This window comes from Netta rufina (genome assembly GCF_964035555.1).
Source record: "Netta rufina genome assembly, chromosome: 1".
In the NCBI taxonomy this organism is placed as follows: Eukaryota; Metazoa; Chordata; class Aves; order Anseriformes; family Anatidae; genus Netta; species Netta rufina.
In genome coordinates, this window is record NC_140123.1 from 86,196,123 (window position 1) to 86,268,211 (window position 72,089).

General features: G+C 39.8%; 1 protein-coding gene across 2 annotated transcripts; it reads right to left on the reverse strand.

Moving 5' to 3' along the window:
- Window positions 1-7,525: 7,525 nt before the first annotated feature.
- On the reverse strand, window positions 7,526-51,806 carry TAB3 (TGF-beta activated kinase 1 (MAP3K7) binding protein 3). Of its 2 annotated transcripts, XM_084296208.1 has the most exons (8): window positions 51,712-51,806; window positions 25,923-26,111; window positions 23,319-24,453; window positions 23,001-23,138; window positions 19,157-19,317; window positions 16,646-16,739; window positions 15,830-15,913; window positions 7,526-12,067 (listed from the first exon to the last, which is right to left on the reverse strand). In XM_084296208.1, the coding sequence occupies exons 2-8, from the start codon at window positions 26,022-26,024 to the stop codon at window positions 11,919-11,921; spliced, it is 1,863 nt and encodes a 620-aa protein (XP_084152334.1). In that variant the 5' UTR covers window positions 26,025-26,111; window positions 51,712-51,806; the 3' UTR covers window positions 7,526-11,918. The 2 variants fall into 2 exon arrangements, with proteins under 2 accessions (XP_084152334.1, XP_084152333.1); XM_084296207.1 differs by having other exon boundaries at window positions 23,001-24,453.
- Window positions 51,807-72,089: the final 20,283 nt, after the last annotated feature.

A 72,089-nucleotide genomic window follows, 5' to 3' on the forward strand; every position in this document is an offset into this window, starting at 1 on the left:
TCCCTCCCCAGCTTTCCTGTAGGCCCCCTTTAGGCACTGGAAGGCCGCTATAAGGTCTCCCCAGAGCCTTCTCTTCTCCAGGCTGAACAACCCCAGTTCCCTCAGCCTTTCTTCATAGGAGAGGTGCTCCAGCCCTCTGATCACCTTTGTGGCCTTCCTCTGGACTTGTTCTAATAGGGTAATAGGCCACACCCCCCGTGCTGGGGGACCCTGAGCTGAGTGCAGTGCTCCGGATGGGGTCTCATTAAAGCAGAGGGGGAGAATCACCTCCCTCAACCTTCTGATCATACTTCTTTTTATCACATATTCTCACTTTTAGGGAGCAGCAAGTACCAGTGAGGAGAGCTTCTGGTCATGTCTTTATTGACAGCAGTTCATCTTTAGCACTACAGCAGCAAATTGATCAGAAGCAACGTTTTTATAGGCATTTGCTTGCTCTTTTATACAGTGGGACACATTGAGGACTCTGTTCTTTTTATCAAGATGTATTTAACTGACAAACAGAAGCTGGGGGCAAGAAACTTGAGAGACTTAGCTGTCACAAGACCCAGCACAACAACACAAAATACAAGCGTTAACTTGACTTTGATGCTTGTTCCCCACCTCCACCGTTGTGCTGTGTGGTTTTGTAGGAGAACATCAAAGGGGAGGAAACAAAACTTCGCACAGGCCCTGTGCTGGTGGGTTTGGTGTGACCCCACGCAAGGGGGCTGCAGGGAATGCACAGGAGAGCAGGCCAACGCTCTGCTGCTGGCTCCTGCACAGCCCTCGGGCAGCCAGCCTGGGGTGGTGGCCTCAGGACGTGCTGCTCACCTAAGTTCTTCCTCCATGCCTTAGGTCTCTGGGAGCAAGGCACATGGCTTTCTGAGATAGGCCTCCCTCAGCTGCTGGAACCATACCTGGCCTTCCTCATCGCCTTTGGGACTCAGAGATGTGAATACAGGCACTGCCACTGCTGTGACAACAAGGGACAAGCGCTAGTCACACAACTTGCTGTGGCAAGAGGGGAAGGCCCAGCTTTATCGAGATTCCTGGACACTTCCCAAACGCAGATTTTTCAGTATAACTACTGACAGAAGGATGTACTCATGTTCACTAATTTTGAAGTTTCTCAACAAAAGTGGAAGACACATTAGTGTAACTTGAGAAACCTAGAAAGCTAAAAACTGAATGAGGTTCAGATTGTAAAATAAATAAATAAATAATAATAAAAATCTCATTTAGGCCATCCAAATCATAGAATCATAGATTCATTTAGGTTGGAAAAGTCCTCTAAGCCAATTAAGTCTCACCTCTAACCTAGCACTGCCAAGTCTGCCATTAAACCATGTTGCTAAGCACCACATCTACACATCTTTTAAATACCTTCAAGGATGATGACTGGAGGGTCACAAATAAGTGGGTAAGGATCTATTTCTGGCTGTGGTCTCAGATAACTAATGTGCATTATCAACATTGCATCTCTCTACTGATTTCAGGTTGAGAGGAAAACGTTCTTCTTTCTTCTCAAATTTCCCCCTTTTCCATGTGAGATAGGTTTTTTTGTTTGTTTGTTTGTTTTAACAGTGAAGGAAAAGGCCAACCTCTGCTAATAAAAAGTAAAGCACAAAGTCCCTGTCTTAAAAAGAAAAAAAATAAAATCTTAGCAAGATGTAACATTAAAGGCATGATTATGTCCAAATCACAGGAGATCTGGGCACATCGGGATGTGTGAAGGCCTAGAGTGCCCTATATTGGCCCCTGCCACCCCTGCACCCTGCAGAACCCTCTCTGCCCAGCGCTACTTCATCCCTTGGTCTGAGGAGATCACCGATGAATTCAGACATCCACCTATCTACTCCCAGAGTTAGGGAAAATAGTGACAAAGAGATCATTCAAATTAATGTACATGAAGTGTTCAGCATGTTATTTCCTGTTACAATTGTAAAGCTGGGATTTTTCTTTTCATATTCCTTTAGAAGTACACATGCTGAAAATATTTTGTTGTTGTTTTGTATTGTCATATAAAACATTCCAGGTGAATTAGGGTGAGAAAATTTCCTCTCACTACTATTGAATGGAGACATGTAAAAAAATCCTCAATAAGCAGAGTATTAAGCACTTATCTTTTTTTCTTGACTGTTGCCTTCCAGTAATAGCAACTGCTCAAATACAATTTTTGTGTAAATAACTACACAAAGGAAACAAGATATACTTTTTCTCTTATATTCTAACTCTTCTCCGATGTTAATATTGAATATAGTGAATAAAAATAGCAGCTGGCTGTGGTTTCTCATGTTTTGTCACTAAAATCGATATGCCAAGATATGCTTACTAAAACAGGTGCAGGTAAAGGATTCTCTTTATTTGAGCCAGGATATACACACTTGGTTGTAGTGAGTCTAAAGTATTGTCTTCTAGTCAGGTACAGAACAAAAGGCAAAAGTCACCTGTAAAGTCTCTATCAGATGTTCAGATGTCTGTAAATATTGCACATGAGTGAGCAGTTTCCAAAGGGGTAGTTCGGATGGGTCGCTCTCCAGTCTGAGAGCTGATGAGGATGATGAAATAATTCGGTGCCCAAGGCAGTGCTGGAGACTCAGCCCCTAATAAAACAGCCACAGTAGTGACCACTTCCCAAAATAAATTAATATGATCATTAATCCTATCTAGATTACACATGTGCCTACTTTTGTCACACAGCAAAACTTCAGTGTGGGATCAGCACTCTGCAGGAGGCTGGTGAAATGGCCACTGGCACAGGCAGGTGAAAAATGAGATGTGATATACTTCTCAAGAGTGGCAGGACTTGATAAAGATTTGAATATCTGCAGGATTTAGAAAAATCTGGATAAGAAAATAATGTTATACAGGAGACAGTAAATTATTTCCTCTGGGTAAGGCATAGGTCTCCTAACTGTCAAGACAGAGATTTTCTTTCAAAGTGGTTTCTCTTGTAGAACAAATTTGATGTCAGCAGAATTTCTGAGTCAGAAAAAGAGCAGCGTGGTTATCTTTCACTTCCAGTTTTAAGGAACAGCTTTGAAAACTACAGGGAAACATTTACACACACTGCATTCATTGCTGTAATAAACCTGCTTTCATTTTCAGACCAGGCAATACCATGTGGAAATTTCACACACACACTGATTTTTATAGCTCATGAAAACATTTATATTTCCTTCCTTGTTGGAAAGATAACTCATGTAGCAATCGGAATATACTTTAGTAATTTAGCCATATTTAGTGTAACATCCTGCTATTACTCTGTTGTCATTGTTATTATGACTTTCCTCAGTTTTATATCCTACGCTCTCCTGAACTGCCCCATCTCCCAAAGTGCATTTCTATTGCTGTGCAATATCAGCAGTTCAGAGATGCCACATCCCGCAGCCTGATGGAGACAAGGCCACAGGAGGTCCAGCACCCAGGTCTGACCAGCAACAGGGCTGAACACATGTTCACAGCACACACATGCCCACATGTGTGTGCAATGTGGGCATGTGTGCCCACATGTGTGCCCATATGTATACCCGTATGCATGCATATGTATAGACGGGCACACACATCCACAGAGATACACTCAGCATTTAAACACAACCAGCACCAGTGTTCTCTTTCCTTTCCCCTCTCCAGCTGTCTGGGATGAAGGCCTGTCACTGGGAGCACACATGCACACGTCCAACGTGGATCCCCCACAACCAGACTCAGACACGAGATAGCTCCAGGGGCTGCCCTGACCCCTCGCCCTGCCCAGCTGCTGGCACCTGACCCACCACAGTAGCTGCATACCCTCATATTTTCAATCAATGACTTCTCAGTCTCCTTGCTGGAGATATACTGTATCTGCCCTGCCTGATATTCCTGAAGGACTGACTGCATGAGGCTTGGGCCCTAATAAACTGATTCTCCCTAACCCAACTAGTGAGAACTAGCCTCTGACAGCCTTGTAAAGGCTGTACTATGGAATCTCTCAACCCTTTTGTTTGATTCACATGTCTTCTGTGGTGGTTTACTTGTACCGCACATTGCGCCATACAGCATTAACAAGTTTTCTCTAAGCACATAAGAAGAATTCCAAGGCAGCAGGTTCCTGGAGGGAGAAAGCTGATGCACTGGGCTTGGGTTTAACAGGTCTAAAATTTCCCAGTGTAGGCATGCAGGATACAACCATCCACCAAGATGTGCTTTTCTCTGACCCTCTTGCACACAGGGTCTTTCAAAGTCTGTGCTACCACAGGCATGACAGAGCCAGTTTGTGATGGGAGTGATGGTGCTACTGTGAAGTTGCATGAGAAAAATAATAAAGCACGAGACCACAACCACACACACACAAAAATAGTGGGAGTAGAGGAGCAGGGGGAAAAATCCTATTCTGCAAAGCCCTTTTCTCAACTGGATCATACCCTGTGCAATGGTGGGCACAGTATCAATGCAGTAAACCAATTCCCTTTGGCTCCCAGTGAGGGAAAATGAATTTTAAGAGTGCCCCCGGACATAGCCCTTCTGAGATTAGCAAATCAGATGACTGCAGGATTTTGAGAATTGCTATTGATCCAGGCAGATCAAAAAGACAAGCAGGGAGAAATAAATACTGCTTCTCAATTGCAGATAGTGAAAGCACACAGTTGGGATTTGAAACGTTCTCATGAACGTAGAATTTGTACTCAGGATTCATTAGAAAAACACACTGTAAAGAAACACAAATGGTAGGGTTTTGCACCTCAGACTCCCTGGAAGAAGAAAAAAAAAAAAGAAAAAAAAAAAAAAGAAGAGCAAACTGAGGGATTAACTAGCCACCTAGGAAAGAACCAGTCAAAAAAAGCAGCGATACAGCTAAGCCACTCTGCTTGTCTACAGGATTTAATTGGGTGCGGGGAACCACACAGAAGTTCTAGATGAACAGCAGCTAATGCACCAGGATACGAGCTGCATCAGGCATTACCACTGCTGAAATAATGTCTCAGCATAACATTTCAATGATGAAGAGCATTCTTCATGACAAGTCCTGTATACATGCAGCTGTTAAGCACTCAAATGCAGAGTTAGCAGATAAAGGTCACAGAAGTTCATAGCAAATCTAGCTGAGAAGTGAAAGAATCAGACATTTCTTTCACTTCTCAGCATCTGCTTCAATCATGTTGCTAGAGAGACAGTGACACTCACAAGGCGACCATGTGCACCAGGAAGTGTTACAGACTTCAAAGGTGAAAATTTGGAAAAACTTTTGCTATCCAAAAGCAGATGAGATCAGTCAAGAAACAATCAAATACTTGGGGATGCTGCTTAGTCAAAGCAGGGTATGTTTTATCTTGGAGTAAAGCTAGAATGTAACCAGGAAAACACGACGGGTCATTTCTGTGAACATTGCATCATAATCAGTAAGTTTGATATTGCTACATTTTAAAACAAACAAACAAAAAAAGGATTTTGTTATTACTCCCTTGAAAAATCTGATTGATGTTTGTCTGTTTTAATACTGTAATTAACACATGCACTACTAGATGAGAATATTTTGCAGGCCAATTACATAGCATTCCATTTAATCACGATGCATAAAGCCATCATGTGTATTTAAACTGAACTCTCCCTTCCTCTAGGGTGGGGAGGTGGAAGAAAGTATTTGTTCCTGGTGTTTTTCAGTCTGTCCCCAAAGGCCAATGATCTTTCCTGGCACAGTAGTACATGCCTGCCAGGTGCCCACCATGAAGGTGCACATCCCCACACTTTTCCCAAAACTTTTTCAAAAAAAACATGAAGCTTTCAAAAATCTGTAGTGTGTGTGTTTCATTCAAAGGGCTTTCATCTTTGTTTCTAAAAGCAGTAATATACTTTTGTTTGTTTGTTTGTTTTGTTTTTAAACAAACCTTTCAACAGAACCTCTAACTTTGACAAGGTCTTTATGTTGTGGAAACAATGGATAACTACTCTGTCAAAATCTTCTGAGCTGAACCTGTGAAATTATCAATTACCTGGTATGTTTTAAGTCCTCACTAACTGAAAATAAATTATCTGCAGAGTGGAGCTCTGGTGCATCTCTTTTCTCTTCATTTTTTTTTTAATCAAAAACACTACAGTTTCCAAGAAGGAATGTTTTGTAAAATAATTGTCACTTCTGCCAGAAGAGGCTTTTACTGGTCTGACCCAGTGTTTACTGTCAAACTAAAACAATCATAAAATCCTCAATCTAAAAATCAACATAGGCCCTTCTCTAACAACTTTACAGGGTTTCTACAAAACTTCAGGTAACCTATTTAATATATAATAATTTGAGTCCAGCTATTAGATGAAATTGGTTATCTACGTTTCCTCCTTCCAAAAAGTGTATTTGCAATCAGACAGCACACAATTAAGAAAATACAGTACTTACCCAGCACCATGGAGCCCCTTGAACAATTAGCAGCATTTCATTCCTGGAATACTTGCCAGATCACAACAGAAATCTTCGTAAAGACCACAGGTTTAAGACACAACGCAATTAACCAAGCGATTTGTATGAGTAAAACAAATTGTGTAATATAATTATATCAGGCAGATCCTCTTTGGAATTCACAGGGGAATAGTGGCCACTTTCAAGTTGCTAGATTTTTGTATTTTGGTTTTGCATGTTCTCCATTAGTATAGCATGTTTTAAAGCTATCTTAACGTGTAAAAAACTTTTTTTTTCCCCCTAAAAATAATAAACAAATCTTTCAATTTCAGTGATTTCTGAAGTAAAAGAATAAAATGCTTGATTAAAATATAAACCTGTTTTTTTTATAGAAAATAATTAAAATTTTGCAAAAGGAATGCAGAACTAAATTCTTATGTTTGCTGATGAAAAGTCAAAACCAAAATTGCAGTAGGTTTGTTAGACCAGAATGTTTAATGACTGCAATTGTATATTAACAAAAAATACAGCTGTAATACAGCTACAGAGCTTTCAAGTTTTTTATTACAATGAACTGATAAAATTAAGACAATTAAGAAAACATATCCATAAAGAGAAATTGTCTGCATAATGATTTATGCTTTTCAAGTTCTTCACCCTGGCCCAAAGTAGTGACTTTCTATAGAGGTTATAACAGAAGACAGACTTTTGTAATCAGATACTCAATATTGTCTAGGATAAGCAGGAATGACTGCAATCAAAAATACAAAAAGGTGACCATCTGCTATAGCATAAAGCTATTCCTTTAATAACAAATTTTCCATTCAAAAATAAGAAATTGTGATGAACTCTGCTTCTTCACACGCTGAACATCCTATGTCCTGTTTCTACACTAGAAGATGCACAGAATACCTACCCATTATCGCAGTGGTACTCACACCCTGAGCACCTTCACAGGAACAGGATTTGGACCCCGTTTGAATACCCAGAAATTGCCTAATGAGACTTATGCTGACCGCTAAAAAAAAAAAAAAAAATCCCCAAAGTCACTGAAATAAGTTTGCTATAGCAGTAGGCTCAAGTAGACTAGAAGCAATCCGATTATGAAAGCAAAAAGGTTGTATTTTTAAACGTTTCCTACTACATACAAGAACAAATGCAGAATGTGATGTTTGCTTAGTTTTATTAATTTATTTTGCAGGAATCTGCAACTCGGAGTATGCACTGTCTGGAGGTACCATGCATGCATAGCCTCTGAATGCCTTTATACAATTTCATCTCTTAGTAGTAAGTTCATTCACAGCATACACAAATCTAGAATGTAGACACCATATATACAGGATTAAACAAGATCGTGTCTTCTTGTTTTAATGAAAAAAATTTAACAGGGTTTCACACAGCAGGAAATACGGATTAGATACATTGGTGCCACCATAAATAAATAAATTTCAAGAACACAGTTTTTTAAAATCTTTTTCAAAGGTACTGAAAATCCAGGATTATAGTATTGCATTAACTCCATTGACTTCTGATTATTCAAAACCAAGAAAAATAGTCGCATTAATATTTATGGACATAAACAACAATGAAAGCCCCAAACTGAAGAAATCTGGCAAAACTCAGTCATGGCCAGCTTCAAAATAATGCTGACATTTCAAAATGAAACAAACGTAGCAGCACATAGAGACAGTACTGACTATGGGATGTGTTATTGTGCATGTCTTCTTTCTTTACGGGATGGAGAGTCACTGTAGTATAGAGCACACAAGTTCTGTTGTGCCAAAGAAGCTGATGAATTGTTTATGTCCAACTGTCCACTTCTTGCCAGGATAGTCATTTTCACATTCTAGGGTATATCACTGAATTTTAAAATATAATCCGGATGACACGTTGGTTTTTAGCATATTTAATCTTCTCACATTCTGTTTAAAACATTCTTTTGTTTTCATTTTGACTTGTCCCCATTTCAACTCAAGTATTTTTATTTCAGTTTCAAGGGGGTTTACAATCAATATCAAATGTGAAAGTATTTAAAAATTGAAATGAGATGTATAACTGGGAGAGAGAAAGTAACTGAAAGAGAGGGTATTTTTAAAAATGTGATTTAGAAGCATATCATAATCAGAAAGTACTGAGACCAGCTCTTTTAAGAATTATAACACCTTTTCACCACACCTCCCAATTTTCAAGGGAAACACACATACCACAGACATACAGATACACAATTCAATCTGATCTAAGACTACATTTTACAAAGTAATTCCTTTTGCTTGACTTCCCATCCCTTTCCTCTTCACCCAAACAAGACTAATAATTACATCAAATTAAAAGGAGATCCAAAGTTCAGGATTTCTTTTGGTTTACTGTACTCTGAATCATCTTCCGCAAGCCCCACTCTAAATAAACTTTTGAAGAACTACAGAAGTATTCTATAATTAAAGGGAATTTATCTTAATAGCACAGCAGATATAAAATAAGCTTTATAAAATTTCAATGAACAGTGAAATAATTTTGAGTATTTGAATGTCCAAGTCAGTTACAAATTCTACCAATCTAGTAGCATGGTTGAGGGAGAGCTCAATCATTAAGGAAAAAAGAAAACACAAGTAGTGCATTGACTCAACACAATGGCATCAGCATCCCACCATTCACACATACACACACAAAAGTTTTATACAATACAGTGCATTTTTATATGCCAGCTGACATTAGGGTTTTATGTGCATTCAATAAATATTACAGAAACCAATCTTTTTTTGGCATAATCTACAATTCAGTTGGGGTGTGAACAGCATCACCTGCTTTCAGAAGGAAAATGAATCATCATTCAAAATACAATTTACATTCTAAGAAACTAAAAATATTCAAGCACCATGTAAAGTTTTTACTATTAATGTCTGTGCATGAGCATTTACAAATAAAGGAAAAAAATTGAAGGTTTTTCTGTGGCATTGTTGTTGCTTTGTTTTTTGTACAAACAACAAATGAGAGTAAGTGAGAAACTGGACTAAAATTATTGGTACAAATGAATTCATTTGCAATTTAATGGCACTCACTTGGTCTTTCAAAAAGTATCTTGGTGTCAAGGCAGCCTTCTTTTTCTTCCTCTGGTGAAGCTATAACTAAGACTAGCAGGTCTCCATAACCCCAGAAACCATACACTTGTGGTTATTACAGTTCAGGGAATGATTGGACTGCATGCATTTTTATTTTATTCAAAAGGAGCATCTATTCTGTCAGAAAGTGACACAACAGTAATGACACACAACACACCTACTCTCATTTGCTGAGCGCCATGATCGTTTCTATCTGTTTGGAATTCCAGCAAAAACAAATGCTTCTTTCTGGAAAGTCTATGGAAGTACAACTGAATAGAAAACTGAAATACTACAAAGGCAAAGGCATCATGATAGAGAAGTCATGAAGTTGTTTTGTTTTGAGTAATTCATTTTAGTGCCAGTAAAAGCCATGGTACTCCTTATCCTAGGTAGAATGCTTCTGCTTAACTGTTCTCTAGTTATCAGTTTTGATGTGTCCACTTAAGCAAAATTATTATTTTATCTTATTCAGACAGTGATTTTTCCCCCCTCTCCATATGTGATGAGCTCTTCACATAGTATGGAAGCGAGAAAAACTACCTCTGATGCCTTTGACTTTGTTTTGCTCATTTGTGGTATACACTGATTGCTGGAGATCTCTTAGCTTATTTAAAATTATGCTGAAGATTTAATTAGTGCGAGAACATATTGAAAAATGCCAGATCAAATACTGGTTCCTCATCTAAGATCACAGTTTATTTTTTTACTTTTATCTTTATAAACTGCAGGGAGAGAAGACACCAGATTCAGCAATGTAGTCAAGATAAGTTTTTCCTCCACCCAAACCTTAAAAACGCTGTTTGATTTTAAACAAGGATTCAGACACATGATTGTTCTACCACAGCTCAACAAGTTATCACACATCAAGTGAATTGTGGTAATTGACCATATGGAAGGGGTTGCCATGAGCTAAGAACAACTTACAATGAAATAGTTTGAATCTCTCCTGCTAAGGTTTAGGTAGCACGTTTTGCCTCACAGTTGTAAAGTCAATTACCACAACTCAGCTGACGTGCTTGGTTGCATCTGACTCCTGACGAAGTTGCACCATAAAAACTCAAATGCACTGTATCAGTTTCTGACCAGTACACAAAATATCCTATTCAGTTGCAGTTCAGTAACACAATCATTCAGCTGCCCAAACCCAAGTTCAATTTCACAAATAATGAGTGCTTTATTACAGCAACCTGAAGCATTCAAATTGAACATCACCTTTATAATACAGTATATCATATGCATAAAAGTACCAGTATAATTTCAGTTGCAAGTCTTGTGTTCTTCAACCTACGGCAAATATTTCCTGACCAAAATAAAAAGAATGCAGTGTATATTTTTTCAAGATCTGCCATCTGCTATTTTATACAGGCTGGTTTATTAACAATGTGCAAATAAACCTTTACTGAAGAGCTAACTGATTAATTATTTTTCAGCTAACTTTGAACTGGGGCACAAAGTACCTTCTGTGCTGTAAACATCATGAATTCTCCACAAATCGGAAGCTGAAAAGGCCTAAGGAACTGGGCACAAACACTTCTCATACATAATCATGGCTGAACTCAAGTCTTCCAAACTGAATTTGTAGTAGTCTGCATTTGGCATGTCACTGTGCTGCTACAGCACAGTCTTAGAAAATTGTTGCATATAAAAGCATACTTTTAGCTTTAAAACACAATGGCCTAATGAAAGCATGCAGTAGTATTTTCATCCATAATATGGTAGAATTCATTCTTAGTTTATTACCAGTGTTGACACAGCCAGGTGAGCACTGTACAAGCAAAAGGGATTGTAAAAAATTACCTCTGATTAAACTCTCTGTAACACTCATACAGTATCTCGTTTAGTCACCTTAGGTCACTATTTCAAACAGCAATTTTTTGTAGACATAAATTACCCTGAAAAAAGCAGCAATTACAAATACCTTTTTTTTTTTTGTTTTGTACACTTTGCAAATTTATGGTTGCATTTACCTGTCTTCCTTTTCAGTAGCTTACAATCTAGAAGCACAGGGAGCCTTTGTTTTCCAGCTAGCTGTGGCCAGGTTAAATCAGCTCTGGCTCTTCAGTTTTCGGGATAAGTGTAACATTTCACACCATTACTAAAAGTCCTATAACTTCAAAAAAAATTTTTTTTTTTTTAAAGAGCCACTAAGCAGTAACTATAACCACAGGACTAAACACCAGTAGTTATTTGCTTTCCTGCATACATTCTTCCTGAAATTAATCCTTTTACATTTTCAGCTTTTGTTTTCTGCTTTGTTCACTGTAATAGGATAAAAAAGAATTTCACCCTTATTTCTTTTTACTGTGGTACAAGCAGAAACATCTTAACACATTTCTCCCACCCCTTGCGTTATGAAGATTGTAGACTGGCAAAGGCCGGGCAGATGGACTGAAAGGTTCCCCATGTTTCCTTCTCCTACAGCTGTCGGCTTGAGAGCCTGTTTTCAACCCAATGCAGCCCCTTCCTGATTTTCAGGTGTATCGTGGCATTTCACACTGCTCACAGCGATTTAGTGCTGGGTGATTTAGAAAGGTGCAGCTATCACAATTCCATGGAGCCCCTTCAAAGTCTTCATCTCTTGGCTGAGTCCGTGAAGCCTGCTTGGAATTGTTTGGATGCTCTAAAAAAAAAAAAAAAAAAAAAAAAAAAAAAAAAAAAAAAAAAGTTTGTAGAAGCATTTCTACATAGATAACACAAGTTGTTGTTTTTTTTTTTCCTACAACACTTCTAATTCAGTTTGTGAAATGTAATTATTTAAAGGATTTAAAGGGTTTCATTTCTGTAAAGAGTCACTTAACCATTCTGCTTTCAAAACAAGGAGTCACCACTGTTAGGCCACTGATATTGCTAAAGGTTTAAATATCTTGAAACAAAGTTTGTTAAGAAACAATGCTGTTAAGAACGACCTGATAAATTTATATACAGCAGTCTCTTACCCTATTTTAAATTCCAATAACCCTACTTTCATCTGAAGTGAAAGACAACTTCTAAATCAGTTCCTTCAATATTTTCTACATCTTTGCTAGGCATCCAGGCAGAAGAAAATATCAAATATCAAATCAAATGATAAGCCTGCTTCAAAACCAGGATGATTGTTTTTCTCCACAGTCACAACACGGTTGGAACTGGAAGGGACCTCTAGAGATCATCTGGTCCAACCCCCCTGCTCAAGGAGGGCTACCTACAATGGGTTGCCCAGGATCATGTCCTGGTAGCTCTTGAAAATCTCTGAAGGGGGAAACTCCGCAACCCCTGTGCAATCTATGCCAGTTCCTGGTCACCCTCACAGTGTTTCCTAATGTTGAGACAAAACACTGACTCTTGTCCTGGTACTGGGCACCACCGAACCTGGCTCCATCTTTGCATCCTCCCTTCAGGTATTTATCAACATCTATAAGATATCCCTCTGAGCCTTGTTTTCCAGACCAACCAGTCTGAGCTCTCTCAACCTTTCCTCATAAGGGGAGATGCTTCTATCCCTTGATCATCTTGGTGACCCTATGCCAGACTCCTTCTAGCATGTCTAGATCTGCCTTGTACTGGAGAGCCCAGAACTGGACACAGCACTCTAGATGCAGCCTCTCCAATGCTGAGTAGAGAAGAATCACTTTTCCTGACCTGCTGGTGATACTTCACCTAACACAATCAGAAGTACTGTTAGCTGCCTTATAGGCACAGGCACATTGCTGACTCGTGTTCATCTTTGTGTCCCTACCAGGACTCCTAGGTCCTCTTACGCAAAGCTGCTTTCCTGCTGGATGGCCCCTAGCATATACACCTGCATGGGATTGCTTCCTACCCATCTTTGCTTCCACCCTCTGTAGACTTCCTTTTTGTTTTTGAGCATGGCCATGAGTTCCTTGTTTCATGTCCATGTCCATGCAGGCCTCCTTGCAATTTTACATGACTGTTGGGAGGCGTTGCTCTTGAGCATGGAAAGGTGGTCCTTGAATACAAATCAGCATTCTTGGGCTGCTCTTCCAGGGTCTTATCCCACTGGATTCTACCATGTAGATCTTTGGAAAAGGCCAAATGATTTTCTCATGGCTTTGCAGCAGGGATGTGTTAAGTAGTACTTAAGTTTTAATTCATAAAATCAGTATGTATGTATGAATATACATTAGGTATTAACCCACATAAAGAACCAAAAAAGGTTTTCCTGATGTCTCCAACACTTCAAGACCTCAGACTATCTATTAAAAGTGAAAAAAAACAGACATCTTTAAAACAGACATCATTAAAAAAATAAGTTTAAAAACTTATGTTGTAAAAAAGGACTGCAATTTGCAATTCAAAAGTTCACTTATTACTTTGCTGAGTATCATCTAGTCAGAAATCTAACAGGAGGCTGATGACAAAGTTAATACAAATAGTACCTACATTTGTCTTCGAAGACGTATGTAAAGACTGAAAAAAATGGCCTCCTTGCTTAGATATAAACCCTCTCCAATGAAGATGCTGCATAATCACATTAGCAGTATGTGGCCTGAACAGATTTTTGCTAAGCAAGCAAGCCATGTGAGCACAAAGACCTCATTCATGTTCACTAGCCAGACTGAAGCAAAGAGCAGGTATGTCTGCCCATACCTGCCTTTCTGCCCACATCTTCAAAAACTGAATATTAAGGATCTTGAATATTAATGAATAAAATTGAATATTAATTTAATTTTCCAGGAAAAAATGAACTAAATGGATCCATGTTAAAAGCCAAGCTCAACATACAATATACCAACCCTAACACAGGTTGCTATTAAGTTGTCAGACAAAACCCAGAAGCTAGTCTTAAGTCATCCAAGTCCTCATAAGACACTTTCCTATTACCAGTAAAATCACTTATTTCATACACCTTGCACACTATTTTGCTTTGAAATAATAAATGGACTTGTATAATCAAAAGAGTGTCTTAAAGCATCACTAAGTACCTTGAATCAACCAAATGACCACTGCAATTTAACATGAATCCAGGTAGGTGCTTTTGTGCCACTGCCCACCTGATGATACTATCTTTACCACGCAGTAGCACTTGTGCAGGGATCACTTTTTAAACTGGTATATGGATGAGCAGTAGTTCTGGACCTTTACTTTTTAAATTTCCACATGCTAGGCATTTTAGAACACTGAAGGGAAAAAATTTGGTTCAGAAGAAGGTGGGAAAAGATTTCCTTATATAAATTCAAAATTAAACCGCAAAAGCCTTTGAGAAGTGCTTAATAACAAATAGATTTTATTTTTATTTTAAATAAAATTTGGATTTTCAAGCAAACTATATAGTTAATTTTCTGATACAGTAGCAATTTCAGTACATACTATTTACGGTGAGAGGAGACAGTATTATACATCTTATCACATAAGATTTTCAGAGAAAAGACCACTGTTTTCTCTATATCGGAGCACAGGATCCTGGACTGACTATTTTAGAGGAAAGGTATTAAGCATTTAAGAACATTCACTGGCATTTGAAAGTGATTCTTCCAACAGATTTCAAGAGCTGATTGGAAAAAAAAAAAAAAAAAAAAAACTTGGGCAAAAAATACCTGAGACAAGAGGCAGGGTTCTACTCCAAAATGACCCCTGTGTGTACTGAAGTCTAGAGTGCTACTGAGCTATGCAGCCACTAGGTGTCTACTTAGGGTGAGCAGGGATTCACTCTGGAATGCAGTGATTGAATCTCCACTGAACAAAAAGACTAAATACATAGCTCCTGTGTGCATGTATCTTAAGTCCTAAGCTGGATAGGAATGCTAGATACTATACAATTAGCACAGAAAATTTCAGAAATCAGTAATGAACTTCTAACAGGTGGGACCCTGGAATAACTGCAGTTCCATGTGAGAAAACATACTCCACCACAGTCCTTCAGATATCTGAGGCTCTTGCTACACTAGAACAAACTTCAGGGTTGCTACTGTGAAACTCCTACTCTGCACACAAAATAAAAGCCTGACCAGGCAAGTTAAATTAAAAATATAAATGCAAATTTTAAAAAGCTGATCTTGACAATTAAATTTACATAAAAGATCTCAAACTATAAAATCCCAACAACGTATTAGAAGACAGCTAAAAAAAATCCTGGTAAGAGTTAAAAATCCTTTTAACTCTTAGGTTAAAAGCATTTCAAAAAAAAAAAAAAGACGTAATTAGGAAGCTTTAAAGTGTTAAGAGCTTGTATACTTTAAACTCTTCTTCTAATAGTGCGTAACAGTATTTGCAAACAAGACACTACCAGAACACTTGTTGGAAACAACCTGTCTGAAGAAAACAAGCTGCAACCAGGATTACTGCAGTTACATAAGCATGTTATGGTTTGGCTTATACAAAGAAAAAGAAAGAAAAAACATTCTCAGTACAGTTAAAGCAAGTTGAGGCTTGCTTTTTAACTTACCTTTTTTATATGGCTTTGGTGGCACAACAGGACCAGGCTCTATGTTATCGTAGAAGTTACATGTGGCTTTCGGATCAAAGTTCCCTGTCAGAAGAGAGAAATAAGAAAGCATAATTCAAATGTTATTTACAAGCCTATAACAGTGACATGAGCATCTAGAAACTTCAGATTTTAAAATAGAGTGTAATAGTAATAACATGTATAGCTTTTTCCTGACAGTCTTTTTTCAAGTATTTTCAGTTTTACATTGATTCTAGTAATTTTTAGCAGTCTACTCTCATACTGAACAATCAACTCCAGTTCAATGTTCTGTATTGCTTTAAAAATATAGGAAAATTCAAATCATTCTGTAGGACATGGTCTTGGTTAAAAAGAATGAAAAAAGGGAGACTATGAATTTTTACACCTATTTGACTGTATTTATATCAGGTTTCTGTCACAGAAAGGATTTTAAATACCTAGACAAATTTATATTTGCCAACTTCTTGGCTGCAATCAGTCTTTCTGGTTTGTATCACTTTATCAGAGGTAAATTAAAAATGTAAGAACCTTCACTAGGAAGTACTATTTTTAGATTTACTTAAAGTTAGTTTTAAGTAACTATTTAGTCAGTATTGTAATTTAACTTGGCCAAGTCAAATTTAACAAGTTGCTATTGAAAAATACATCTTTTTAGTTAAAAAAAAAAAAAAAGATTGATAAAGTTCAATTTTAATTAAAGAGTCCAAAAAGAATATGCACGCTTAAGCATACTCTATATTTAAATTATGGTGTGTTGTTGTGTTTTTTTTTCAAAACCATAAAGCAGTTCTATACCTCTAGACTGAAGGAGGTCAACTTCTTTCAGTGTACAGTCAACATTTATCTGGAGCTGTCTGTTGAGGCTTCTTAATTTGGTCATTTCCTCAGGCTAGGGAGAAACAACCCAAGATAGCAATTGTAGGAGAGTCAGCATCTTATCCGACATATAAATAACATTGTTTATCTATGTTAACAGCTTTATTAGAAATTAAGTATAGCCAAGGCACTGAATAGAGCATCCAAGATTTCACTGCCTCACCCTCCCTGCCACCCAATTTTTCCTCAAAAAACATTTTTCTATTGTCATTTGAAGAGGCTTAAGGAAAAAAAAAAGAAAAATACAATATTAGAATTCATTCGTAAAAAGGCATAGTTCTTCACAACCTTATAAAATCACACACCTTATAAAAATCTGTACGAACTGACAACTCGATACATTAGTTTACATCACGATGATCAGAAAAGAAAATAGGAGCTGCAGTTCATATAAGATTCTGATATTACTTGATGATAATCAAAGAATAGTCAATTTACATCACCCAAAAGAGCTCCAACATGCCAAACCTTCTAACCCAGTATATTTAAGTAATTCAGTACTGCATAACAATAATTATTCATAATAGAAGAATGAATAGAGTCAAGTCTATATGCATACAATAAAGAAACCCCACTTAAGTTACTGAAATGCAAAGTGTTCCTAATGTTAGCAGCAACGATTAACAACACAGATGCAGAAGTAACCCTAGGCATCCTATCTTACGGTACACTTCAGCATTACAAAATTGTTGAGGTTGGATGGAACTTCTGGAGGTCACCTGCTCCAACCCCTGCTCAAGCAGGGACACCCAGAGCAGGTTGCCCAGGACCATGCCCAGGCAGCTTACAGAGATCTCCCAAGGAGAGAATCTCCACCTCTCTGGGCATCTTGTTCTCACCACCTGCAGCTTAACAGTGTGTTTCCTGATGTTCAGATAGAGCTTATGGGCAACAGCATCGAAGGCCACACTGAAGTCTAGGGAGACAACATCCATGGCTCTCCCCTTGTCCACCAGGCTGGCCACTTCATTGTAGAAGCATATCAGGTTGGACAGGCATGACTTCCTCTCAGCGAAGCCATGCTGACTTGTCTTTCACAGGCCTGAAAATGGTCTCTGACATTAGCTGTTCCACCACCTTCCCAGGGAATGAGGTAAGGCTGGACAGCTTGTGGTTCCCTGGGTCCTCCTTCTTGCCCTCCCTGAAGACAGCAGTGACGTTTGTTTTCCTCCAGTCCTTAGGCACTTCTTCCAGTTGCCATGACTGACCAAAGACCATAGAGTGGCCTCCCAATCACATCTGCCAGGTCCCTCAGCACTCATGGGTACCTCCTGTCAGGGTCCACAGACTTATCAATGTCCAGTTTGCTTAAGTATTCCCTGACCTGGTCCTCTTCCTCCAAGGGTAGGTATTCCTTGTTCTAGCCCTTCCCCCTGGTCTCTAGGGCCTGGGATCCTAGAAGGCTGCTCTTGCTGGTAGAGACTGATGCAAAGAAGGCATTCAGTACCTCAGCCTTGTCCCTTCCCTGTAGAGCCAGGTCCCTCACATGGTTCAGCAATGGGCCCACGTTTTCCATACTCTTCCTTCTGTCATCAATGTGCTTACAAAAGACCTTGTTGTGTTTGATATCTCTGGCCAGATTCAAATCCAGTTGGGTTTTGGCTTTCGTAACCTCATCCCTGGATGCTCATACATGCCAAATACCTCAGACAGATAAGACATACAGCAGATGTACTTACTACTTCAGCAGGTAACAGCATATACATGTATGCTGTTACTAAAGCACAGTATGCTTTCCTGCCTACATCTGACTGTATTGTTTATGTAAGCATAGTGAACAAGACTGAACTGATTTGGCTAACAACTGCACAAACTGAAAGCTATTTTTTCAGTCAGATGAGTTCTCTTATCAGAGCCATACAGATGTCTGGGCTAGAGTCACTAGTGGTTAGAAATCAGAGATAGGAAGAAGTAACAGGGACACGAGGAGAGAGAGGTGCCAGCTATTTGAGCCAACACTGCCAGTGAAAAGTAACTTGGCACATTGTGCACATACCAAATGGGAAGTGGAATGTCTAAGAAATGCAACTACTCATTGTATCAAGGTATTTTGGTGTTTAAAATACCTTTTCAAAAAACTTGAAGCTCAGCTGTATCAACAACTGTGCTGGATATGGATCAGACACTACAGACAGACTTGGACACATGCTTCTACAGGTTGTTACGAAAATAATTGTCTATTCAGTTCTGTGGCCCAGAGAAACACACATATACAAGTCTCACTAGGTCTGCTGTGAATCCTAAGAACACCAGACATACTTCTTAAATGTTAAGAACTGGCTTACTACAAGCCAAGAACTTAGAGAAAAATCATTTCCAAATGCTGAAGATTTTATAAGGCAAAATATTTGGGGGTATATTATACTTTATTTCATGAAAGCATAAGAAATAAATTCGTATCTTGAATTAAAATACTAACAAATTGCTTACTGTTGGAATTGCAGTTGTACAGCTAACTCTTCGAAGCCGCCTCTGCATTAGATCGTGCTCCATGCCATTGACTTCAGCTTTCAGGCGTTCAAGTTCTTCTTTCTCAAGCTTCAGTTCCTTTGCTAATCTCTCCATCCTTGCTCGTTGATGTAAAAGCAAGGCTAATATTTCACATGGAAGAAATAGTTACTAACATAAAAAAAAGCTGGAAAACTGAATTCTTAGCTTATATGTAAGATTCATGAGTGACCTTTCTGGAAAAGAATGTGATCATAAACATGCAGCCAAATACCAGCATGAAGATGCTATTTAGGACAAAGTTCTTCCAGAATAAATAAATAAAAAAAAAAACAGTAACTTGAAGTTGATATTACCATTTTGGTCAGGGTTTTTTTTGTTTGTTTGTTTGTTTTTTTGTGTTTTTTTTTTTTTGCATTTGGTCTTTATCATCTCAAAAACACAAAAGGCACCTGTACAAGCAGACAGCTTCTCAGGATAGAACAGCAACCTAATTATGTTAATACTGTACTGACAAAAAAGTAAATACCAGAGGTAAGATCAGAAGATAACACTTCATAGCTACTGTTCCAACAGTGTCTGACACACTAGCCCTTAGACTGCTAAGTTGTTTTTTCAGTGCTATTCCAGAGTATGCAGTATAGGAAGGAAGTATTTAAGTATTCCTTGCTTTTCACAGAATCATAAAATGTCTCAGGATGGAAGGGACCTTCAGAATCATCCAGTTGTAACCACCTTGCCATGGGCAGGGATGACAACCACTGGATCAGGTTGGCCAGAGCCTCATCCAGGCTGTCCTTGAGCACCTCCAAGGTATCTTCAGATACCTTCTGAAGATCCTTCGAGGGATCTTCAGCTTCACTGGGCAACCTGTTCCAATGCCTCACCATGCTCACAGTGAAGAGTTCCCTTCTGATATCTAATCTAAGTCTCCCCTCTTTTAGTTTAAAACCATTCCTCCTAGTCCTTTCAATGTCTGCCTGAGTAAAAAGTCACTCTCCATCTCTTTTATAACCCCCTTTAAGTACTAAAAAGCCACAATGAGGTCTCCCCGGAGCTCTCTGCCTTTCTTCACAGGTGAGAGTTGCTCCAGCCCTCTGATCATCTTCGTGGCCTCCTCTGGACCACTCTAACAGCCCTACATCTGGATGAAGTACTCCAAGCAGTGAGGGGGACAACCATCTTTTCAGGGAGTACTTTAATTATCAATACTACAAATTCAGCATTGCTCAAAGGCAGAACTACAGAACTTCAATAAAATAGCCTAGACATGAGAATCCTGAGGGTGTGTGTGTGGGGGAAGCAACAGAGCTGGCGGGGGGAGAGGGAAGCTCAGGTTTTTCATAATCATTAATTCTACAATAGAACTAATTTGCTGCCCTCTCACCTCTCCCTGCTGTTAATCAACCATTTTCTCATACTTCTGTCATGATAGTGAAACTTATGACTCCCAGTTGCAAGCTGATGTTGGGCTCTCTGAGCAGCCACTCAGCTATAGAAATTTGCCTAGCTACAAAATACTAGTTTTTGCAGGAAGAGAGTCCTGAGTATTTCATCATGACGCAAAATTGGCCAAGTTTGTTAGTGTGATGCTGAACACTTTCTGACCTAGCTGTTTTATCTGATGAAAGTCTACCAGGAAAGAGAAAAATAGGAGAAATTTGTTGCTAGTATTCAGACAAGCATGCTACCCATGTAACAGTCTTTCAGCAAACTGAATACATGAAGATGCTGTAGAAAAATTAGAAAAAAATGATATTTCATACAAAGCACCTGCCACCACCTACCCCTTTTCTTCATCTCTATCTAATACAGGCAAAGAGAAAAAATAAAGTCTCACACATACTTGCATTCTTGCTGGAAAAAAAAAAGGTAGAAAAGTAAGCAACAACGTGATGTAGCTTACCAGGGGAAGATAAAAATGCAGTGGCATAAAATGACTTCTTAACACGTGTCAGTATTCTGTGCAAAACAACAACACTATACTTTGTTTTTTGCATGGAACCACCAATTCTCGGTCAAAGAATAAACACTAAATCCTATCCAAAGAATAACATGAGATGTTTTTATAATATAGGTTCCAATATTACTGATCAAAACCGTTCTCTACTTTTTGAGGTAAATGCAAGTCACTCGAGTACATTTGAGGAGATCACAGAATTAATTAAAAAAAAAAAAGTACTGGTACTAGGGTGTATGATTTACCACCATTACAGTCAAATCCTGTCTTCACATGACTCCTCCAACTTAACATGGGATATGGCTTCACTACATAACTTAGTATTATACCTCAGGTACAACTGATCAAATTTGACTTATGCTACAAAACCTTAGAAGTAGACACCAGAATGGATTTTTGGTAACAGTTTTCACAATGGTTCATATTCAGAAGAAAATGAAGTGACCTTGTTCCCTACATTAAGCTGTTTAGTATACTCCTCTTCAGGCCTCCGCAGTGGTAGCAGAGTATAACATTTATTCTTCCACAATTTATTTCTGTTAAGAGTTCACAGTGCGGCAACACCAAAGGCTAACAAAGCCCTAGATGTGGTATTACCACAAAAGCAGACAGCCCAAACGGCACATACTAGCTGGCTTTATTGTTTTCCAAACATGGAAATCTAGACACAGATTCAAAAGTCAAAAACAGCTTTCTACATTTCAGAACATATGTGAAACATAAATGACTACCTTTTGTGGAAAACAAACATTACCAAAGAAATCATATGACCTGAGTTACAGATCTACTAGCATTCTCTCAAAATAACATTTCTAATTGGGTTTACCAGGTACAAAACAGCTCTGTCGATGAGTTAAAATAGCTCAATAAACAGAAAGCAAAATAAATCAAGAACAGATTTATAACCATTATTTCAGCTGTCTCAAGTGAAAGGAAACCAATGCAGGAGCAATGCAGGAATAGAGACTCTTCTTTCCAAACAAATTTAGAAACAAAGTACATTCTTTAAATATCTGCTGTTGATTATCATTCTGTCATTACCCCAACTGATTAGTTTGAATGCTTACAGAGTGATTCATTTATTCCATTTCAAATGTTTCAAATCTAGAAAGCTGGTTACCCTGAGAAAAGCAGTCTTCATCTAAAGTTTAGTTTTCACCACTTTGTGTTTTTCTTTCTTGAGTAAATTATTTAACTCTACACATGGCAGTAAGACTAACTATAATCTGTCCCCATGCAGCAGAACACAAATCCTAAAATCTGTCTACCAAGCTTTTCCTCCTCTTTGAAAACTTTAAGTGCAACAAGTGAGCTTTTGATCAAGTTCTTCAAAATAATTATTTTAATACCCTTCAAAACAAAACACAATTTATAGTGACATGAGAAGCAATTTTAGCTGCAATCCTCTCTCCTCTTTTACTTCATACTCTTCAAGCTAAAACAAATAAGAATAAAATGCCTTGCAGAAGTTAGTGCTTCAAGTTCCATAAAGCACCCAGTACTGAACAACTAAATGTACTGCAAAGTTTTTCAAACAAAAAGTAATAAAGTCCACATGTAAATTTACGACATGGTTCACAATTTACAAACCAGATACATGGCATACGTTCATTCATTGTAGTGTTCTCTTAAGAAATTCCCTTTCTTTTGTCAAAAGCACAGTAATTTTATGAGCCTCAGATATTCTTAACGTATTCAACTAAACTTTGATACAATTTTAAAAAACAGAACAAACTGATTAGATGATCTTTGGCGTGATTTGTCTTCTTCTCTGTACAGGTTCAATATTTCCCACTTTAACAAGTAGCAAAATCAATCTAAAAATGCCTTTTACAATAATACAATTTGCAAGGGTAAAGCATTTACCTTGAGTGTAAGCATAGTCATCTGATCCAGAACTAGAACTTCTCTGATATTTATGGCTTCCTTTTTCTCCTCCAGATCCTGGGATTACAGAAATAGGCTGAATAGGTTCTGGTGCTGCAGTACGCTCTTCTTGGTCCACTAAATTTAAAAGATTCTCAGTCGGTGCTCGACCTACTGTGATTTTAAAAATAGTTGGGTTTGGCTGAGATACCATTACCCGAGGAGACTGTGTTGGTGCACCTGTAGGTCCAGTTGGTTGAGTGTAGGTAATATATACTGGATTAACACTAAATGGAGGTTTGGGTTGACCCGACATACCTCTTGATGGAGAGCTTGTAGGAGGAGTAGTGGCTGCATACAGCGGGTGCTGGTTTCGTTGAGATGGTTGATTACTTATTGGTGAAGGACTTCTGTTCATTGCAGTCCCAGGCCTTTGCGGTGGCTCAACTGTAATTTCTATTTTGTTCATGGAACCTTTGGATAAACTAGGTCCAGCAAAAGGAGGAAGATACGACACGGAGTGACCGCTTTGTTTTTGAAAAGTCTGGGATGCTTGCTGATATGGATGAGGTGGGACAGTTGAAGGACTAGGAGGCATGAAGACATGTGAACTCTGATGACCCAGCTGAGGAGGCTGAACTTGGTGCTGAGGAGAGCCAAAAGGAGAGGGACACTGGGATGCCGGTGGTGATCGAAAAGCTGTCTGAGGGATCTGGGGTTGTTTAGGAGAATACTGAGAAGGTTGGTAGTTCTGTTGATGTGGATACACAGGTAGAGGACGGGGAGTATAATGTGGAACTGGGCCCTGTGGTGACGAATGCCACTGCGTATTCTGAGGAGTCTGTCGTCCTGAAGAACTTTGAGATGTTTGTCTAATATAAATAGAGCCAGGAGTCCCATAAAGATTGCTTGGAATCTGTGGAAGAATTTGTAGAGCTCTGGGTACACTCTGTCCAGATGGGAGGTTTTGTGATACTGTAACAGTAATGGGATTTGTACTGTACCGAGGTATGTGCATATACGTGGGAGGAGGGCCTTGCATAGCAGACGTGTTCATTCCTGGTTGTATGGAAGATGGCTGTGGAGGTGGCTGTGGAGGAGGAGTAGCTGCATTTCTATTCTGGTCATTCATGAAAAATGGATTGTAATTAGGAGAAGCTGCCACAACAGCGGGAGCAGAATGTGGTTCTTGAACTAAGCATATCAGTTGTTTACCTGCTGTGCGTTGTGGATCAATATGTCCATCACTTGAACTATGTACCAGTGTACGACCACCATTAAGTTGAGCTCCATCCCCTGCATGATAGCTGGTATGAGGATGAATACCCAGATTAATGTGCAAAAGGCTATTTCTATTCATTCTGGTGTCATCAGGACTATGGTACTCCATATATAAGTATTTGTTGCTCTCCTGTGCAAGGGCTCGACAACAGGCATCTAGATTGTTGTTGTTCTAGGAAGAAGAAGGGACACCTGTGTTCTTAAATGGCAAAAGAAAAAGGCACTGCTAAGAGTTCAACAAGCATTCAACTGAAGCTGCAATCAAGCCTCAATAGGCAGACCTCATAGCAGTTGATACAGATACGAATTTTGAAATAAAGATCATACCTACCAGGTCATAGCAAGTAGTACATAGCTCACGTTGCATCTAGCAAAATGCAATGGTAATGCTAGCTACAGTAAGAATCAAATCAAGTCTGAATTTGGTGAAAGTAAAAGTTATAACTCTATGCATTTTCTGCAAAGAACAGGAATGCACAATTAATTATTTCTAATAACATAAATAAAATTAAACTAGATGAAAATTGCACACTCTGAAGAGTCCAAGCAGAGATGCAGGTATCACTTTACTGTTTACTCACGTGTTTATTGTTTTACCTTTATTTTACAGTTTAGATGAGTACTTTTCTACCTAAAGGCCCCTTATAATTATGACATAATTTTAACTGTCTTAAAGATTTTCAGGCTCAAGGCTTAAAAAAAAAAAAAAAAAAGGCTTATTCATACATCAGGGGAAAGACCAAATAACCCCTGTAAGAACTTGATTTGTTCTGTGATGCCAGCAGTTGAATATACAAACATTAAATTATGAATCAATCAATTTAAAATAGGGAACTCCCTTTTCCCTTCTTCATCCATTTTAGCTTCATCTCTTAATACTAAAGTGAAGACTTAATCAAAACTTCACCTAATTTCACTACCAGACTAACATGGACATTCAGCATCCTTTCAGATGAAGACAGTTGAACATGACAGAAAAAGAGAATAGTCCAGCACTTAACTTTATATGACTCTCACTCTGTGGATACTTCTACCTGCTTACTTCCCCCTCCTGTCAAGCTCCCCTGCTAGACTCCAATGGTCAGTGGGAATATCCAGATGTATCACACAAATCTAACACAACACCTGGGAGACAGATCTTATAATAATAACCAGAACCACAGTCCCAAGACATCAGCCACTTGCCTTCAGAAGACAAAACTTCATAAGGTCAGTCCTCAGCATCCATGCCACAAAGATTGAAAAACTTTAAGTTTTTAGGTAAAGCCAGTTCCTTATTTTGGAGGAAGGAGTTGTATTAAAACCTCCTCCAGCATACTTATGTTCTTGATGCTTCTTGATGAAGCCATCATTAATAACCACCCTGTTAGCCACTCTCCTTAATCCTGTGTCCATACAGTCACACATGCAAGGATGAATAACCAGCAAGAAAAACAAAAAACAACAATAAAATACAAATGCAAGTGGAGGAATGGTAACATCTTGTATGTAGAAGACAGAATAACAAAGCAAGTAACAGAGTCTTCTACTCCTTCAAAATAAAACCAGAAGAATGAGAATTTATGTTCCAAGTAGACTACTAAGAAGTTTTCGTGCTACAACAACAGAAGTACATAGGCACCTTTAAACTCTTCACCATACCTGAAGCATGCACTGAGATACCACCCCTTCAGGTATCTCAGGGAAACGTTGTCGGAGATCATGGAGTACCTGCACATCGAGTTGTTGACTGCCCTGCGCCATGCCAGACTGATGATGTTCCAGATTATCAAAAAACAGAAGTCAACAGGCCTTCCAATGATTATGATCTTCTGAGGCTTCTGGCATTTTCTGTAATAAGAAGCAGCCAATTATTTCTAAGCTATCACAGCCATTCTTTTTCCTTTCCCCAACTGCAATGACAAGTACATTTTAGATCCAGATATAAAGAGACGATGGCTTAAGCATGAGAGTGGGAATCAACATTTCTCAAATTCTAATCCAAAAACACTTAACATAGCACAGGTGTATCTACACTATATTTTACTGGAATGTGCTAGCTCAGTTCTTTACCTGGTCCCATTGTGGTACCATATATGCATGACTTTAATTAACCTGGCTTGTATAAAACAGAGCTGTAATAGATTACTTACATAGTATTCCCAGTGAGAATCTGAATAGTTTGTAGAAACGTCTGAAGTCACGGAGCACGCATGTCTTTGTTATTCACATTATGCCAGAAATAATGGGCTAGAAGTAGCGCAATTATTTTAAAATAATTTTCTAGTAACGGGGCTTAAACTCCTTACATTGCTGTAAATTCAAGGAGTTGGAAGGAATTTTTGTGAAACACAACAGGATTTAAACATAGTTTAGTAAGTCCTTTTTAGGCCTATGATAATAATCTATTTCAGATCATTGTAAAGCACCTATTAATTATCAGCATAATTAATTACAAAAAAACATTTCAGGATTCTTACATTCAACAGCAAAAATACGGGATTTGAAATACAATACCAAAGGAATGCTAGACAACAAATACAACCTGAGTCAATAAATGCTTTCCTCACTTGTTGCTCATGATCAGAGGAGTAATCATCCAAGAGCTAAGTCTAAGTAAAAATTCACATGGGGACTGCATGGAGATGGTACATGAAATAGCCCCTGTCTTTCCAACAGTAATATTCAGCTGAATTTTTAACTGGGGAGAATGTAAAGGCGTTTTCAAAGATGAAAATGAAAGATACCAGCAGAGTGGGTGTTCAAGTTAGGGTGTTCATCATTAGCTAGGTTAAGGCCAAAGTTTTCTCTCCATTTAAAACATTCACATCTCAGCCTCGGTGGAATTTTTGAATGGTACATAATGTACATACTCCAGAGTTGGCTTTTCAGTAGTTAGCTCAGCTCCTAACAGAAAACTAGAAAAGTAAAACAATTCAGCCTAGACATCCGCATACCTTCACACCTTCATGTGATAATAATCTCCTACAGTTTCCTGTATCTTTCCTAAGAAAGTCTCTTAGTTTGACTAAGTAAGAAAATAAAACATGTTTTCAAAGAAATAAAACATGTCAGGTTTAGGGTGAAAGAAAAAAGGTTTGGTGGAGAATGGGGGAGGGATTTGTATTGTTTTTAATATTCAATACTCAGGCCTTTGTTTTTATTACCTCTTCCTAAATATTACTTCCTTTCACTGAAAAGTGGCAAAACAGCAACAACACAAAACAGAAGTCTGCTTCACTATCTGGCTGCTACATATGTGGACAGCCCTCAAGTAACATTATCCATCATGAAATGACATGTGCTCGCAGGAAGGGTTGCTCTGTTTTATCTGATGCATTCTAGTATCCAGTACTACACCTGTCACATCATACTCTTCCAAAATAAATGAGAAAATTAAAAAAAAATAAAAACAGCGAGATCTTAATTATCCTGCCATGATTTCAGATATACTGCAAGAAATATAACTTGTATAATCATAGTGCATCATTTCTCTCTTCAAACATCAATTCAAATGTAACACAAGAAAGCAGACTGGGAACTTGCATCATTTCATAGAATGCCTTTCTATGCTTTAATACTAGTCTAAATCCAACATTCCCTTTGACATTTTTTCCAACAACTCCTGAATACTTAGGGTGAGCAGATGTGTAACCCTCAAAGTTATTGGCAGCTATTAGCCAACTAGGAATTTAATCAGAGTTCTCTAACCACAAATAATGGATAAGAGAAACTGCCATTCTCATTTTAGAGTCAAATCCTCTAGTCTTGAAAAGTCTACAAGAAACCTGAAATAATTCTCATGAGAAGAACAAACACACAAACTCAGAACTCCATGGACTCTATGGCTGCACAACTGTGGATTTATTTATTTACACATTTATTTTACAGTCAACCCCACAAAGTTCTCTTCAGCCATATGTCGGAGCACACATCTGCCTATTCTATCTGACCTGCCTACACCTGAATCAGCATTTTCCAGGCTAAGTGGCCCAAACCAGTGGGAACAAAAGACTCACATCCCAGGTCACTGCACAGCACCAGGCAAGCAGAGCAGTGAGACAAGAGCAGACCTCACAGTGTAGACAAGGGAGCTGCAACAGACAGGAGCAGACAGGACAGGAGCTCCTGCTGAGGCGCAAGAGCCTAGGAAAGCAACTATCTGAAGCTCCTCTTTCATGGCACGCGTGTGCTGAGGGACACACTGAAGTGCACTACATTTAAGGTGCCTTATCATTATTGAAAGTTCACAGCACAGTTCACATCAAAAAATAACCCACAATTGCAATGAAAGCAAAAGTCACTTCATCTGCAACTTTCAAAAGTGCACAGAGGTTACCTAAATCCTAGCCAAAAAGTAATTCACAAGGATGAAATAAATTAACATTGCTATGCACACTGAAGTTGTAGTAACAAAAGCATTAAAGGGTATTGTTGCAGAATTGGTCCTGCTCTAGTAAGACACAGAAATGACCTTGGCAGCCACTAGTGAAACTTGGACCTTATGCGAAGAATCACTCTGGTCCTAAGCAATTCCACCAGTATTTTTTCCACAACTTTTACATGACTAAATTATATGGATGGGAAAACAGTACCTGTATCTTCTTCCCTAAAGTCACTTGTGAACTTTATAAGTTAAGAAAATAAACCAGGGTCCACACTTCCACCAAACAACTGATTTCTCTCTTCAAGAAGGATGAATAAAAACCAGAATTACTATAATCTTGTTGCTCCCCCACACTGTGTTCAGAAGAAAATCTATTTTATTACCATTATTTTTAAATGCTAAGTCACCTAAAATAAAGATAAATGAATCATCAAAAAGATCCAGTTGAAAAACAAATGAGGTAAATACATACGATGTGAAAGTTTATAAATTATGTAATGGCGTGTGCTTACAATGCAATTGCACCATGCAATTACAACATATGCAACAACTGAAATGATTCCTAAGTGAATTCCCAGAAAAAGGCTATCTGGGAGACAGCTTCTCACAAAGCCTCATCAACTTAAAATGAATTATGAGTTGTATAACCGTAGTTGTGCCTTGAAGGATAAGAGGAAAACCCCACCCAAACCACACCACACCAGTAAGCAAATCAGTTTATAGAAAAAATCAACTCTTCAAAGACACCGTGCTATTGTACCTTTTAAGCAAATTCCTTCATCTTAAAAGATTGTTTAAATCTTTAGATTAGAAAGATGAGAAAACAGATGGATTAAGTACAGACAGGTAAAGAGCCTCAATTTTCCCTCAGCATACTACACAAATGTAGTTCTTACACTTTGTTGTCCTGACTTCTAATCTAATGCATGCTGACACTTACAGACAAGAAGCCGATTTACTGAATGGCGTTTAGATGAACTCAACCCAATCTTTGTAAATTAATGTTCTTTTTCTCTTTTGTTCACTTTTTCACCATTACTGTTCAAGGTGTTGAGAAAAAATTTCAGATTCATGCATGCAGCATGTGTGTGAGAGACTTTTTTTTCCCCCTACTTCAGTGCTCACTAGGTGCTTCCTTCAAACACCTGCACCAGATAGTCTGTCTGAACACCTCTGGAACTCCAGTGTGGATGTACATTGAAATTTCACTGGACAAAACAGTAAACTACCACCAACTTCTTACTTACAGAAACTTCAGAATAAAAACAAATAATATTAGATACACATCAGCGAATGAAGTGAGCATACATAACATCTTCACCAAGCAAAAACGACTTGTATTGTAGTGACATTTAAACTCATTTCCAGTGAATGCAAAGTAGCAAATCCAATAAACAGTTATACAATCCAAATTCTTGACAGAAATTCCTAATTGTGATTTACAATAATATGCCATCAAAATGTAATTTGCCAATACCAACAACTCATACCTCTTCATATTTGCTTCTGGCATTTAGGTATGAGATTTCTAAGTAACAGTGATGCCAGCGTTTTAAGACCTTTATTCCTGCTCTGGCCTACACAGAAGAGCAAAAACAGTCCGAGTACTCTCCCCGAATAGGAATTTTACTTGTTCCTCATGTAGTGGATAGAGGGAGAACTGAGGAGTGAAGGCAGGAATGGATGTAGCAGAAGAATGTGAAATTCTAAAATACAATTTCATTAATCTGGGTAAGTACGTAAATATATTTTCACCAAAAAATGGCAGTGTAAATAAAAATGAGATCATGTTGAAAATAAAAATATGGTGTTTTTTTTTTTGTGTGTTTTTTTTGTTTGTTTGTTTGTTTGTTTTTTAAACAAAAGCACAAAAGTTTAACACTCAAGACCTCTGTGAGATGAATCCAGCAGTTGCCCCATGTCAGATAAGGGCCAGTTTCAGCTGGCTCCAAAGGGACCCACCAATGCCCAGAGCTGAGCCAATGAGCGAAGTTTGTGCCTCTGTGAGAGCAGATTTAAGATGGGAAAAACTGCTCTGTGACAGTGGCTGGAAGAGAGGAGTAAGAAAATGTGAGAGAACCAGCCCTGTAGCCCCCAGGTCAGTGCAGCAGGAGGTCAGGAGGTGCTCCAGGCAGGCAGCAGCAGCTCCCCTGAGGCCTGTGGAGAGGCCCCTGGTGGAGCAGGCTGTCCCCCTGCTGCCCATGGGTCCCACATGGAGCAGATCTCCACGCTGCAGCCCTCCCATGGGTGGAGGAGTCCCCAGTGGAGCAGGTGGATGTGGCCTGGAGGAGGCTGCAGCCCATGGAGAGCCCCTGCAGGAGCAGGCCCCGGGCCAGAGCTGCAGCCCATGGAGAGGAGCCCATGCAGGAGCACCTGCTGCCCACCCATGGGGGACCAGTGCTGGAGCAGTTTGCTCCTGGGGGATGGATGGACCTCATGGGACGGAGTCATGTTTGAAGAGCTGCTGCCTGTGGGCAGCCCCCCGCAGGCTCAGTTCGGGAAGGATGGCATCCCGTGGGAGGGACCCCACATAGAGCAGGGGCAGAGTGACTGAGAAGGAGTTGCCAAGATGAAGTGATAGGGACTGACCACAGCCCCCATTGCCCCTTCCCCTGCACTGCTTGGGGGGAGGACCTAGAAGCAGGTGACCGGGGGGGAAGAGGTTTTCAGGTTTTTTTGTTTGTTTTGTTTTTAAGTTTGCACTGCTCACTATTGTTATTATGAAATAAGTAACTGAAATAAATTAATCTTCCCCAAGCCAAGTCTGTTTTGCCCATGCCAGTAATTGTTGAGTGACCTCCCTGTCCTTACCTCAACCTGTGAGTTGCTTCGTTGTATTTTCAGCCCCTCTCCAGCTGAGGAAAGGGAATGAGAACACAGCATGGTGGGCACCTGCCATCTTGGCAAACTCAAACCCCACAATTTATTAAATGGAAAGAAGTTGATAATATGTGCTATGAATCATATTTTTCTGAGAGATAATTACAAACTGTGTTTCTCTGGTCATGATACCTGAAGAAAAAGTTCTTCAAATTACCTTTGTTATTGCATTTCTCCTACTTACTTTTACTTATTTTGTTGAAGTTAAAGGGAGTAACTTATTTTTGAGATTAACTTTAAAAAAGACTTCTAATCTGAAAAGCTCTTTAGAAGAACACAGTACACAGAGTGCTTAGGAACTAAAATAACATTTTATAAAAGAAATGCCTTTATCTATATAATTGAAAACCATAGCTGCTTATTAAAAACATCTACGTTCATGTTTCATGACTACTTCCTTCCAGATTGCTAAATTCAAGAGATCAGATAGTATGGAAATAATCTGACAAAAAAAGTCATCCACATTCTGAACTGTGGTGTTCCCCTTCCACAGGGACAGCACGTAACACATTTTCCATGTAATCTATTATCTTCCCAACAGCAGAAGCGATTTCATTGTGCTACGTTAGCATAAACAAAGGTATTTAAGGTGCATTAAAAAGATTAGCCTACTTAGTAGAAGTTTCTTTATTAAAAGCTACGGCAAAAGAAAAGACAGTGAGAAACTACCCACTTCTCCCAATGGAGAAACATCACCTGTTCCATCTTCAGCACTCAAATACAACGTCTACTCCAAACAATTTATTAATATTAGAGAATTAAAAATTATGCAACTTAGGTCCCTTTAAACTATGTTACTGGTAAAGGACTGGTAACACATTCATTACAGTTTCTTGAAACAAGTTACTCTCTCTGCAAGGAGTGCTTAGGGGTAATGCCAGTTGAGCTCCTAGAACAGCAGTGAGCAAACCAGCTACTCCCAAGTCCTCCAGAGTTTTGGCTACAGTCCCCTAGGGATGCTAAACTTCACTGCATATGAGGCAGCATAAAAAAAAGCAGCGAGATGAGTTCCATTGTAGCAAGTTACAAGCCACCCACAACAGCTTTCTGTCCACAGCCTTGTGTGTCCAGCACAAAGCTGTGGCACTGTGAGACAGGTGATGGGCAGCTGAGCGCAGGAGAGCCACCATCAGCAAGAGGCCAGAATTGAAGAAACTTCAAGGTCCACGTCATCTGCCCACAGTCCACACAATATTACTCTCTGAAAACCACAACAGAGCAACTGAATATCGGCATCCCCATCTGTACCACTGCCATGATTACACTCAGACTTTATTATTATCTGTTACCACACTAGTTACATACTTCCAAATGCTAGAATACTCCTGATACACTGTATGCCAGTAGTAAAACATGAGAAAACAAGAAAGGAATTAGCTCAGCCAACAGATTTAGAAAGCACTGACTTTGAAGTAGACAAAGCATTTGACTAACATTGTGGTATTAACAAATAAACATGGTTTGGGCCAGGGAGGACTGCAATGCTATGTGATCACATCCCAATTCCACTTCTGTATTTCAATACTCGAGATGTTGAGGTGTGTAATTACTGTGGTGCTTCCAACAATGGCTGCAAACAAACCACAGTTAAGGTGTCAAAAAGCACTTGTTTAAAGTAACATTTTGCATAAGTAAGGACCTTAAAATTTTAAGATGATTCAAACTGAGTTTCTTTGCACCAAGGATCAACTGAGCAAAAACTTAGGTTTTTACCGTCCCATCCCACACATACCTACTGTTTAATAGGCATCTGCACCCAATTATAGCCTTGTAAACACGCCTGGCATGTGACCTGGCTGCAGATGCAATCACATAATCACACCTCTAATCCTTGAGTAGCCTCTGGAACCACTGTTGGCTTCAATTCAAAGGTGCCTGCAGAAGAATATTCAACTGGCTGTAAATGGTTTAAAGTCACACTATAATGATACTAGGAACAATGAAATAAACAGTTTTGTACATTAAGCTTCCCTTGATTGAACCATTCAAATAAATAAAACCAAACAACCAATCCGTCCCATGGGTGTCAGAACACGCCCCAAGCCAACTTTGGATTGCTCTTGTAGCAGAGGAAAACAAACACTTTTTACTGCCACGTAACAACTTTATAAAGATTTTTAGCTGGAACATCGTTAAAGAAATCAAATACAAGAAGCTAAGCTATTACAGCATTTCCAATACAATTTTTTCTCACACCTGTTTTTAGGCCCACAATCACTCTATTTTAACGTGTTCTATCACAAAAAAAAAAAAAAAACAGGAATTATTTTTCTCTGCAACAGGTAAAGAAATTTTTAAGATTATTTATAGCTAAAAACTTCTCCCATACCACAATGATCATTTGCTACAGAAGCCTTTTTATTTACAGGGTGACACATCCCATAGCTTTTGGAGTACATTGCTTCACAGCCTGGAAACAGCTAGAAAGCAATATAACATTGAGCCACTGAGCTTATCTAGTCATTTCATACAGACATAGTAAGTTCCACAAAGAGAAAAAAGAAAAGCAGCCAATGTTTAAAGCTGAGCTCAGCTTGCTGTTGTCACTTGCTCTGAAGTAAATGACCGGCTAAGTCACTAAAAACCACAACTGAGTGGTTTGGCAAGCTGTTTTATGATGAGCATTCATTCATTCGTATGAAAGAAGGCCAACAGCTTCAAAAAGCTCCTGGATGGCAGGAAGGCAAAGGGAAACATAGTAAAGAAGTATACGGCAAAATAAAACTAAAAATAAAGCTGACAAATTGCTGACCAATTGGTCTCTTAAATTAGGGTAAAGTTACACAATCTCACTTGCCAATTCTTGATTCAATTTCCCTGTGCATATGGCATACAACAACTTCGCAGGTGTGTCACCTGATGGCCTAGAACAGCTCAGAGTACCGAAATGGAGCATAACTCATCAAAGCGGGCACAACAATAATACCATTAGCTCACACTGATGAAACAGGAGTGTCAAACAATGAGGATATTCCTTCTCTTGTTTTTATTCATTTACGCAATGATCAATTTTGTCCATGTTTGAAAACTATTTTGACAAATTCAATAAATGAGGAATATGGAAATACAATGTGATTTGTCTTCATCACACAAAAGGCAACATACAATCCCAAGGCAAGAGAAACCTGGAAGAAGGAAATCCATTTTTCACACAACAGGGATACTGCCTGGGGATGGGACTAAAGCATAATTAGGTTTCTTCTGTGGTCTGTGGGCAAGCATTTCAGTGACAGCTGTTGCTAGGAAAAAAAATCAGAAGTTATAATCAATCACTGTTCCCTCTTAGGAACCTATTTTGTGTTGCTTTGTGTGCTTTAGTATTTGCTTTGCTTTTCTCCCTTTCATTATGGTCTGTCACCCTTGTAAGCTGTCAGCATCTAAATGGACGAGTGTTATCTATCTACTGTTCCTCCTCTTCCATCTATGATAAAAGACATCAAAAATGTCACAGTGTTGACACCAATTAAACAAAAACATCAGGCACTGAGACATCATGTTACCAGGTGGAAAGGGATTTAGTATGTAGAGTACAAAGATCTTGTTTCCCAAACAAGTCATACATTATTCTGTGGCCTTGGTCATGATTAAATTTCTCTCCTTTAAGGTAGCATCTATATGTGGCGCTAAGAGAGCTTATTTATTCCACTGCTTTAGAAACAAAAGAAAAGGAGTCAAAATCATCTTAACCCTAAATTCAAGTCAAATCTTCATAAAATACAGAGTACTTTTAATTACTTCACAGTAAGAACCGAAGGATAATGAGAAGACTACTTAACTGGAAAAATAATAATCCTTTTAGCAAGTGGCTAAGAAGTACTTGGCTAGTAATTCCACTACCAAGAAGATACTAGTAACCTTCTTGTGTTTACAATGAAATACTTCATTAGATATGTATGGTTCTCTCACTCCCCCAAGCAACTACAAGCAGCTCTTGCTACAAAACAGTTACAACCCCGTAGGTTTACAAGGCACTGAGACAGTTCTACAATAATGCTACTAAACAGCAAATAATAGTTTCCACAACAGTTCTGCAGAGTACCAGGACAAACAAAGTTGCGAGAACAACTGAGTTTGTATGTCACAGAGATAATCATGAGATTTTATCACAAGTATCACGTTTGTACCAAAATTTATAAGGATGATGAATCGTCCTCCTTGCCAGGACGTACAACTACTGACTGAATAGCTGTGAACTACACGCTGTGGCTGGAAAAAATCCTGCAGTAAATCAGCTTGCTGTCAGATTTCCCAATTCACAAACTCCAAATGTTGGCCCTACTAAATGCAGTGTAAAAATTATATGGGGGAGGAGTGGCTGCCACATCCTATTTTAGGAGTCAAAGTGAGCCAGAAAGGATATATATTCCCTTCCAAGAATATATAAAATTAAACATGTACTAACAGTATCAGAAAACATCTACTGCAAATCCATGGTACAGCCCATCCGTATTTCCATGTTTAACGGTTACTAAAAGCCAATGGTCAACAAACTGCAAAGCCACTGGAACATTTTTTAATACGTAACTGCTTCAGAAAGTGAGCTTCCTTCTCAAAAGTGACATTAAATTTCCTCACAGAATACATGTCTTCGAGCTTTGCTATGGAGGTAGAGGTGTCTGCAGGTCACCAGCGTGAGTCCCTACCAGGAATTTAACACTGTCCCAGACAAGGAGACGTCTGACAGCTCCTACACAAGGTAAATGATCCTCAGCATCAGCTCTTGCTCCCAGATCACAAATTCACTGCCACACTTAGCATTCACTTGTAAGATATTCAGAGCAGGCTTTGTCGTAAGATGCATTTACACTGGTCAAAATACAGTGAGTACTCCGACAAGAGACTTCTACAAATTGAAACACTGAACTCCTGCAGAAGTATGGACTAATTATTATTTCCTCAAGCCAGAGGTTTCAGGAAGACTGAAGACAACAGTCATGATCTAAGAATAAGAATGTGTCACTTGGCTTGTCATATAAAAGTAATAAAATTTCAGAATAAACTACACTCGCAAATCCACTGTTACACATGCATATTGCTACTCACATAATTAGCTTCAACATCTCCCTCACTTCTGTTCACCTTCACCCTTTGATTCAGGCTTCTCCCTGTTAAAATGTTTGCTCTAGATAAACGGGTTGCTAGCAATAAAACTGAAAGAAACTACTGTCTGTTTGCAGAGCAGAAGCAGCATAATCAGGTTAGTCATCTGAGACGGCTGATATTTCTGTACAGGCACCCAGCTGCACTTCATGCATTCAGTGGTATACCATCCCAATTTTGAACCAGCTATTTGATTTACTTGGGTGGCTCAGGGCAAACAATTTCACAGTGAAATAAGAGTTTGGCCATCTCTCTGAGTCAGCTAAAGCTACAAGAACTACAAGATGGAAATTCACTCTTCTGAGTTAACCATACTATGAGTAAGCAATAGGATGGGCAATTAATGGCAACAGAAACTTTCCAAAATAAAGTTTCATTGTTAAATAAGCCTGAATTAAAGTAGATAGAAAGAAGAGAAAGAGTTCTAAGCCAACCATCTCAAATAAATGATTGGGTTTCCTGCTTCTGAAATAGCCATCATAAAATTGTCATAGGTAACAGCAATAATGTCATAAATGAAAATTAAAAATAACAAGATGAGTAGGATTCCTCTGACATGCATCCCATGAGTTTTTGTATGACAAACCTTGAAAATACTCTGTGTTAAGAACACTAGCTGAACCCAAAGATTTCTATTTTGTTGAAAACTGCATATGCAGAAGAGCACTACAGGATGAGATGCAGACAATTTCTGTAACAGCACTTGTCTCAAACTTTCAAATTTTGCTGCACCGCGAAGAAAGCAACTGCAAAACATATTTCTACTTGTGAAGAAGCATTCCTTCTAATGCAGAGAGAAAAGAAGAAACTAACGAGAATTAGTTTCAATTTAAATGATTTATGTAAATTTATTAGCAGCCCATGTAACTGACAATGGTGCCAAAAGCAACATCTATTGTAAAGGCTGCCCCTGCACTGCATGCACTGGAACTCTTACGCCCAAAACAACAAGCTGAGAGATTACAAAGCAGAAATAACAGGGTCCTGGGAAGCACAGGCACCTACACAACTGTTTCTGGCCTGACCACTACCAGCCTGTCCTCACTCTGGAGACCTTAAACTAGAAGAAATACACTAGACTAGAAACACAAGGAGCTGAGCGAGAAGACGAGAAAACCTGCTTTCAGGATCCACAGCAAACACACACTAATGGAGGATATGACTCTACACAGAGGAAACAGAGGAGGGAAGTGGAGAGGCACATAAACAGGAACAAAAAAATATGACAGAAATAGGGAGGGGGCCAACACAGAAAAAACACGGAAGAGACAGGAGGCAATACAGAGCAGCGCAAAGATTACACTAACTGCCTACATTTCTCTGATGTGACTAATTGCTATAAAATATGGTGGGCAAGTGACGCAGCACGCCCATCTTTTGTATCACGCCAGAAGAATTTATTACCAAACTGTAACATGGACTTTGCCTACTCTGATATATTCCAACAATTCTTTGCATGAATAACCATAAGACCGTCACAATGACAGACCACAAGAGGTGACATACAGCATTAATTATATTATCTATATATGTTTACTTTCATATGATAATATCTTAAGATATATAAATAATGCATATATGTCATTTATACACACATATAGGAACATCGATGCTTGAGGGCATGTTGCGTATGAGGAATTCCTGTACCCAGTTTCCTAGTGAAACACAACAGATACTTTAAAATAAGGTTAATCTGCCACCATATATATGTCTATATAGATATAACCAGGTATTATACATGTATGTGATATAAACTCTAGATCAAACTTTGTTTTGCTTTAGGCAAGGGGAGGAAGAATACCTTAATTAGATCTTTGTTTATGCAATGCAATTTTTGTTCTGCTAAGGCCACATTCATCTTCATTCTCTACAAAGAATATTAACAAGATACAAGTCTGTCTGGTGGAAGGAAAGCTGTGAGATTTCCTAAGCATCTTCCATAATCAAGTTCTATGCTACAGCTGTTGGAGAGAGAAACCTGGGTGGTGTAGGGTAATGGTTAAATAATCAATACTCAGATAAAGCTGTAGCTGCCCTGTCTGTTGCATTGCTTCAGTGGCAAATCTCCATGAGGAAGTCTAGATATTTCAGACCCACTTGTTCCATAACCTTAGGCCAGAAATAGGACAGCCAAAATAGATAAAGACCAGAATACAAATACAATTGTTCATCCTAAGATGCACTGATGCATTCCTGCCAAAATTCTTGTACAGCTTCAGAGGACTTGAACAGTAACCAGCAGCTTTACTTGATATAAGCTTCAGAGTGTCCTCTTCCTTACAGAGAATCTGGCACTAAATCAGATATTTTAATACCAAAGCAAGCATGCTGAGAGACCACAGACAGCAGCAGTAAAAGTGCAGCTACCAACACTGAGCTTTTCCACAACAATATTGACTTCCACTTCACACTGCAAGTAACTTTTGTGCTTTTCCATGAGCCCTGGACAGATGACAGGACCAAAAACAGCTCTTTTTGACATTTTAATAATCTCTAAATTAGAAGCTTTATGCATTTCAATCACTTTGCTATATACCAGCATGAAATGATGCTAAAGACCATGCTTTACCTGCCTTTAAAGACCTTTAAGTCATGACTTCAGTAGGTTAAGGAAAACTGTACTTACAGTCCTGACACCTTGATTACTCCCTAACATTGTATGTATGCAAAGGCAAGTTATCAGTAGTCAAGTCACATTTGTTTATTTTTGTTGGTCTGGTACCAGGCCAGAAAGTTTCAGAGCCAGATGATGAGATTAACACAATTTGTGGTAGAAGCGTGCATCACAAATTTTAGCAGGAACATGTTAAACAACTCTGCGGCTGTATAAAACTGGGCTTACAGTAGAAAAAAAATAAAGGTAAAGAGACCCTTTGCTAATAGCTAGTCTTTCCACAGTTGACTTTGCTTGTAACTTCTTAGCGTCATACAGCCGTGCAAGTTTCACTTCCATCAGGTCCAGTTATAGGAAAAAAAATGGTATAAATCTGACCACATTGCAAATGAACAAAGCACATTTTCTGAAACTTCCAAGAGTAAGTATGACTTTAAGGCATTTCATCCAAAACAGTCTAAATTCACAATTTCAGCTTTTAAAACGTTATTTTTATGCTGTATCAAGAATATCCTTGTAATGCAAGTTAAACATGCATGTTAAATGCTTAAAGCAATCAGTATCTCTCTAAAGCCAGATCATTTCCACACTGATCTGCCCTGGTGTACTCCATTAAGGCTGGTAGGATAAACTGCTCTGATTTCATTTCCCTTTTAGGAAGCTACCCACATAATCCTGCTTTAGAGGAAAAAAATAAAAAGGCTCAAAGACAGCCCAAACTTAAAATAGTTACAAACTTACTCTACTCTTCAAGACATTTGGATTATTTCACATGCCTAAAACAAGATTCTGTCCACAAGCTCAAGGTAGATGCATCCTCCACAAGCGCAGCCCTTTTTAGCAGACTTCTCCATTGCCTTATGTGGGGTCCCGTGGATAACTTGGTAAAACAGTAGCAAATGAACTGCCTGAAATGTTCTTTACACTACTCTAAAATTACCCTTGTATTTGTGCTGTGCTCAATGCTATTCACCTTCACAAGAATGAAAGAGCACAACAGATATCCAATGATCTGAGTGGCTGCAGATGCAAGCTACAAGAGCTTTTGTCTTTCACCTAGTAAGAGTACCACTTTTTTTTTCGTAGATGCTGCAGCAAAGAAGCATACTAGGAATAATAGTCTTCAGCTAGTTCTTTAATGAATCTCCAATTTCTTTACTGTTCAGCTTTGGCAGTATGCATATGGTTTGTAGAGCAAAACAATATGGAATACATCCAGCTCTCCACTTAGACACAACGAATTTGAATCTGAAACACAGGTCTCTTGGTCTAACTCCCAGGAGTCTTAGAAGAACATCATCTGCTGAAAACACAGAAGGAAAAAAAACAAAGGTCATACCTTCCCACAAATCAAATGTAGTCCTGTATACAAGAGGTTACACAGCAGAAAAATCTAAGATTTAAAATGAATTGCAGTCACCCCCCACCAGCTGAACACACTGCCACCTGAGTATTCCCCTGCAGCCTATGACAGACAACATCTGCCCTACACACATGAAGGGCACGAAGCAGCATGAATCACAGAACAGTTTGGGTAGAAAGACTACCTGGTTCCAACCCCCCTGTCATGGGCAGGGATGCCACCCAATAAACCAGGTTGCCAAGGGCCTCGTCCAACCTGGCCTCGAACACCTCCAGGGATGGGGCATCCGCAGCTTCTCTGGGCAACCCATTCCAGTGCCTCACCGCCCTCAGAGTAAAGAATGTCCTCCTAGCATCTCATCTTAAATCTCCCCTCTTTTAGTTCAGCCATTCATTACCCCTTGTCCTATCACTTACAAATTTGTAGATTTCAGAAGCTCAAGTACATTAAATAACACTGTAATCTGATGCTTTGAATCTGCAGTCACAGTGTGAGTGGTCACACCCACTGCTTAGCTAAACAGCCCCAGTGACTTCTTCGGACTCTTTACCAGACCTTGGGCACTCAGGGCCAACTAATTCTCCACTGCTGTGTGAACAGCTTAACCTATGGGGTTACTCTTAATTCATCTATCTTCTCACTACTGATTTTGTCTGATTTTCAAGTTAATTAGAAACAAAATTCACACAAATTTGAACACTTTTAAGTGTTCTTGTAAGAAAATGTATACTGAGCTCTTGGTACACCCATGTTCCAATACCAATTGCTTTGCTTGATAATTTGTCATGTTTCCACACCCAGCCATTCACTTTGATCAGAAGAGCAGCTTTCTACATACTTGAAAAGTGAGTTAACTGGAGACACAGATAAAATACCCTGAGTCACTGCCTTAATCAACAAATTTCCAAGTATGCAGAAGAGTAAAGACATTCTTTATGCAGTTATACATGCTCAGATTAACTGAACAGGTTCCAGAAAACAGACTGCACATGAAGAAAAGCAGGCTGCAAGTTCAAACACTGTAGTATCGACTACACAAAGTATTTAGTACATACATCACAGCTGCCAATAACTGAACACCATCATGAAAGAACTGTAACATGCATGTTTAAACTGTACGCAGGGTGAGAATTTGTAATCATGTATTACAACAAACAGCTTATGAAGTTCACATGATTACCTTTTATTTTCAAATGAGAGCCAAAGAGTTAAAGGAAATCTCACTACAAGAATTCTAAATGATGCATCCCAATCTATAGAATTGCTCAGATAGCCGCTCTTAGATTTGAAAATTCAATTTTATTACTTTATATTTTGAGTTATTTTATCAATTAGTGGTGTTAACAAATATGCCTCTATAGAGAAGGTTATATAACAGAATAGACATAACCTGGACTAATTTGGGAGTCATTAGAAAGACTTAACTTGCTAGCAGTACCTGTAATATTAGAACTTACAACTATGAATGCTATTTCCAGAAAGAAAGGGGAAAAAAAACCTGCTCAAATGCCAGAAGTGCAAAATAATTAACAGCAGGGAAACAAAAAATATTAAACCTAACTATACTCAAATACCAAGCTTCTGAGAAAACTTTCTTGAACAGAGAACTTAAAATCACCCCTGCTTATGTGAGGGCTGCAGTCTACTTCCCTTCCATGAAGAGAGAGAGAAATAGGCAGTTATAAGGGAAAAGGAATACTGAACATCCAAATGCTATAATTTTCTCTGCAGCATAGGGTGTCAGTCACAGCTGAGAACACTGAAACAAACAACAAAAACCACAACAGAACAATCCCCAAAAAGGAGATGGGTTTTTCCTGTTGTTGAACTCTGAAAACATTAGAAATTGAAACAAGTGAGCATTAGCTACAAAACAACCTCTAACTTGAGGAATTAAGTTTTGGAGGAACAAAAAAACCTTTGTCCTAGGAAATATTTGTCAACATAAAATGATACAGCACAAACCATCAGCTGTACTGGGTGTTTCCACAAGAGCAAACTATCACATAGGCAGTCTGGTCTGACTGTTTCATAATCACTTTAATCCAGCAAAAATACAGCAATTTGCTTCTCCTTTCCCTAGTCTGCTTGCTCCTTCCAAGGGCACTTGAACAAATGCTTAGGGACCAAATAGCGAATGGATTATTAAAGCTGAACTCTTATTTACAACCACCAAACACTAGCTCAACCCTGATCACTTCTCCAATTTACCTCAAAACCACATGAAGCCTTGTGCCAGGATAAATGAAAGATGCTGGGCCAGAAGCAGGCAGCCAGGAGGGAGAGCAGTGTCAGACCAAAACGATCACAAGATCTCACTAGGAATATCTCTGGAGCAGACTTTTCCTTTAAGTAAAGACAAAAAATGCTACAAATCTGACTGTTCTGATATTAGGTCAGTCCAAGCCATACACCTGTGAGATCGTTTTAGCATCTTTCTGCCTGTCTGGGTTAGTACAGCCACCTCATAGCTGCAGCCAGCTTTCAAGAGACCAATGTATCTGGAAGTCTCAAATGCTCAGTATGACCACTGGAGAAAATGAGAAACTAGAAATCTTGTTTACAAGGTTAAGTGATGTGGCAGTACCCTGTACAGTACCCTGTAACATCCAAATGATCTACATTAAAGCAAGCCAGGAACCCAAGCCTTGGAGAGGGGGGTGGCTGTTTCAGCATCCCCTGAAATCCCTCCTGAGTCATCTTTTTTTTTGTTTGTTTGCAAGAATCAGGAAAAGTTCTTAGCCAGGACCACAGAAAAAAAAAACAAAAAAACAAAAAAAAACAAGGCTATCCTATACGTCCAGATGAGCTGTGGAGGAATTTCAGTAAGCAAGAAACAGTGAAAACTTACACAGATGCAAACTACGCATACCTGTATAATGCTGGAAAAAAAAAAAGTATTTCAATGGGATACATGGCAGTGATATGACGTTAACCTGGTGTCATGATAGAATTAAATCAAACACCTAAACCCTAGTTTGCAAGCCTCACAGATCCTTCCTGAAAAGTTAATCACTAGAAAATTGTAAAGTTATATGGGTAATTCCTGAATATTTTAATCATCTTGGATTTGTACCTTATTTAATAAAACTAACAGACTTAATGTACCCAAATATATCTTTAATAACAACTTATAATTCACTTTTGAGGTTTGTACCTTGGTAAACTCATGTAATGCTTAAGCAGTATTTTTTTCATAGCTAGCAATTTAAGTAACAGTTAATGGAACCCCAGCTAAATACTGTCTAATACAATTGCCATACAACTATTTTACTGCTTTTCAGGAAGACATTGATGAAATCACCACCACCACTCCAACAAATATTCTGTGGAGTGCCTGCCTACAGGGCAACCTTCTCGTGGCATTGTGTCGTGCTGTAGTCACCGCCGGGTAACCAGCAGCTATGATCTTCATGCTATACAACACAGGACCACTGCTACTTGTGAACAAATAAGCAAAACCATCATGTTTCTCTGACTGCTTTCAATTTCTTTAGTTTAATAAAAATTAAGATTAAATACATTTATATGATGTTTACATAATTCACATATTCTACTGTACTCAGAAATAACTTGCCTTAAACATTTAAGCATACCCCATACTTGCTGGGAAAAAAAAAAAATCAGTAAAAAACAACAAAATGAACAGGAAAACAGACAAAAAAGGTCTTAGCAAGTCTAAGTGCATTCCCCCTAAGCATGTGGAGTTTTCATTTTCTGAACAGACTAAATAGCCTGTGCCATAAATAGTTTCAGTTAAAAATGAGTGCAGCTTATGTAAGCATGTGGCAGTCGTCATAAGCATTTTTTACTGACAGCAATACAACAAACGGTGGCCAATGAAGTATATAAACATGCTCTATTCAGAAAGTAGCACTTAGAAACTTTTCAAAATACCAGTAGGGTTTACTATAAACTACTACTACCAAATCTTAACATCAAATGTTCATTCTGTGAATGAGCAAGAGAATAGAATGATCACCAAAGAATATACCAATGTTTGGGCTCAAGCAAATTCATTCAGAGTAGCCCCAAAGAAATTTGTGACAGTCATGAGAGCACAGCCTTTACTATAAGACACGTCTGTACTCTCTCAAATCTGTATTCCACCACATAATGAAAAAAACAAGAAAAAGAGAAACTAAAATATTAATTTCATAACATTTTTCCCTCCTTAATCAAAGACCATCATAAAAGCTTAAGCCTTTTTCTTCCCCTTGCCCTTCTTCTAGCACTCTGTGTGTTCTTACAAAAGCTTTACCTTTCAGACCTTTCAAAAACCATGAGATATTAGGACAATTCTTCAGACTTCTCTACAGAAAGAGGGACTAAAAGTATCATGTAGATCTTAACAGGAATCAATAGAAGGGAAAAAATAAGAGAACTCTGGTGGGGTTTTTTGTTTATTTCATTTCAAATTGAATTCAAGCAAGAATAGCTGCAACTTCTTTTGGTCCTTTTCTGCCAGTTCCTTAACACTACCTCTCCCCCCCCATCCAGTTCTTGCAATTATTAAGTCCATAGAGAGTAATTTCCACAGGGATTGATTCAATGTGTCCAAGACCGGCAATAAAAAGAAGGCTTTCTCCCTCTACCTTACAAAGTATGCAGAATGTTCTCTTTGAGAATATAAGGACTCCTTAAAATATGAGAGAAGCAGAAGCTCTTCTGTCATCTTTTCCATTGTTTCCAAGAGGAGAATCCTCCACCAGATATCAGACGCCTGCCCAATAAAGCTTTCCTTTGACCTGCAGGCAGACATACATGAGAACAAACTGCACAAGGGCTTCTGCAAATGAAAAGCCCAGGAGCTGTGTAGATACACACGGAACAATGTAAGCTGCTGCCTCCCTGCCCCGATCACATCTTGGGTAACATACGCTCTTCGGAGACCCGTCATGCATTTTTGTTACAACTTTTACAGAAAGCTGTCTCAGTTAGGGAAAAGCAGCTTTCAAGTGACTGTGTGTTCCTCCAGAAATAGAAGTACTGCTTGTCACAGTACTAGCAGTGTCTGTGTTGTTGGTTCTGCTGCTTTGCTGCCTAACAACAGCAAAGATCAGTGAAGATCCCTCGATGTCCGTGTCAGTACAGGGAGATGACATCCATTTAAAACTAAAGACACCAAGGCTTGCTCTAAAGAGTTGCTAGAAGAGCAAGTTTCTTTCCTGTATTTGGAAAACTTGACCAAGTTGTTCTTTACAGAAGCTGCTCATTCATCTCCCTCTCACAGACCCCTTCCTCCTAGATGAGGAAACTGTTTCAACACTAAACTTTGCTGACCCTTTATTTTCTTTCTTCTCTCTTTAAAATACAATAGACGGTCTTTTCTAAAGACAGATAAAGAACCTGATCTGACTCAGGTCTCTTAGGCCTAATGCTCCCTTCAGCCTTGTGTACCTCAACTCCCAAGCCTTAAAAAGGACTGGCAGGTAGAATACTTAGTTGACTTGGAATTTCTCTGAAGCAGAATCAGCATTTACTGTATCCAGCAAGGGCTTCAAAAGCAAAGAGGTAGACTGCAGTTAAGTCTGTATTCTGACATTTCAAACTTCATTGCACTGCAACAGATACTGCAGAGACAGTTACACCCTATTCCTTTAAACTGGATATTCCAAGAAAAAAAAAAACAAACAGGTTTGTTACAAAAAAAACACTCAAACACAAAAGGAAGCTGGACGTGAACAGAGACATCTCACCACTGCTATCTGCTAGTGGCACAGGCACACACTGAAGACTGATGTCTTCAACACAGAAGCAAGAAAAAGTATAAACCACGTACATCACCCTGACGAGTTCCTCAGAAGCTCACAACACACGACCCATTTGCAGACTGACAGTGAGATCTGTTTTGAAATACCTGCACAGAATACTGCTGCTCATACAGAAGGAATAGTAAGCAAACTTCTACAACTACATTTTTCACAATCCTGCTCTAGCAGCAGGAAACAAAACAGAGCTCCAGACTACAGTAACTGTTGCCCTACACTGTCCATTTGAAATTTAGTATTGAGTTGCAATGCTTACCTACAAAAGCATTAAAAGGTCCCTTTTTAAAATACTGTGTCTCATACAAGAGTTCTGAGTTCAGTTACAATACTTACTCAGCAATCTCAGGGTTAGTAAAGTCACATCTGTACACTATCAGACCACTTAGAAGCAAAAACTTGATTTTGTACAAATGGCACTCTTATAGAATTACCTAGAAAATGAAGTGGTTTTTTGGTTTTTGTTTGTTTGTTTGTTTGTTTTTTACCACCTTCAAGTCAGCAGGGGGAAGAGAAGGATAATATTTGAGAGAGAAGTGCTCGTTAGTATAAATTCATCCTATTAATATACTGTTTTGAACAAGTATGAAGGAATAGAGTAAAACTGTACCAAATGAACACTTTGCCTTATCTGGATATGTCACTTTTGACCTGATGTTAGCAGCATTACAGCGAGAGTCACTACTCCATCAACACAAGCTTAACAGTTTCAGAAAAGCGAAGCAGGCACATTTCAACAGCAACGCTCCACAAGTGACCTAGCACGCAGCCCACTGATTCTGCAAGCTGATCTTCAAGGACATCAACAGGAAAGGCAAATTTTAAGTTCCCTTCAGAATTTGCACAGTCTGGGTAAATACAGAACCCCTTATACCTTTCCCAACTACTACTGATGGCATGCCCAATACAAAAACCCAAGGCAGAACATAAATCCCTGACTCCTCCAAGTGTTTGCAGTAAGTGTCCGTGGCTTGAGTTAAGCCACAGTGTACAAGCTCCCCACAAAACAGAAAGAATTATACTTGAGGATTTATACACTGTGTGACAAATGCAATCACATCCAAAGAATAAAAGAAGCCTTTCACCAGCTATTTTCAATAGTCTGTAACATTGTAAACCAGCAAAAATTTCTCGGACAGATGAGACTTCGGGCCAAAAAACTTTGAATACAGCCAAAGAAGGGAAAAAGGAAACCTTAAAGCCACAACCAGATTAAAATACTAGCACTACCATGGATCTCATGATCAAACTTGAGCAGTCAACACTGAAAACATTTTAGAAAAGTATCCATACTTTTTTCTGCCACATCTGAGACAAATGTTGGTAGTATTTGACTTTTTTTCCTAAAAGCATCCCTAACTCTACCATGATTTCACAGAAACTGATCCACTTTTCAAATTAGCATACTTTATAGTGGACATACAATTTCATTGGAATGTGAGCATTCTATTAAAGCACATCAAGTGCGGAACGTGACTGACTGCACGCAACCTGCTGAAAAGTGCTTTTAAGAAAACATTCTTAACTATCCATCAGCAAGCCCATACGTAAGTAGCAAAACATCTATCCTTAAGCTGTGATAGGCTACTGAACACTGCTGTAGCATAATGACCTTTAACTAGTCTGTAGCTTCACTGTTTGCTTACAAAGCCATCCTGCTTTACACAACCTCTGAAAAGAGAAAAAGGAGAAGTAACTTTCCCTATGATAGAGTTAGGTTAGGGCAGAACCCAGTAATGCATTGAAGATGCTTTTAGAACACCATAGCTTTAAATTCAGGCCCTAAGGAAAAAAAAAAAAAAAAAAAGAGCCTACCTGGAATCCAAGAACTATGGCTTCTTAAGAACACAAAGCTGTATATAACCTTAACGGAGATGAAACTCTTCGTTTTTGTACTATATTGCTGTGCTGGCCGTAATGAAGCAGCACTTGGAGGAGGACAGACATTTGTAGTAGTAATCAAGGGGATGCACGGCCACTGAAGTATTAAATCCGCTCTGACATGAAACTGAGCAACTGCCTCTGACCTATCCTGTGTAATTCAGCTTTTAAAGGAGAAAAAGAATAAGAAAAAAAAATGTGTCTTTCTATCTTGATCTGTATGTATGGTTTATTAGCAACACTGTAATTTGTCTCACCATCTTATTGCATGCTGGATTATGACAGATGTTTTCAGCTTCTCATGCCAATAAGAAGGCTTCAGTGATTCCTTTCCTGTTGGATGTGCAGATGAGTCTCCTGGATACTAGTCCTACAGTGCCACCTTCGAAGCACCAACTGACACGGCACAGAAGTTGACAACAAGCCCTCCACCTCATACAGAGTAGGAGGCCATAAAAGATACTTGGTACTATAGAATCTTCTGCAAGAACAGTAAGTATCAGGTCTAACATCTTTTGTCTTAAGCTGGAGACAAATTTGTGACATATTAACATATACAGTTTGAAAGCCTTTCACAAGGATAACCGAGGGATACTTTAAGGTTTGGCAGTCTATAGGAACCTATTCCAGAAATGTTTTGAACCAACACCTTTGATATCTGCATTGAAGAAACTAAACAAGCATTTCTGAACTCTTATCTTCCCATGTGGAAGAATGCTTACATGTGCAAACTACCACCATGACATCACCACACGCTCAAACTCAACAATATGAGTCTTGGTCTTTCACAAGACAGCTAATGTCACCCTTCAGACAACATTTTATTCTATTATGCCTCTACAGAAATAAGTCTACAGAAAGTCTACATTATTATAGACAACTGAATGAAGCTCCAACTTGTAAAAAAAAAAAAAAAAAAAAAAAAAAAAAAAAAAAGGCAAGTATTAGGGAATTACTTTCAAATCTCTGCCAAACTTTTCTGCTGATATCAGTTTACAATGCTAGGCAGCACTACCAGTTTCAAGTTTAGGAGGGTGTTGTCCCTACACCCCCCCTCCCCCCATTTGTGTAAAGACTATAATAAGGACAGGAAAACACATTGCAAGAACACAAGTCACAGATATTTCTACCTTGTAACTCAAAACATGGGAATTCAAAAGTAGTCCAAAAGATACTTGTGAACAAGTTTGAGGCTTTATACAAACTCTAGTTTACTCTCCATCTGTCACCTGTCTTTACACACGCCAAGTAACAAAAGTCTGTCACTGTAGATACCTTTATTTACATTTATGCACGCACAGATCCACCTGGTTCAGCTCACAGTAGTGGAAAGAGACACACGGAAGGTAAAACATGTCGTGCTATAGTCAAGTTGGATGACTAAGCAGGCATAATAGAAATATGCAACTCTGACCCCAACCAAGAATACTTTATACTTTTGCAGGCCATCCTTCAGGGCTACTTATGCTACTTAAAACTACATACAAAACAAATCAGCACAGGATCAAAATGAGGAGAAAGCATCTACAGACTAGTAGAACTGAAAACATTCTTTCCTTTAAGTGCTACCTGATTTCTGAGAGGGGACAGAGACAAGCTATTACCTGATAACACTGAGAATCGCGTTAATGTATTCTCTTGGAACAATTCAGAAGAATCATTTACCATTAGAAACTGCTATTCCTCTGCAACTCAGCGGATAAGTATCAGCACAGGCATATCGCCAAAACCTGGTGGAAAAGGCAGCCCATTTTCACAACACCTATTCATTTTATCTACTTGAATATGATGACTAACAGAAAGAAAAAGGAGCCTCAATGAGACACACAAAACAATAAAAAAGAATGGACACAAATCTCACAATATCTTCTTCACGTATATCTGCAGTCATCTACAGCAAAAGTTACAACATGAACCAGAAGAAAATAGATCACAAAAGTATAACGTGCATCCATCATCCTTACCCATCTCACTGTACCTAAAACAAAAGGCCTACAACTAAAGGCAGACTTTGCTGATTTTAGATGCTGATTTTATTTCCTTTTACTAAGGTGTGTAAAAAATGATGCATTAACTGTCTTATGAGTGAACTGAGACATGTATTTACACTCAGATACAAGTTGTTAGTTGCTACTCTCAACTGACACCATTTGCAGGCCAGGACAAAGGGCTGACTTTAACAAATGTTGTGAAATACTTTATTCTTAAGAATCCTGTTCCTCTCTCATTGCTAAGAGGAAATGAATTTAACATATTTCATGTAAAAAGAATTGTTAAAAGAAAATGTACTTGACATGGGGCAGGGGAAAGCAGTGTTCTTCTCGCAGGTCTGAAGACCAAACTAACACTACCAGAACAGTTATGGACCTTGGTCCATGCAGGCTTTACCTGCAAGTTTTAAGAATTCTTTTATGCTTTGCCTTCTGAAAACAGAACTGACCAACCATTCTGTGATTCTGAATGGACTTCTCACAGAACGTGAGCCTACAAGCAACCAGTTCCCAACTTCAGTAACTGTGAACGCTGTTCAAGCAGCACTCAAGATACCGGACACCTCTCAGTGCACCACCAGGAACGGTCAGCTTATCCACTCGCAGTATTTATTTCGAATGGACAAAGAGGGGGAGAGGATAACTGCTGTAGAACAACACATTGACAAACTGTAACGTTCGGTAACTATAAAAGCAATGGGAAAAGCATTAGAAATAGCCAACATCCTAGCTAATTTTCAAAGTCAGAATCAATACAATAAATATTAATAGTTACTAATGACATCTTGAAATTAATTAAGCCTCCAAAGACACCCATGTCCATGCATACCTATCTGAGCAGAGCGCCTTGCTTTATGTTTTGCATCACCTTGCAGTGCAGCACACCTGGCCCACGCTACTTTTTGGTTGACAGGGACTCTCCCTCAAGCTCCAAAGCGCAGTTGCTCCCAGACCATCTGAGAAGCCACCTTTCCTCGCCTTGCTGAAGCAGTGGAAAGAACTGCCAATGCCAGATCACAAGTCCTGTCTGAACGGGGGGGCGAAACACACTAACCGCAGGGCTAGATGCCTGGGAGAGGTATAACACCAAGGCGTAGGGCAGCACCTGCCTAGCATACCCAGCTACAGCGATAAAGCACCCCCACACAACCCAGGCCTGCTCTTCCCCCCAGCAGCTCCCACAACCGGCAGGACCTGCCCTCAGGACAGGAGCTCGGGCAGAGCACACCTACAGCCCTGCTACCTTTGGGGCCCTCCCACCCCCAGCAGCACCACGGCGGCTGCTCCCCCTCTCCTTCCCCTCCCTTCCCACCGCGGACCAACCCCCCCAGGACCCTCAGGGAGGTCTCCAAGCCCCGAGTTTTCCCCCCCCCGCTCCCTCACAGGCCGCTTTCCCCCCCACCCCACCAGGCCGGGGACGATCCCCCCCCGACTCCCGGTGCGCCCCCCGGCCCCGCCGCCCCTCACCGTGCTGCGCTGGGGGCTCGGCTCCGCCGCCGCCGGCCGCATGCCCGGCCCCTGGGCTCCCCGCCGGGCCTCCGCCACGGCGGCCGTTGGAAAAGGGGGGGGGGGGGGCGGCAGGCGCCGGCCGTCGGAGGCGGTTGTGGGGTGGGGGGGGCGCGCTCCGGGTCTCCCGAGCGGGGAGGGGGGGGAGGGAGGGAAGGGAAGGGGGAAGGGGGGGGCCTGGAGCAGCGGCCGCGAAGCGCTTCCGGGCTGCGGGCGGCGCCGCACGCTCAGTGCGCGGCGCTGAGGCCCCGCGGTGAGGGGAGGGGCCCGGCCTGCGCCCGCCCGGCTCCGGCATGGCGCCCGGCATCGCGAGAGAGGGAGGGGAGGGGAGGGGCGGGGAGGCGCGCGATTAAAAAAAAAAAAAAAAAAACGGCCGTGGGGCTGGGGGAGATCAGCGAAAATAGAGTGTTAAAGCGACAGAGCTCCAAGGTCGTCTGCTCCAACCATCCCCCTACCACCAATGTCACCCACTGACCATGTCCCCAAGCACCACGTCCAACCTCTCCTTGAACACCCCCAGGGACGGTGATGCCACCACCTCCCTGGGCAACCCGTCCCAGTGCCTGACTGCTCCTTCTGAGCAGAAATGTCTCCTCATTGCCAACCTGAACCTCCCCTGGCGCAACTTGAGGCCATTCCCTCTAGTCCTATCACCAGCTACCTGCGAGAAGAGGCTGACCCCCAGCTCCCCACAGCTTCCTTTCAGGTAGCTGCAGAGAGCAATGAGGTCTCCCCTGAGCCTCCTCCAGACCAAGCATCCCCAGCTCCCTCAGCTGCTCCTCACAGGACTTGTGGTCCAGGCCCTTCACCAGCTTCCTAGCCCTTCTCTGTATATGCTCCAGGGCCTCGATGTCCTTCTTGCAGTGAGGGGCCCAAAGCCGAGCACAGTGCTCAAGGTGCAGCCTCACTAGAGCAGAGTGCAGGGAAATGGTTTTCTCCTCAAAAAGAGGTTTTGGGAACCCAGTGGTGGTTCCTCACGCGGCTGGAGGCTGTGTGAAGGGTAGCCTCAGTGCCCTGAGCTTTCCATTCCCAGAAACTTCCTCATGAGCACGGTTAAAGTCAGTGCCTGGTCCATGCGGTCACCAAAACATTGGGCATCGTTTTGTGAATACCACCAGCAACAAGCTGTGTGGATACAACAGCTGTATTACAGTTCTTAATACATTTCTTAATATTTCTTCCATGTAACAGGGGATAAATGTTAGTATAAAAATGCCCATGCCCAGTGTTCCTGCCTGAAGCTCTCGTCAACCGTAGTGAGCAGCGGTTCTGCATCCCTCTGCTCCGAGGACAGGCTTCAGGCAGCTGTGACTGATGGATGGACTTTTCATTGACGTCAGTGGAGCCTGAAATCTCTGTTCTGGCAGAGCGCTGCAGATGGTTTAGTGGGTGTACGTTTAATTTTTCATCTGTAAACTGGGCCTTAGTTTGAGGTTATCTTCCGTTTGTGTGCCTGTGTAAGCTGGTCTAACATGCCTGCTTCTGAATGATAAACATCAATAAATATAAAAACTATGATTTGAGATTTTTTTTTTTTCTTCTCTCCTTCAAATGTTTTTATTTGTTTAGTCAGCATCTCTCTTTACAGAGTCCTTTCTCTTACTTATCACCATTTATCAGAGCCACAGAACACCACTGCGCTGAAATTGCTCAGAGCGGATGCAGAGCTCCTGTACCCACCTTCCACCTGGCTGGTAAAAATCTGGGAAGTGCAGGGTGAGGCAGTGAAAGGAGGCGGCATACATCTTGTATTGTCATTACCGACTGTTCACGTCATCTTCCTTAGGCTGAGGCCTTGGCTCCTGTGTCAGAGATTGTGTAAAGTTAATTAAGGAATTCCTGTATTCTAATCCCTACATCGGAAGCCAGCCAAGCCTGACTAGTGTTTTTGGAGAGGCAAGATGCAAAACCAGAAGGAAGCAAGATCTCAGTGCAACAGTGCTTTTATCTAACAGATCAGTTCTTGTCCTATGTTTGAAACTATTATCAAAATCCTAAAGTGCACATTCCTCAGCAAAAATGCATATTTTCTAAGTATAAGTGGGTGCTTTTGGACTTAATTAATAGCTCTAGAAGCTCTATCCGGTCTCTTTCTTGATATGTAAGTAAAAACCCTGTGCATAGCTGTTGATCCTTGATGAGAGTTTCTGTGCCCCTGCACTGACCCTTCTTTGTTCAGCACTTCTTGTGTTACCCAGCTCCTGCCTTAATTCGTCCTCTCATTTGTTGCTTCCAGATCCTTCAGATACACATCTGAGTCAAACATTTTTGCTACTGTTTCTTACTGTCTGTCTGTAAGCTCCAGGGGATCATGTTTTGCCTAGCCACTGTATAATCATAAGACTGAGCTCCACAGCACCCTTTCAGTTTAGCAGCCACCAGTCCTTTATAAGTGCTATGAAATTATGTTTTTCCTTTGCAATGGACTGTAATGGAAGACCTCCATTAGCAAGTGCTTTGTTTATGTTTACATGTGTCACTTTCAAAACATTTTTCCAACAGAATTGCAGAGATTTGGTATCACGTTTTTCATCTGCCTGTTCATAGATTTGATGGTGGAATTGTACTTCCAGGAAATAAATAAGCTTTGAAAGTTCACAATTAATCATAATAATAGCCATAAGGATTTTTTCTTAAATTCTTGAGCAAAGCGCTGGCTCTGCTTAAGGATTTAGGGAAAAATCCTTATGGCTATTAGCTACCTGATAACCCAAGAAATAAGAGATTGTATGTGTTTTAGCTTTGCTGAACATACCTCTCAAAGTAGTTCATTTTATTGCTGATCCTGTTCTTCTGTTTCCTGTTATCCGTGTGACAAGTGATTATATGAAAAAGTAATATTAGGAAAGTATTTAATGTATTTTTAGCTACTTCTAATGGGATTTAGCAGCTGGAAACAAGGAGAGCTGGTACTGAGTAATCAGGGCAGTTCTTAGACAGCTGTGTGGGAACCAGTGCATCAGCGCCCTGAAATACATCACCATCCAAAAAATGCAATATATGAGATTAAAAATTTGAAAAATAGACCTTGATACTTGCTGCTAAAACAGTAGCTCAAAGTAGAATTGAATTCATTGTTAAATCGAGTTCTATAATAACTTGTAGATGAAAATGCCCCTGGGCTTTACGGTGTTTTTTGTTTGTTTTGTTTTTTAATTTAATGCTTGTGGCATTTATTACTATAATCTTTGAAAAGCCTTAGGTTGGGGTTTAAATTCTATGCTATATTCATTTTAAGCAGAACAAAAATATAGTTAGTCCTGCTCCCCTTTCCTTTCTGTGAACAGAAATCTAAGAGATACCTTTTCCTATTTTGGAAGAAAGCAATTTTCTGCATGTTTGTGCCTAAGAATTGCAGCCAGAAAAATATCTTGATAAAATGTACCTCTGGTGTTCCATATTTTTCTGTCTGAATAGTTCCTATGCTGAATTAGTTCCATTTACAAATCAAAAGAGTAATTTTTTAATGTAAGCACTATAAACTGAATCTTGATTCTAAGAAGTAAAAGCAAGTTCTTTCTCCCTGTTAAACTGTGGTCAGTAACATACATGTTGTCACTGAAATGTGCTGATATATAATAGTCTAATTTGTTGATGCATAAATAGAACGATCCTTAAATACATTTGTCATAGTTTTAGTTACAGAAAGAAATAACATTTTCTGTCTTTGTAGGCGCAGAAGTAGACCTCAATATGAAAATGGGCAAGAAGGTGTGTAAGGAGTAAGGAGCTACTGTTTTTTTGTATCGTTGGCTTGGGATGAAGTCTAAGCAGAGTAATCTGTAGGCCTGAAATAATACCTTGTATACTAGAAGTAATCCTGCTGACCCCTGGGACAGTTTACTTGCATGCATGCAGTTACAGACTTAAGGGCCTAAACAAAATAATTTAGCTGGAAGCCTGTAGAAAGAGAGCTCAGAATGGAGGACATCCATTATATAATAATTCTAATTCTGCCTACAGAATTAAATAGAAAATTATAGTCCTGATAAGACATTTTAAAGTTCACAAACCATCTAGCTATTCTGTAATAAATCTCAAATCATAGGTTTGTAAGATCACCTCACTTTTCCATCTTTCCTTACGTTTTAAGAAATGTATCCTCATCTAAAGGTGAATTCTATTCCCTGAAAACACATATAGAACAAAATTCACCTACTAGGTTTCAAATTAAATTAAAACTTTTTGGGCCTATACATCATCCTTTGTACTTTCCCTTTTGCAATAACACTGTTTTGACTCTGCTAGGTACTCTGGTTGCTTTTCCATTTCAAATTTGTGTCAGCCATGTGATCCTGAAAGAACAATATAAAATGTTTATTGTTTTAACAGTGATAAGGGATCAAGAATTTCATTACAGACGAAGATATGATGGAGTTTGAGTAAACACAGCAACACTATAGTCGAGGAATCAAAATAAATCTGTGAGGAAGATGGGAGAGCACTCAAAAATTGCATTAGTTTGTCTTAAGTTGGACTGTGGACTTTTTTTCTACCTTAAGAAGTGCAAATCCAAGCCACTGTTATTTGTTATACCCTCCGACGGGCTGACTAACTCTGCTGGGTGAAACTGTTGGTGCATGGGCAAATGGGTGTGTGTCCAATAGAGGAGAAGGGGTTATGCCTCCTTACAATCTTTTCTGTCTCTGTTCTCCACTTTTGAGGTACAACACTAGGTCACAATTGCATACACGCCGGAAAGTTTTCAAGGCATCTCAGTATTCTCAAGCACTGTGACTGATTCCCAGGACAGCTAGCAAGCCGGGACAGGGCACTGCCACTGTTTTTAGAACGGTCTTTTGTCGCAGGGTACAGCAGCAATAGTGCAAAGAGCATTAGAGCTAGTGCCAGCACGCACCTTAGAGTTGGCTTGCATTCTTGTCTAAGAAAAGCTGCAGCACTGCCCCTATTTTTCTCTTTGCAATTTCCATAATGAGTTTGTGCTGGTTTACAAATTTCTAGCCCGTGGCTTGAAAGGATTCTGAAAATCTTACAGATAAAAGATACATGATTAAACTACTATGATAGAAAATTGCATGTGCGTTTCTTATCTTAGGATGATTTGGTGGATTGTAGGCCATTCAACCTGGGAGTAAGATTTTTGCTGTGATCTGGTTGTGTCAGAGAGGTATTTCCAGTTCCCGTGTTTTTCACTGAGGTGTGACATTTGAAACACAGCTAGTACTTTTGAATTGCACTGACTGCTTGTCTAAACTCATCATCACATACCATCAGTGGCCCAGTCATTGCTCAACGCCAGTTTATCCCGTGAACAAGAACCTGGACAGATAGCAGATTACCACATCACATCAGATATGGTTGCTACTAAGTGCAGTCAGAGTGATTGGGTCAGAAAAACCCAACTGTAGAAACGAAATACCAGTCATAGAATCATAGAATCGTTCAGGTTGGAAAAGACCTCTAAGATCATCTAGTCCAACCTTTAACCTTGTACTGAAGTCCACCACTAAACCACCCTACTAAGTTCTGCATCTACAAGTTTTTTGAAGACCCCCAGGGATGGTGACTCAACCACTTCCCAGGACAGCCTATGCCACACAACACTTTCAGTAAAGAAATTTTTCCTAATATCCAACCTAAACCTCCTCTGGCAAAACCTGAGGCCACTTCCCCTTGTCTTATCACTCGGTGCTTGGGAGAAGAGCTTGACCACCACCTTGCTATAGCCTCCTTTAAGGTAATTGTAGAGTACAATAAGGTCTCCCCTGAGCCTCCTTTTCTCTAGGCTAAATAACCACAGTTCCTTCAGCCACTTGTCATAAGACTTGTTCTCTAGACCCTTCACCAGCTTTGTTGCCTTTCTCTGGACACGCTCCAGCAACTCACTGTCCTTTTTGTACTGAGGGGCCCAAAACAGAACACGGTATTCGAGTTGCAGCTTCACCAGAGCCAAGTACAGAGGACAATCACTTCCTTGGTCCTGCTGGCCACACTATTTCTGATACAAGCCAGGATGCCGTTGGCCTTCTTGGCCACCTGAGCACACTGCTGGCTCATATTCAGCTGGCTATCGACAAATACCCCAGGTCCCTTTTGGACGGACAGCTTCCAGCCACTATTCCCCAGCATGTAGCATTGCATGGGGTTGTTGTGTCCCAAGTGCAGGACCCAGAACTTAGCCTTGTTGAACTTCATACAGGTGGCCATGGCCCATCAGTCCAGCTTATGCAGATCTCTCTACTGAGCCCTCCTACCTCAAACAGATCTACACTCATGCGTAACTTGGTGTTGTCTGCAAACTTACTGAGGGTGCACTCAATCCCCTGGTCCAGATCACTGATAAAGATACTGAAGAGAAAGAACTGGCCCTGCTACTGAGCCCCAGAGGACACCACCAGTGAGCGGCCTCCAGCTGGGTTTAACTGCATTCACCACAACTCCTTGGGCCCAACCACCCAGCCAGTTTTTAACCCAACAAAGCCTTGAGCAGCCACCTTCTCAAAAAGAATGCTGTGGGAAATAGTGTCAAAAGCCTTACTGAGGTCTAGGTAAACCACATCCACAGTCTTTCCCTCATCCACAGAGCACGTCACCTTGTGGTAGAAGATCAGGTTCATCAAGCAGGACCTGCCTTTCATAAACCCATGCTGACTGAGCCCAGTCACCTGGTTGTCCTGTAAGTGCTGTGTGATGGCACTCGAGATAACCTGCTCCATGAGCTTCTCTGGCACCGAGGTCAGACTGATAGGCCTGTAGTTTCCTGGATCCTCCTTCTGGCTCTTCTCGTAGATGGGCATCACGTTTGCTAGTTGCCAGATAACTGGGGCCTCCCCAGTAGCCAGGACTGCTGATAAATGATGAAGTCCTTATAGGAGTGCATAAGTGCAACTGCCTCACAGTTGAGTGTTTCTTATGTTCTTTCCTTCTTACTTTCCTATGCTTATCTATCAGGCAAGAGAGACCTAAGGAGTGTCAGAGCTGTGTGTTTTGTTCCGGAGGGGAGGAGCAGTGTGTTCAGGCTGTGATGCAAGTGCTTCCTTTTGATATCTGTTGTTATATTCCCGGAAAGATACACAGTTATAATAGAAAATGATTTTCGAACCATACTCAAAAATACTACAGAAAGTTGCAACCATGCTGCAGAATAAGAGTAAAAATGTAAGTATTTACATGAGGTTTGGGGGATTTCCTACTCATATATCGTATGTCTGGTTCTGTGATTGCTTTGATTGTGTTTTACAGTCTGCTGTGGAATGTGTTGGCTTTGTGTCTACTAAAATATTTTAGGGCAGCAGCAAGAATGCATTGGGAGGGCATTAGATGTCCAGAAAACACTTTCAACATTCCATCTATTGAGCTGGCACTTGCAGTAACTTTAAAAAGCAAATTAAAATGATTGGGAACAACCAAACGAGCTTTAATCTCTCTAGCATGCAATTTAACAGTCATAAAAACATTACTACAGGCTTCGGAGAGGGTTTACAAGCATCGTCTATGTATGCATGCCGGATTTTTGTCAGGTTTGCACAGCCCATGACAAAGTGCATGCTGCTGTGCCTGCATTACTCCCGTTGCTGATTCTGACTAGATTAAAGCTCATGTGAGCATACCAGCTGTGCGGTAGAGACATCCACACAGAGGTTGCAGAGGTGTCAGTGCATAGCCAGGGTTAGCAGCCAGAGATGAGTGTAATTTATGTCATGTGTATGCCGCTAGGTAATATGGAGGATTTGTCTCAAGTCACTGGACAAAGCGTTTAACTTCTTGGAGCTTGCAAAGGACACTTCACGGTAGATCCCCGTAACTGAACAGTTAACATTTCATAAGTGTTGGTTTCAGTTCATGATCACCTTTCTAGTACGGAGTACCACCTTACAGCCAGAGTAGTTGTATAAGTTGGTAGGACTGCTTGTAGAGGAGGGCTGAGGTTCCTGAATACTGGTAGTTCAGGAAGAGTTGAGACATTTTTAAAGATCTGGGCTTGTGGTGTAACATTTTATTGAAACAGTTCTCTTGGTTTTGCATAAAATAACACTTAACTCTGAAGACATCTGTGACTGTGTTCCCTGTTCCAATCTCCCACCTCAGGAGAATAATCAGTAAAGCACTAAACTCCCAGCAGCCTGTGACATCTGTGAATGTTGTAAAAGTCTAATGATAATCTGAGGAAAGAGCAGGGCATGAGACAGCATTGGTGGTTCTTAAGAACTGCACACAACATGATCTCTGTGCTTATAACACTGTTTCCTTCTGCAGCCTTGGCATTGCAGACTGGTATGTGCCAGTGGGAGTTTGCAGAGTCATTTGCAACCTTGCCATGCAGAGCTGAAAGCACGTAGCTTCTATTTGTCAAAGTTATGCCAGGTCATACGTTGTGCTTGACTTGTTAGCAAACTTGCTTGCTGAGTTGTGTTCCTTTCCAAGTGGGATGTCTTTCATCTCCAGCTAGCGGAAAAGCATCGTCACTTTCTTCCTGATAATGGATCAGAAGCAGCAGATGTTTCCACCACTTCCAATATGGTTTACTCTAATTGAAGCAAAACGTGAAGACAGCCGATGCAAAAACCATCTTCATTTCTTACATCCATCTCTTGGCTGAGGTCCTTCTGCTAGCTGCTACACATTCCTCAGTCATAATCTCAAAGCCCTTAATGAATCAAGCATCTATGATACTGCTTTGATCCATGGACCACTGTTTATTTGGGAAAAGATGGTTACAGGACCTGATATAAAGCACATAAAAGATGGAAACAAACGCTGCTGTTACAGTTTTTTCACTGAGACACTCATAATGAAAAATAATCATTCCATTCCTCTCTCAAAAACCAAACGCTCCTCAAACTTAGTAGGCCATTTTTCCCTTAATGAAAAGAAGTAAAATCTCTGAAGACAGGGAAGAATTTATCGCTACTGGTTTTGTATGGGAGGCTCAAATTTTGTAGAATCGGGGAACTATTATAAAATACATAGCTTAGATGCAAACATGCTGTATTATTTAAGGTTGTTCAGCCTTGTGTAGTTTGCGCTACATGGGTTATCAGAGTGTAGAAACTGGTTCTGATTAACCTCTGTCAGGTATTCTAGGAATAAGAGCAAGCAAAAGAAAGGAAAGAAATCTGTAACAATTCTGTTGAGTTGTATAACCAGGCAAAATTAAGGTGGATGATTTCCTTCAGTCCAGTGGTTTGAAAAACTAAGCAAAGTTCACAGGGGGAAAAGAAAGGATGAATGTTGAGTATCACAGAGACACAATTCAAGAAACTAATACCTTTTAAATAACCTTTTAATCTGACATGCAACTTTCCGCTGGAGAAATGGAATGTCCTTTCCAAACAATATATTTTCCCTTGTGTCAAATTCTGTGCCAGCACAATAGTAAACAGAGTGAATGCAAATTAAAAAGGTGAAAATGTTTATTGTTGCATTGCAATTAATAGAAAAGAGAAAATGAATTCTCCATATTTCAGATAAATAATATCAGGAGACTAAGTGAAACAGTAAACAAATTAGAGTAAATATTTCACTTGTTATTAATGATTGTGATGCTGTAAGGAATCACATTTTTCAACCCCTCCCTAGGATTGTTTTCTTCATATAATTTTGATTTTTTGTAAAATGAAGTGGCTATTCATTTCCAAACACAGAGAGCTTTGTATTGTTAACATTCATTGCCACAAGGGAGCCACACGATTCTTTATTGCAATAAAACACGAAAGGATGATCTTGACATAGGTTGCATTTTTCACATTAGATGGTGGCTGATGGAACTGCCATTGAGGACTGTGATTTAAAAGGTCTTTGTGTATGGAAAGTCACTTTCCTGTCTCCCTTGTACCGAATAAAATGTTTGGTTTGTTTTTAGGCTACTTACCCCTTTGAAAATGCACCTCTGGTGATATAATAGCTGGAATTATGCTATTCACCCTTGTTAACAGGGACCCCACTCCAAAACTGTCACCCGAGTCATCAGGCTACACTGGGTCTGGTTTCAAGAGAAGGCCATTCAGTTTTACAGTATTTAGAAAACACAGTGACGTTTAAAGAAACTTATATATATTCTATAAGAAATGTATTTCAAGCAGAAAAAAAAAATCCAAGGAGGATAAATAGGCAAAGGTTTAAAATTAAAAAATAAAAATAAAAAATCTGAAGGGAGAACAACCAAGCTGCAACCTATATACTTAGAGTGGGAAATTTTGAAAACTTACCATATTTATTAGATCTCATACAAAGGTTCCTAAATAGCTTCTTCTTAAAATTGCCTTTCAAACCTCACAGGGAGCCTGATATTTGTTAACATTCAAGTCAAGGCAAAATTATTTGCGCTTACTTTGGCCCAGAAGCTAATCCTCATGCATCATTTGCATGGGAAGGCAGCCAGCTTCAAAGTGCAGACAAAACTCCACTCGTATCCCCAGAGCGGAGGCTTTGCAGGACTCCTGGCCCTGTGCCTCTCTTAGCAACACCATAAATCTTCTGGGACCCATCAGCAGATGGGAGGCTGAGACTGATTTTTACCTCTTCTGTTTCCTATCTCGTCCCAGTCTTGTGGCCAGAAGATGCGCCTGCCAAGGTATACAGAGAGGGAGCTGGGACAGTTCCAGGAAAGAATTTGTCCTATTGAATTCTGTCAGCCTGTGGCTTCACTCAGACTTTGCTACTGGAGTCAATAAGCTTGCAACGACTTGGAAAAGCTGTGAGATTTGTTGTTCCATTCTGTTTAAGGGTGAGGCAGGTCTGGCAACAATAATCAAACCAGTGTTTGTTATTTTTATTTTTTAGGTAACTACAGAAAAAGTATGCAGTCTCCAGAGTTTAGCTGTCACCTCCAGTTTTATTTTTAGATTTTTAAGGAGCACATTTATACAAAACATAGTTTGAAGATTTCCCACGGAGTTGGTGTACATAGGCTCTGACTCTTGGTATCTGAGAAGAGAATCAAAATCAAGACATACAGAGAATAAACATGCATACCTTTCTTCCTATTTTTTTTTCTTCTGGGCTTTCTCTTCCATGCATGATGACAATGTGCAAATTTACCACGTTTCTTAGTTGTCAATGACAGGATCATGATGCCTCAGGTTGGAAGGGGCCTTCAGGATCATCCATTTCCACCCCCTCCCTGCCATGGCAGGGACACCTCCCACCAGACCAGGCTGCCCAAAGCCCCATCCAGCCTGACCCTTAACACCTCCAGGGATGGGGTATCCACAGCTTCTCTGGGCAGCCTGTGCCAGTGCCTCACCACCCTCTGAGTGAAGAATTTCAGAAATGACTGTACTGTCAATTTCCATTTCAGTTCTCTCAGGAACAGTTGTCATCAGGCTGAGAGTCTAGATTTTACTAGATAGCAGGCTCACTTTTACTAGATTTATCTAGATTTTACTATGGCAGGCAAATGCTCCTGAAACTGAGTGACCACACAGGATCTCTTATAAGAGCAATACACTCATTAAAGATTATCAATAGACCAAAACAGCAGAATCTTTCCAGGTGAATGTTACTAGACTCTGACTTATTTGAAGTTTGATTGCATGTAGCCTAAGAACAAGAAAAGTTTCTATAACAAGGCCTGGGAGGTCAGTGGCCTTTCACCATCACATGTACAGTACAGCAGCCTGGAGTCCTACCTGAAATGAAGGCTTTGTCAGCTCAGTTCAGGTGTGTGTTTGCTGGATGAGCTTTGTCATTAAAATTGTCTAGCACTTTATTTCCATATATGTATATATATGTATTTCTCCAAACTCTTTTTTATTTTTTTCATTTATTTATTTATTTATTTATTTTTGTTCTGAATCATGTCTTCGTCTGTCTCCTCTGTGGCCGTGCTACGCTACCACTGCTGTGTAGGAAGCACCACTCCTGGGCACTGCTGGGCACTCCCACGTGGTCCTGGCTGGTGTCAGTGAGCCTGAGCCTCTCACTAGGTTTGCTAGATCCCAGTTCTGTTTGTTCTGTAACTATTTCCAAGATAAATATAGCGATTTAATAATGTGGTGGAATAATTCTGTGTCCTTAAACTGCCATGCATCTGCATGTAAGCACTTGCTACCTTGAACCATACTGAATAATTTATAACCACAAAAGGCAGGGTTAAAGTGTGTGTAAAGCGCACACACACTCTGAGCTGAAATTGTAGCATTTCATAGCCACTGCACATTGGCAAAAATAACTGCATGGGCTGATTTTCTTTGAGCAATGTGACAACTGCCTGCCTCAGTTACACCTCTGCAATTTCAGTGATACCAGAGCATTTGCAATATATGTCCCTGGTCCTGAATTTGGCCTATAAACTGGGAGGCAGTTCAAGTTTTCTCATACATGTGATTCTGTCAGTACAGCTAAATTGTAGCTGTATTGAGAGATTTTCCTATGAAGATGCAAAACACCTTTATTTTGCTCTCCAAGTGTTCATTTAAAACAGATAATTTAGCTCGTATACTGCAATTACTTCCTGAACAATAAACAGCAGTAAAATAGTTCCTAACAGATCTCCTATTCGCTCATCCTCTCCTAAGTATTTTAAGTAGATAATTAACACTGGGTAATTAGAAGCATCTTTGGTCTATGTAATTGTACAGCCTATAATTTTTCATAGTAATTTGATTCATTTTATCTAAAGTTGTTCAACACATATCTTTGTAACAATTTAATTTTCATGTCTAGTTGGTACCTCCTTCCCTTGGTTGCCTTCATTCTGTGAGATGCTCAATTAGTCACATAAGACTAAACAGATAGATTCAAGCAGATTCACAGCTTTATTTAAGTTCTATTTTCTCAATGAAATACTTTACAGGACTTAGAAAATGTGCTATCCTTGGGGCTCAACCTGCAGCACAGCAGCACGGCCCTCAGCTTACAGATAGCACACCAGAGAGGAGCAGTTCTGTGGACAATACTTTGCATCGTGGGGAAGCAAGTGTCATGAGGAGGGAAAGATCTGCTAGCTGTATGCAGCTTTTTCCACAGCTTTGCAGAAAACACAGGGTGCAGCTCTCTCGTGGGCTTCTGTATGTTCACTGAGAACTCACTTCCACTGCAGGGCAACAGTGGTGGTATTGCTGGGGTGCTGCATCAGTCTGAAACAGAGGGCAGGCTTGGCTTGGTAGTACTGATTTCAAAGGATCAAGCAGCCACTACACTTAAGTGTGCACATAAGGGTTAAGTGGAAAAAAAATGCAGTTTTGTCATTGCCATGAAACAAAGTTTTACATGTAAGCTATTTAGAAATTAGCACTCATTTTTTCATACAATTGTAAGGTGAACACAGGGAAAAAGTTCTTATGTTAACATATTTATATTGTTGCTGGCTTCATATTTTCTTTTTAACAAGTACATGTATTCTTGGCAAGAATGATTTCCTAAGTGACTATCAGCTTGGTTAGCAATTCAAATTCAAGTCACATAGAACAATGGCCATATTCTGTATTTCGTCTTGCAGGAGGCTTCAGCAGAGGGTAAGGTGGACAAAAGTAATTTCATGCTGTCTCTGTGCTGTCTGAATTCTGGGCTTGATTGGGTCTGTATGCTTCAGGTCAAAAAACTCATGGGTTTAAAGTCATAACTGTATAAAACTCAAGGTCCATGTAAGAAGAAATAAAACTCAGCAAAGCTCGGCACTAATGTAAAATGCTTTTGTGATGGGGTCAAAATCACTTTGGGTTATATTTTTGATAACTCATTGAGGTGAACTGTGCTGCCCAGAAGGGGAGAAAAGGCCATTCATGCCTGGGAAAAGAAAACTGTTCCTGCCACAGCTCTCCGAAAATGTCTTATTCACCTCCTGGCACAGGAGACGATTCCCTGTGCCTTTGAAGCTGACTGATCATTGCAGCAAATCTTATTCTTCCTGTCTCCACTTAATTTTTCTGTCCTAGGTTAAAAGTTGTGCCATTTCTTTGACCTGTGGTCATTGCCTCTCTCTGCTTTGGGGAATCAGTGAATTTAGTTTTCTCTTCTGTCAAGTAGTGAAGTGTTTGGATCTTTCTTCAGCATCATAATTACATCTTTTTTGAGTTCATCTGTCACATTACTTCCTACACACACGTTTCTTTCTGTGTTCTTTCTAATCCACCATAGCTGAATGACCAAAAACTAGAAGTACCTGTCAAGAAGGTGTTGAAGAGGATTAGGAGGAACAGTAAGCCAATAAATAAGCCAGGTTTTCAGTGAATAGGAAAAGGCTGAAATGCCGGTCTAAATACATTGTCAGAAGGAGACATTGTCAGAGAGGTTATTTTAAAATCTTGTTTAAATGGAGGAAGGACTGCTTTTTGTTTGTCATCTCCAAGAGTCTCTTAGCAACTATATTCCCTTATTTTGACTTATAACAGCTTATAACTGTTCTGACAAAGAGAAAGATTGGAATAATAATAATAATAATAATAATAATAATAATAATAATAATAATAATAATAATAATAATAATAATAAATGTTAGGTTCTCTTTTATAGTGCGTTTCATCCACACAAAAGAGGTCATCTGGCCACAAACTGTAAGCCCTAAGGCTACTTTTGACCAGTTTTGTAAGAAATTTGTGTCAAGGGCAAGAAGCAGGACCAGCACATAGTTTCTTTGTCTTTCTCTTTCCTTTGAGAAATTCTCAGATGGTAGAGATCCAACAAAAGGGGAGTAACATTTGCTAAAAGATAAATTCACATAGCTGAAATGTGTATTTCCCTAACCCAGGTTGTAGGGCTTTGCAAAATCAGAGGATGTGGGTTTGTATGAGGTCTATGATGTACAGAGAATTTAATGGAGCTTTTTTACTGTCAAATGCTGATAAAACATACAGATTCCGAAAACAAATTCAGAATATCTTTCAATGCAACATCACCCCTGCTGAAATAAACCTGGCTGCCAACACAACACATCTGAATGGCATTTTAACTTGCATATACCTGACTGTCAAGAAATTTGAGTCAGATTTGGTTCTCCATTACCCACATAAACTTAGATAGAGATTCATCCCCACTTTGGTATATGCATTTCCACCCTGTTTCCTTCCAGCAGCCTCTGCTAGTACCAGAAGTAGCATTAAGGTTGTCTTTGGCTGTAGGGAGACTGTAGGCTGTGTCTATCTAGTATTTTTTAGTAAGAGAGGCTGCCGTGGTCAGCTGGCTCCGTTCTGGTTCTTCCATTGATGTTACAGCCCGCTGCACATGGCCTCAAGCTCACATGACAGACCTGGAACAGGACGGGCTTCCCAGCTATCATTAACGTTCGTTCATCACCATGCTTCAGCAGACTGCCAAGCTCTCTAGTAGTAATGAGATAAATATAACTGACTGAAGTAACAACACGAGTGTAAGCAGCAACTTTATCTTCTCATTTCAACTTTACACGTGGAAAAAGGAGTGACCGTTCTGAACAGCTATCACTGCAGTTGCTGATATTGGCCTGAACTATTGATGTTTACAAGGTTTCCAAAGGAGACTTGCAGGGGATTCACATATTGTATACATCAACTTGTAGTACTTGGAATTTCCTTTTGGCATTACAAGGGATCAGCAGTAAAGAAGCTGCATAAGCCAAATTCTCCCGTGCTGTAATTGATGCAATTGACTTTTCAGAGGATCTGGACCAAAGTACACACTTAATCCTGACAATGCTAGGTTTTTTTTGTTTTTTTTTTTTTTTAATTATTATTTATATTAGTGAAACAGCTTTCCCTGGTTTGTCCTGGATTTACATTGATATAAATATACAAAGGATACAGAATCAGGTTCCTAAAGTAACCATCCAAGTACTTAGTGCTGCAGAGGGTAAGCTAAATGCTTCTCTCATCTACACTTATGTAAATCCAAAGTGTCACTGACAAATCAAAATAATCTAGTTTGACAGAGAGGAAAATTCAATACCTAATACAGAATGTATATAGCCTTCAGCACACACAGTGGTAGACCTATGCTAGCAAACAGCCCACCTGTGTTGATGAGACACAACAGTAAAAAAAGATACAAAAATTATGCAGTGCACTAGGGAAAAAAAAGGAATAGACAAAATGGTACTAACCCAGTAATATGGAAAACATGCCTGCTAAGCAAAGGCAAGTGACCTAGGGTGGATTACAGTCTATCTTGTTACCACATGTGGTGACAGGCAACTCTACTCATTTCACTAGTATAACTGAGAAGAAAATATGTCCAGTATATCTTTAAAAGACACAGCAGCCTTAGGACAGCAAATTAGCCTTAAAGTGTGTTCGTAATAAATTTGCAGCCTATATGTGAAATGAATCTGACTTGTTAACATACTGCCTACAAGAGTACAGCTGCAGATAACATCAGTGTACCTGTGATTCTCGTTATTCATACGAGGATGACACCTTCTGTGTTATGCTTGATGACATTGTACATTAATCTACTTTGCAGTTTTATGTCAAATACCGTTTTGAAATCCAAGTAGATTATGTCCTTTAATCACTTTGCCCAGTCTGTGTTCCTTGTGATCTCATCTCTTATTAATATCTTTAGGATCTTGCCTACCACCAAGGTCAAACTGGTCTATAATTTCCCAGCTCCACCCCAAGCATTTTTTAAGAGGGTTATGTCTGTGCAACTGTGATCCTTCAGTAACCATCTCCTTTTCAGGAGGATAAGAGCGTTTTTTTACCTGTTTTGGATGTTTTTGTATTTGAAAGTTTTCTAGAAATCCTGAACATGCTGCGTTGAGTGTCCTGTGTAGTTTAAGTGTTTGTCTGGACTTGCTGCCAGAATTTTCCATGTCTAGCATCACCTCATATCTTCTTCCTTCACAGAAAATACCTCACTTCACTTTTCACTTACCTCCTGATAATGCAAGGTTTCTGACAAATACCTTTTCAACTTTGAATCAAAGCCTTCATCATTTTTTTTTCACATTCGTGAACATAATGAATATTTTACCATCAAAGTGTGGGCAACGTGAAGAGTTGTTTGGTTTATGCAAATGTTCTTGATGTCATTGTACTTTCATGGGTTGGAATCCAAAGTAAATGCTAGAAAAGTAGTAATACTTTTACTAATCTGCTGAGAACAGAATCAATCCTATGATTGGTTCCCACTGTATCCTCTCTTCTCTATATACCTACCATATTAGAAGTATCTTAGTGGCAGGACCATTTAATTTTGTAACCTTAAATACTTGTAACCATAATAAAGAAACTTAATAAACAAAATTAAATAGAAACAACAGCACAATGAAGAATAATGTATAGATCAGAGGATAAAGACGATCATATAGAAGAGCAGCCATCAGACAGAAATAACGTTTTAGTAAATTCCGTGGGTATGTACTTAGTCCAGATTAAATTTATCACATTTACATGGATGAAAATGAGCTGTAGACAGTTAATTGAATAAATAACTTCCTTGACAGTGACTTCAACAGAAATGCAAATAGGCAAAAAGACCTACCAGCAGCAAAGACTCTACTTGTCACAATTAGAACTGATGCTTTGGTAAATCTTGACTACAACAATGAGTCACAGTGTGGAATTTTGACTTTGTGTTGTCAAGTCTATGTGTGATATGAGAATAAACAGGAGATTTCCCTGGAAATTCTTGTCTTTTAAGAGAACTGGAAACACATTAAAAGTAAAGTATGTTGATTTGTTTTACTCAGTTCAAAGGCAATCCTCTTGCCATTTTTAACTTTACAACCTTGATAATTTATGTCACAGTTAAAACTAGATATATTTTTTACTCCTTTTTGGTTTGGATTATCTACCAGGGAGAGTTTGTCTGTTCATTCTGTATGCGAAGCAGTGCAGATAAGGGCATAGAACATGCCACTTACATGGTGTCAGCATTCTCAGCATGCAGCATAGCTTCAAAGGCATGTCACAAATTGAGATCATGTTTAACATAGTTTTGTCTTTGCTGATGCTTATGAAATTTGACATTGATGTTACAACTTTTTTTTTCCTTTTAGTACCTAATATCTTCATGGCAAAGCATGGGCTTATGCCTTGGTCAAGGGCACAGAATAACAGGCCCTTGAAAAAAAAAAAAAAAGTTGTTTTTTTTTTGTTTGTTTGTTTTTGTTGCTGTTTTTTGTTCTGTTTTGGTTTGTTTTCCACTGGTTATTAACAGCTGATACAGCATGGGATAGGACACAGATGGTGTTCTCAGTCCTTCCAGTGAAAAGGAAGGGCTGGGGCAGGTTTGGGTACCTTCAGTAGATGAACACTTGATGCGTGGCTGGTGTCACAATCAGGACATTGGCATCTGTACCCACGAAATCATTCTGGAGGAGCAAGGACTTCAAAGCAGAAACAGGATCCATCTGGATCATCCAACTGTGGCAAGAGTGTCTTCGCCAGGCTTCAAACCCAGTGAGAAAGGCTTGAAATCAGGTAAAATGGGAGATGCTTATCATGACCTATAGAGAAGTGAAGGCACAGGGAGCGAGGGGAAGTGGCAGCGCGATGGGAAGTCTTGTACTTCCCAGTGAAAGCAGCGTGACTGCTTTCATTACATTTCATCCATTACAAGTGCCTATACATAAATATGTATTGCAGGGGAAAAAAAAAAAAAAAAGAGAAGAAAAAAAAAATAAGAAGATTATGCCCATTGGAGAGGTATGACCTCATTGGTGAGACAGCTGACATGGCTGGAGAGCTGCACTGGTGGGTATAGGAGGCCCTTCAGGAAGGACCAGACAGAAATGCAGTGAGGAAGGTTTGTGCTATGTGCAATGGGTGGCTGGGTGATGAGCTATGAGCAATGATTAAAGGATAGACCAGTATGAGGAGAGAGACTGAGGTAGACACCTGCAACATCTTTATCTGGTGATCAAGAACAGGATGTAACTCAAACCTCCTTTAGGCAACTGGTGTTGATCCTATCAGTGGTGGATAGTGGCATTCACAGGAGACACAAGCACTACAGGGAACTTCTGGAGTGTGTTGAAGGCAGCTTCTTAATGCAAGTGATCAAGGGGCTGAGTAAGAAGATACTCTGCTGGACCTGCTAGACACAAACCAGTAAGTGCTGGCTGAAGACATGGAAGGCAGCCTTGGCTGCAGTGACTGTGAGACTGTATAGTTAAAAATCCTGAGAGAAGCATTCAGAGGCTTTGCTGAACATGGAGGGAGGGAAACAAATTAAATCTTGACTGGTGATGAAAACTGGAAGTGATTTGACTGGCAACAGGAGAAGCTTCTAAAAGTGCACTGACATCAAAAGCAAGTGTGAGTCCACTGCTCTGTGGGGTAGGAAAACTAGTGACATGAGACATGGAAAAGGCTGAGGTATTCAATGCCTTGCTTACCTTAGTTTTTACTGGTGAGGTCCACCCTCACGCCTCCCACATTCCCAGGCCTACTAGCAGTTTATGGAAGCGAAGCATTAGAAGAAAATCTGTAGAATAAAATCACATTAGGGAGTACTTAACCCAGCTCAATGTATACAGGTCCACTGGACCAGACTGGATGCATCCAAGGCTATTAAGGAAGCTTTCTGGTGTCATTGCAAGGCTGTTTTCCATCAGTTGAAAGGTCATGGTGTAAAGAAGAGGTTTGGAAAAACTGAAAAATGGCAAATGTCATACATTCAAGAAGGGCACAAGGGGAATCCAGAGAACTACAGGCTCATCAGCCTGACCTCAATCCTTGGAAATATTATCAAGCAAATCCTCCTGAAGACCAACTCCAGCCACAAGAAGGGCAAGAAGGTGATTTAGATCAATGCCCATGGCAAATTGTGTCAGATTGACCTGACTGCCTTGTCTGAGAGACAACTGGAAGAGGAGAGAGACACTGATATGTCTACCTTGATGTAGTATCCTTATAGTCAAACTGATGAGTTATGGACTGGATAAGTGGCAGACAAGATGAGTGGAAAACAGTTTGGACTGCTTGTCTCAGTAGGTTTTGATCAAAGGTATAATGCCCAAGTGATGACAGGTCACTGGCGGCATTACTCAGGGACCTTACTGTGACCAGTACTGCTTAATGTCCTTATTGAAGACCTGGATAAAGGGTTGAAGCATAATCTTAGCATGTTTATTGGCAGTAAAAAATTAGAGGGGCTGGTTGATATACTCAGGGCCAGCTGCAGGTAAGTGGACAGTGAGGTGGATTAAAACTGCTTAACTGATGAGCTCAGGGTGTTGCAATCAGTGGCATGAAGTGCAGCCCCTGTTACACCTCCATCTCAACATGGGGCCAATACTGTTTAGGATCTTCTTTAGTGACCTGGGCAATGGGCGGCGTGCATCCTCACCAAGTTTGCACAAATGGGCTGATGGGAATTTCAACAGATGGGATTGCCCAGTCCTTCATCTGGAGAGAAATAACCTCAGGCTCCAGCACAGGCTAGTGCCTGACTGGCTGGAAGAAAACTTGGTGGAAAAGGATCTGAGGGTTCTGATAGACACCAAGTTGAATGTGTCT

Bases quoted from the DNA above. Each gene is read 5' to 3' on its own strand.
- TAB3 (XM_084296207.1), bottom strand. From the start codon at position 26,024: ATGGCGCAGGGCAGTCAACAACTCGATGTGCAGGTACTCCATGATCTC. The intron at 16,740-19,156 runs GTAAGCAATTTG...GTTTCTCCCTAG, and splicing joins GTACAACTGCAATTCCAACA to CCTGAGGAAATGACCAAATT. The intron at 15,914-16,645 runs GTATAGAACTGC...CTCTTCTGACAG, and splicing joins TGACCTCCTTCAGTCTAGAG to GGAACTTTGATCCGAAAGCC.